We start from the raw sequence: 59,950 nt of genomic DNA on the forward strand, positions 1-59,950 counted from the left end.
TCAGTCAGGAAAAGTCCCAAGAGCAAGCCAGCTCTGGATACTTGGTACAAATGTTGCAAGTGAAGAGAAAGGAAGATTGGGGCTAGAAGATACAGACACACAACTCAGACCAAAATTCCTTCTTATATCCAGCTCATCCCGCAAGTGCCTTCACCTGGTTGCTATGGAAACATCAGTCTCTGGTGGATGGCAAGCAGCACTTTAGAAGTATCCTAGGCTACCATGGTAACACCAAAAAAACAGAGATGTATCCTTTCTCCTGGAGGAGAAAGGAACGGATGAAGCTGCTGGGGGAACTAAGCTCGAAGAGAGTTTTTAGAAAGCCTGTCTCTGACTTTAAAGAAGGAATTAATTCAATAGACATATCCTGTGTGCATGGCAGAAGGCAGAATGAAAAAGACTTGTGTGCCTTCACCAGACTAAAAGCATTGAAAAATAATTTTCAAAGAACTCTAAGTGCAGAGTGAGCCTTGTAATCCCAACCCAGAGAGACTGAAGCAGGACTCCTGCTACATGACTAGTGTCAGCCTGGGCTACAGTAAGACCTTACCTCAGAAATCCAAAAGCATCCAGTAAGGTGGCTCAGTGGGAGAAGTCGCTTACCACCACACCTGACAGGTTGATGCCCAGTATTGACATAATGAAAAGAAAGAACTACTCTCGTAAGTTGTGTTCTGACTTCCACACATGTGCCTCCTCAACACACACACAAACACAAACACAAACACACCACACAAACACAAACTATTGACTGCCTGCCTAACTCCATGCTCAGTGAACATACTTCCCTAGAATAAGGCATGGGGTGGTAAAACAGGACACTCAGTGTCATCCTCCAATCTACACACACACACACACACACACACACACACACACACACACACACAAATAAGACACAGAAAAGGGAGCTGTAGGTAGTTAATAGTTGCTGGGAAAGGTAGAGACATTTTCCTTCGTGGTGTAGCTAATGGTGAGAGATCCATGCTTCTGTAAATAACCCCTCACCCACCCTCTTTTAAGTAAACCTTATTAAACTCATTGGTTCACAAACAAAAACAACAAAACTCCACCAACAAAACACAGAAGGAGATCCACCATTGGACAATACTAGGAAGGAGTATTAACTCCACCTAGGAAACTTATGTCCTCACAAGACTGGCTTTTTGACCAAAAGGGCAGAAGAAAGAGGGCTCAGAGCTGGGGACAGTTGAGGGATGCAGTGGTTTGAATTGGTCCCCATAGACTTCTGTGTTTGAATATGCTTGGACCAGGAAGTGGCGCTATTAGGAGGTATGACCTTCTTGGAGTAGGTATAGCCTAGTTGGAGGGAATGTGTCACGGTGGGGGCGAGTTTTGAGACCCTCATTCTAGCTGCCTGGAAGCCAGTCTTCTGCTAGCAGCCTTCAGAACAAGATGGAGAACTCTCAGCTCCTTCTGCACCATGCCTGCCTGGATGCTGCCATATTCCTGCCTTGATGATAATGGGCTGAACCTCTGAACCTGTAAGCCAGCCTCAATTAAATGTTGTTCTTGTAAGAGTTGCTTTGGTCATGGTGTCTGTTCACAGCGATGGAACCCTAACTAAGACATTGGGGATTTATGGCGTGTGAGGCCCTGCATTAACTCCACTGTGTGGGGTGAGGGGGACCTGGGAACTGGTTCAACAGCTAAAAGCCATTGCCACCAACTGAGGGTCTGAGTTTGATGTCTGTGGAAGGAGGGAACTTTGGGGCTGGCTTCCAGCTTCAGAGGTTCAGTCCATCCTCATCCTGGCAGAAAGCATGGCAGTGTGCAGGGAGACGTGGTGCTGGAGGAGGAGCTGACACTTCTACATCTTGATCTGAAGGCAGCAGAAAGAGACTGTGTGCCTCACTGGGTGTAGCGTGAGCATAGGAGACCTCAAAGCCTGCTCTCACAATGACGTAATTCCTCCAGTAAGTCCACACCCACTTCAATAAGGCTACACTTCCTAAAAGTGCCACTCCCCATGGGCCAAGCACTCAACACGTGAGTCTATGGGGGACCACACCTATTCAAACCACCACAATAGCAGATTTAGATAAAGGTGACACTTCCCCCAGGAACTCCCAGGCACCCATAGTGGTCTTGATAGGCAGGTAAGAGTTAATAGAGGATCTTGAAGTCTTGTTGCTCCCTTAGAAAAGACATAAGCATACAGTATAGGACTTCTCTGATTACTTAGTTTTTTGGTAACCATTCTTCACACCTCAGAAGGGAGGACCCCAACTGAAAACTTGTGTGGCCCAGATTGGCCTCTAGTTATATGTCTGTGAAGCACTTTCCCAATTGCTAATTTATGTCGGAGCCCAGCCCACTGTAGGTGGTATCATCCCTAAACAAGTGGGCCCGGGCTGTCTAAGAAAGGTAGCTGAGCAAACCTGGGGAAGCAAGCCAGTAAGCGGTCCCTCCATGGTTTCTGTTTCAAGCGCCTACCTTGAATCCCCTCAGTGGTGGAGGACATCATTGATGAAATAAAGCCATTTTTCCCCAACTTGTTTTTGCATAATGTTTAATCAAAACAATAGGAAACCAGCCTACAACAGAGTCCCACATCAAGCAAGAAGTCTGTTTAGAACTGGGGATTAGTTGGGGAATGCTAACAGCGCTGGGTCATAGTCTCCCTGAATCCCCCCATCGAGCTCAGGTGGGAGAGCTGGAGGGAGTTTCTTCTGTCTTAGCCTGGACAGAAACTGTTCACTGCTTGCTTCCCTCTACTCTAACCGCCCCCTGTGGAGGGATGAGTAACAGCACTGAGTCACACACAGTGACACCCGCCCGCCGTTACGTACCAGACACTGCCACCTTATATGGGGTCAAAGTACAGCAAAAGTTGTCATAAATGTTTCCTTACGCTCGCGCTGTCTTTCGTCAGTGGAATAAGAAGAGTAAGAGGCTGGGCAGTGGTGTCACATGCCTTTAATCCCAGACTTGGGAGGCAGAGGCGAGCAGATCTCTGCATTTAAGGCCAGCCTGGTCTACAGAGTGAATTCTGTAGCCAGGGCTACGCAGACGAAACCCTGTGTCAAAGAACAAAAAACAAACAAACAAACGAGAAGACTAGAATAAGAAAAGGTTGCGGTAGAAGACCCAATGTTCAGAAAGGCTAGTTAGTTGTGGATGGGACTATTGAGGAAATTAAACAGAAATGGGGGCCCATCTGAGAAGGGAAGGGAAACATGGTCTTGAGTATGATAGTTGGGAAGAGTCTAAGCCAACTGTGAGGTTGGGATCACAGCCTCAGGATGACTAACAGAAAATAGCCCCCCGCACCACTCAAGATACATTAGCAGCCAAATCAATAACTGTAGGGGACTGGGCCAGGGCCAGCAGCTCCTGCCTAAAATAGAGCATCATTCTTTTGTTCCCTTCCCATAGGCCCAAAGAGTAAAGTAAGATAGGACGGGGGTTGGGTGGGGTGAGGTGAGGTGGGGCAGGTAAAACTCTGGCAAGAGTCAGGACCTAGCCAAGTCCAAGTCCAGTGGCCACCTATGTCACCAGCCAGCCTCCAGTACTTGATCTAGTGTAGAAAGTCAATCCGGAGGCTAACATCCCACAAAACCATCACCCCACCTAGAAGCCTGAGAGCTGACAAATTAAAACCTAAGTGCAATTATCCATATTTTTAGCATGATAAAGTCTTAGCATTCTGTTGCCATAGAGATCAGTAAAGAATGGAGGATCTCCACAGAGCCCCGCCCCTGAATTCAGGTCCTCTCCTTTAGGTCGGAGCCACACTATGGCTTAGCATAACCTCTGCTATGCTGAGCAGACAGACAGAGGATGGTGCCCCTTGACAGACCTAGTCTCGGAATACTTGATTCTCCGGATCCCAAATCTGTTATCCCAGTTAGAGCTACATAAAGCAGGGGTAAAGGGAGTGGGTTAATTAACAGCTGTAGGGGGCTGGGGAAAGAACTAGGAGATTAAGGGCACTACTCTGCTCTTCTAGAGGGGACACACACACACACACACACACACACACACACACGCCTTTTTTTTTAAGAGAAAAGGTTGTAGACATCAAGTATGAGGAGCCCAGATGTACAGTGCCCATGCCTTTTTTGGACTGAACGGGGATTCCTACAATCCCATAGGTCAAAGGCAGGGCCTAAAGGCAGACTGGGTAAGACGGTGAGCCACAGGCTGCTGACCACAGAACTCCAGACGGCAGTGCTGTCACAGCGCCATCTGGTGGAAAGAGGAGGTTTGTCCTTAGGCCCTGAGGAAGTCTGAGGAGGTGGCCAGAGGTTCAGAGATAGCTAAGGTAAAGGAGGGAGCTGGGTGGTTGAGAATGTAACCCAGATACCTATGGCAGTCCCCACGTGGGTGTGAGACATCTTCCACTCTTCTTCCTGAAGGTTAAGCACAACCAAGAGGATGGAATGACATTACCAAACTTTGAGAACCCTAAACCATCAAGCTTTCAGCTCAGAAGTTAACATCAGACAGATGCCCCAACCAAGGTCACACGCAGGTGGACAACAGCCATCTCAACAGGAGCTTGTCTTTTGTAGAAGCTTATGCATGTATGTATGCATATATGCATGTACATATGTATATATGTATATGTGCATGCATGTATACATCTTGTTACATTCATGGATGTGGGTATGCATGTATGTATATATGTGTGTATGTATGTGCGTATGCATGTTTGTATATGTGTATGTATATATGTATGTATATGTGTATGTATATATGTATGTATATGTGTATGTATATATGCATGTGTATGTATATATGTATTATGTGTATGCATGCACACATGTATACAGACACCCAGTATAAAATCCAGTGAGAAGAGCTCCCAGGAGCAGTTCTAACTGCTAGGCTCGAGGCCACGGGAGATGCACGCAGCCATACTCTGACTCGGGGCTCAGATGAAGCGCTGGTGAAGAAATATGGAGAAGGGCGAAGTGCTCACAGGAGGATGGCATCCCACCTGCTTGGCAGAAAAGACAGTTCCCACACCTCCCAGTAAGAAGCCGAGCCTGCAGCAGGCTTCTCAATGCACAAGTCCGTGGTGTCTCTCCTGCAGAGAAAGCTTGGCTGCACCCCCACCTTCCAGGGTCCTTTCCACTCGATGTCCTACAGGTTCTTCTTGGGAACTTAGAGGATAAAGGTTAGTTTCTTTAGCTACTGCTCACAGCCTCACCGATGGGGGAAAATGACGAACTCACTAGAGTGTGGGGGAAGGGCAATGGCGACTTTGAAGATACATGTAGAGGGACAAACATCCGGTGTAGGTATAGATCTCATGCTCCTCGTATCACAGAGTCCATTCCCAGAGGGGCACGGAAGAAGCTCTTCTTGGTGTCTAAAGATGGTCCCATGGGACTGGGAGAGATGGCTCAGCAGTTAAGACCACAGACTTCTCCTCCAGAGGAGCTGGGTTCAGTTTTAAGCACCACATGGCAGCTTACAACTAACTCCAGTGCCCCTTTATGGCCTCTGTGGTACTGCACACATGTGGCACCCAGACATATATGCAGGCAAAACGCCTATATGCATAAAAGTAAAATAAATAAATCTAAACACTAACTACATCAGAGTGGCTCCAGTTCTTCCGAGTCGCCATCCTTGCCTTGAGAATGGCTTGGTCCGCAGAATGGAAGAAAAGGCAGTAGAAATCAATAAGAAAAGGCCCTGGTGAAACCCAACGGGACCTTAGAAGGTAGTGTGCTGTGCCCAGTTTACCTGTGTTAAGGAAAACAGCTGGAAAGCAGATGAAAGAGAGAGAGAAAATGAATGAGGGCACACGTACGCATGCGCGAGTGTGCAGGTGCTCAGGAAGAGGTCAAAGGTTATCTCTTTTCCCCATGAATTCAAGGGACTGGACTCAGGCTGTCAGACTTGTTAGGGCAAGCATTTTTATCCGCTGAGCCATCTCACTGGCCCAGACAATGACTCTGTCCGATCTGAGATAATAGTTAACCAGAACACAGTTGGACAGAAACTGCTTGACACTGCTTGCCCTGTATATTCTTAGTGCTTTTGCTGGCTCCTTGGAAATGGTTAAAGATGCTGGGTTCCTTGCCTTACCAGCTCACTTACACTGGTTAAAGCCCTACTTTTAACGGCTGGAAGGGAAGGAGGGGAGAGAGAGGGTGGGGGAATGAATGAATGAATGAATGAATGAGGATAAATATGAGAATAACCAAGGCTTGATTCCTGAGACTTTCATGTCTGGGGCATAAAGAGACTGGAGACTGGAAGCCCTGGGAAGGAATTACCCAATCGGCTGGGTTCAGAGTTGACCCAGAGCTACGACAAAGAGACAGAGAGAGCACACAGCATCCTTTCTGTCTGGGCCCGACCCCTTCCTTTTCCCAGTGCTAGCAAGCCTGCCAGTTAGAACCACTTGGGCAAGCAGAGAAAAGTGGCACACACCTTTAATCCCAGCACTCAGGACGCAGAGGCAGGAGGCTCTCTCTGAGTTGGAGGTCATCCTGGTGTACATAGAGAGTTCCAGGACAGCCAGGGTCACATAGAGACCATGTCTCAAAACAAAACAACACTGGGCTCAAGACCCCCAAGGGAAATGCTCCACTGAGGTGCAAGACAGCAGCTGGGTTTTTTTTTGTTTGTTTGTTTGTTTGTTTTGTTTTGTTTTGTTTTTTTCGGAGCTGGGGACCGAACCCAGGGCCTTGCGCTTGCTAGGCAAGCACTCTACCACTGAGCTAAATCCCCAACCCTAGCAGCTGGGGTTTTACATTCCAATTCCCCATTGTCAATTCTCCCCTGCGTTCTTCGCCAGTTTGGCCACAAGCTACAAAAGTCCACCTGCTGACACCAGATCAGGTCCCTATCAGGAAAAGTGACGTCTGTGGTACCACCCAGCCCCTCCCTCAGTCATAGGGCCAACCCTCATAGCTCTTAACCATCAGCTGGTGGACCAGCAAGTTCAATTGACCCAGGGCTCCTTGGGCACTCAGGAGCCAGAAAACTATGAGATACATAGGTTAAGTCTTTCATCTCCCTGGCCACGTGGATTCCCCAAGCAAACTTAACTTTTCCCAGACCCGATATCCCCAACAAGTGCTCCCTGCGGCACAACCTTTTTGTTCTCAGGAAACATAGCCTAAAATCCCCATTGTTTCCGAATGGTTCTCTGAACAGGACCTGACTAGACAATACAGTGACACCGATCACTTTCCAAACGTCCAGCTCCACTGAGACCCTAACAATGAGAGATCTAACCTGCGAGAAATCTAGTCTGATGGGTTGTTTTTTAAAATGGTTACATAGGGGGCTGGAGAGATGCTCAATGATTAAGAGCACTGTCTGCTTTTCCAGAGGTCTTGATTTCAGTTCCCAGCAATCACATGTTCACTCACAATCATCTATCCTGGGTTCTAATGCCAACTTCTGGTATGCAGGTAGGTGTATATACAGATAGAGCACTCATATACATAAAATAAATACTTTTTTTTTAAAAAGGGTACGTAGGGGTTAGAGAGTTAGCTCAAAAACTAAGAGAATGTATTACTCTTCCACATGACCCAAGTTCAATTCCCGTAACTACCTATAACTCCAGGTATCTATGTTCCTCTGGCCTCCTTGGGCACCCACCCACATAACTGTCATTACACACACACACACACACACACACACACACACACACACACACACACACACACAAGTCAAAAAATCTTTGGGAGCCTAAAGAGATGCTTCAAAAGTTTAAGGTCCTTGCAGAGGACCAGAGCTCAGTTCCCAGCACCCATATAGAGGCTCACAATTATCTGTAACTCTAGTTCCAGGGAATCAGGTGCCCTCTTCTGACCTCCCAGAGTATACAATGCACAGATGTACATACAGGCAAAACACTCACACAAGTAAAATAAAATAAAATTTGGAGAGATATGGTGGCACACACCTTTAATCTCAGAGCCTGGGAGGCAGAAGCAGGTGGATATCTGTGAGTGAAAAGCCAGCCTGGTCTACAGAATAAGTTCCAGGTCAGTCATTGCTACAAAGTGAGGCTTTGTCTCAAAAAATAACAATTAAATCTTTTTTTAAAAAAAAATATTTTATTTATTTATTATATCTGAGCACACTGTAGCTGTCCTCAGACACACCAGAAGAGGGCATCAGATCTCACCACAGATGGTTGTGAGCCACCATGTGGTTGCTGGGATTTGAACTCAGGACGTCTGGAAGAGCAGTTGGTGCTTTTTTTTTTTTTTTTTTTTTTTTTGGTTCTTTTTTTCGGAGCTGGGGACCGAACCCAGGGCCTTGTGCTTCCTAGGTAAGCGTTCTACCACTGAGCTAAATCCCCAGCCCGCAGTTGGTGCTCTTAACCACTGAGCCATCTCTCCAGCCCCCAATTAAATCTTTTTTAAAAGAGGGAAGCATATAGGGAGTGCTTGCCTTGAATGCACAAAGTCCTGGGTTCAATCCCAGTACTGACATGTGTGTATGGGAGACAAGAAAATTCCCCAGTTAGTTAGTTGGTTAGTTAGCTAGTTAGTTAGCTAGCTAGCTAGTTAGTTCATTCGTTCATTAGTTAGTTTGTTTGTTTTTCAAGACAAGGTTTCTTTCTGTAGCCTTGGCTGTCCTACCAGGCTGGTCTCAAACTCAGAGATCTGCCTGCCTCTTGAGTGCTAGGATTAAAGGTGTGTGTCACCACCATCCAGGGGATTCCCAGACTTTTAATTCATTGCAAAAGATAATTAAATTTTAGTTCTCAACCAAGTGTTAAGAATCTACCACTGGGGCTGGAGAGATGGCTCACTGGTTAAGAACACTTACTAGTCCGGAGTTCAATTTTCAGCAACCACATGGTGACTCATAACCATCTATGATGAGATCTGGTGCCCTCTTCTGCTATGCATGCAGAAAACAGTATACTAAATACATAAGTCATTAAAAAAAAATCTACAGCTCAACCAGACCCTGGGATACCAGGACATACACACACACACAAACACACATGCCAGAGGTCTTTTGTTCTTCAGTCTTTCTTGTTGCAGCCTGGTGTGTCGTGGACTCCTGTTTGTTTGTCAAGGTTGTTGACGTAAGAGGCTACAGCAGAAACCTTTCCACATCTGGGTCCTACAGAGACTTGGAGATGGCTACTGGCCACTGGAACACTTAACCCAACAGATGGCCTCGTTCGCTCTGGCACTACCTATTGTAAGGCAGCACGTGGTACTGACAATTCCTAGGGAGATGGTATGGGTGACTTCCCTTTACCGGATTCTTCTGAGGTAAGCAAGTCTTACGATAGCACATGGCTTACCTTGTCTCCCAACCCTTAACCTTGTAGACAACTGTAGCAATATATGTTCTCCGGAGTAAACTTAAAAATAGATTTTGTGGCTGGCAGTCAGTGATAAGCCTAAAGTCACATGGGGCTAGAAGACTAAGATACAAGCATGAAAACAATTCTGATACGGTGTTGGGGAAGGATGATATGCTTTCAATACTCATCTGTCTCCAGTGTCTCCCTATCATGCTTTTCAAATGTGTCCGTCGGCATGTGTGCCATGCTGTGTGTGGTACCCACCGAGATCCGAAAAGGGCACTGAATTCCTAGAGCCAGAGTTACAGGCAGTTGTGAGCCACCTAACATGGGAACTGGGAACTGAACTCAGGTCTTCTGGAAGAGACTCAAGCTCTCTTAACCACTGAACCATCTTGTTTTTTAAAAAATTTATTTATTTATTATACATATAAGCACACTATAGCTGTCTTCAGACACACCAGAAGAGGGCATCAGATCTCATTACAGATGGTTGTGAGCCACCAGGTGGCTGCTGGGATTTGAACTCAGGACCTCTGGGAGAGCAGTCAGTGCTTTTTTTTTTTTTTTTTGGTTCTTTTTTTCGGAGCTGGGGACCGAACCCAGGGCCTTGCGCTTCCTAGGCAAGCGCTCTACCACTGAGCTAAATCCCCAACCCCGCAGTCAGTGCTCTTAACCACTGAGCCATCTCTCCATCCCTGAACCATCTCTTGAGCCCCGAAATACACCAGCTCTATAAAGCTAGAGCAGGGTATGGTGACTGCCACCTTTAGTCCCAGTACTTAGGAGGCAGAGGCAAGCAGATATCTGTAAGTTCAAGACCAGCCTGATCTATATAGTCTACGGGCCAGCCAAGGCTACTTAGTGTGAGCTCTTGTCTCAAAATGGAGGGAGGGCTGGAGAGATGATTCAGGTTAACAGCACCCACCTCCCTGTTCTAGTTGTGTCTCCAGGGGCCACAGTTGCCTCCCCTTTTTTTTCAATAATGCTCACTCATTTGCCTCCTCTTTAGTGGAGCTCCCACGGGCCCCACTGCCCCTGTTACTAGTGCTGCTGGTAGTCTCTGTGGACCGCCCTTCATAAGCGCTGGTTTTTGCTGCTCACTCCAGGAAGTGCATCAAGGATGTTTCCTTCACAAGGTGCAGGGTACCTAACCCACGTTTCACTGAGCAGGGAACAAAGGTGGGCAAGGAAGCAATCTGTGCTCTAGAGTATCTAGCCAGTTTTTGAGGCACTGGATCTCTCAACTAAGTGACTCACAGAAGCAAGAGAACAGCCACAGAGGAAGAGATCAGCACAGGAGATCCTTAGCTGCCGATATCTATCCCCTGACCTTCCTCCCAGGAGAGGGGAAACTGGCATTAAGTCTGAGGTAAAGTGGCCTTCTATTGTTACCAGGTTACTGATGGAACACAGATTAGCACCCCTACACTCTGTGTCCACCTCCCATTCCCCTCCCATTCTAAAAACATGGCCCTTCAGTGTGTAGGTGACTGGCAGAATTTACTGAGATGGTGGTGCCCTTTACGAATAGTCACTGGGCACAACGCATAAACAGGGAGAAGTGGATTCACAAAACATTCAGACTGATGACTCCTAACTTCTCTAAAACCTGATTGCAGGAGGGAGCTGGGGAATGTTATCTCCTTTCTTTGTGATGTATGCTTTCCTTGTTTGTTTAAGATTTTGTGTGCCCAGTGCCAAGGAAATCTGTAACTTTAGTTTTTTTTCAAATCCTAGTTTTAGTGATGGTTCTTTTTTTTTCTTTTTTTTTTTTCCGGAGCTGGGGACTGAACCCAGGGCCTTGGGCTTGCTAGGCAAGCGCTCTACCACTGAGCTAAATCCCCAACCAAAATATATTATTTATTTAATGTGTATGAGTATACTGTAGCTGTCTTCAGACACACCAGAAGAGGGCATCAGATCCCATGACAGATGGCTGTGAGCCACCATGTGGTTGCTGGGAATTGAACTCAGGACCTCTGGAAGAGCAGTCAGTGCTCTTAACCGCTGAGCCACCTCCCCAGCTTAGTGATGGTTCTTAAACGCTTTAACCTCCCTTGTAGCCTACCACCCACCAGAGGTAGTAGAAATGAAAGGATATGGGGAAGTGTTTAGAAAGGTTCTTTGGAGCAACTCCCATTCCTGTGTTGTCTGAAAATCAGCAATTCAGTTCACAGCTTGGCAGGCATCAGAAGCTTGATCCACTCTTGAACACTTCATGGCTACACCAGCAGTCCAGATGGGCAGCGTCAGGTTAGCAACGGCAGTGACATCATGCGTCCTTTCACATGTTTGCTTTAGCAGATTATCCTCTCTCATTTGTCTGCTTCAGTGAACATTCCTTTGTGAGTTGGCCTTAATCTGTGTCCACTCCAGGAAAACACTCCTTCATGTGTTTGCCCCAGCAAAACACCATCCAACCGACTTTCCAAAAAGACCTTAAGTTTCCACTTCATATCCCCACTTCTGGTTAAGAATTGTCCTTTTCTCTAACATCAACAGTTTATAAACAATAGAAATAATCACGAGAACAATCATATTTTCAATGAGTGGCTTATGTACAATATAATCAAACAATAGTCTAACAAAACAACCTAAAATTTCTATCAATATACAATGAACAAAACCCCCTAAAGTTCTATTAATATACAATAATTAAAGAAAAAACTTAAATTTCTATTACTATGCAATAATTAAACAAAAAGGCTTAAACATCCACTCATGTAGAATAATTAAACAAAAAACTTACATTTCTATCAATGTAGATTACAATAAATAAAGAAAAATCTTAAATTTCTATTAATACATTTTTATCAATAAACAATTAAGCAAAACAACCTAAAACCCTAGATGATAACAGCCATTACACATCAAGCCACCAAAACAACCCACCCCAACTTAAGGGATTGGGACAATGGTCTTGTTAGATATAATTGTTTTCTGATGAATTGGGGTGAAGAATTCCTGTGTTGGGATCCCACAGGGAAAAATGGTTAGTCTGAGGAAAGCTAGCTGTAGCATGTATTGCCCTGTCTCCGTGTTTATCCAGTCTTTGTATCGTCTGTGTGATTGATCACTTGGGCTAGCCCTTTTGGAAGTTGATTTGCATGCTTTTTTTTTTAAAGATTTATTTATTTATTTTGTATATGAGTACACTGTAGCTGTCTTCTGACACACCAGAAGAGGGCATCGGATTCCATTACAGATGGCTGTGAGCCACCATGTGGTTGCTGGGATTTGAACTCAGGACCTCTGGAAGAGCAGTCAGTGCTCTTAACCACTGAGCCATCCCTCCAGCCCGCTTTTTTTTTTTTTTTTTTTTTTTTTTTTAAGAAATCAGTAATTGAGTCAGTCTGTGAATTATTTGGGCTATTTGTGGTTTGTGAAAACATCGATGTCTCAAGTGTTGAGAGATTTTCCTTGGTCCGATCCGACTTTTATAACTCTTATTGACCCGATCTAGTCTTTATTAGTTTTGTTGGTATCCATATTTTTTCATTCCCTCTAGATATGTAAGGAAAACCATGTCCCCATCTTAAAACTATTGCAGGTTTCCATTCTAATGTCAACGAAGGAAATCAGAAGGGTGAAGGGGAAACTTAAGGGTCCTTTGGAAAGTCAGTTGGATGGTGTTTTGCTGGGGTGAACACGTGAAGGAGTGTTTAAAGTGGACACAGGTGTAAAAGGCTCAGGCAGACTTGTGAAGGAACATCTCACTCAAGCAGACCCAGGAGGATGTTCTGCTAAAGCAAACACATGAAAGGACACTCGATGAAAGATTCTTTGCTAATGACACACATGAATTGACATACACTGCATAGCTGAGCTGCATTTGTTGGGAAGCCATAGAGAGAAGTGCACCAAAAAAACCTTCCGGTGGTGTACTACAGTTTGGTTGTTGCTTCCGAGGACTTGGGCTGATTGGATGCTGAGACAAGAGCTGTGCTCTGTGGAAGACACATGGTGTTTAGGACTCTACAGAGTGACAGGAACAGAGCTTGGCTTGCTGGTCCAACTAGCTGTGCAAGGCTTGTTGGTCTCTTGTCTTCACTGATCTTCACTTCCCCGAGAGAGGCACAGCCTAGAATTTCTCTTGGTGTTCCTGTTGGTCCCTCCTGCTGACTTGAGCCAAGGCTGAGGCCTGGCTGTCTCTGCTAGGTCGTGTTACTACTCATGCTAACCCAACTCTACCGAACTGGACTGCTGGTGTATCTGTGAGGTGTTTGTGAGTGGATCAAGCTGCTGCTGCCAACCTGTGAACTGAACTGTCGATTTCCAGACAACACAGACAGGAGTTTCTCCAAAGAACCTTTCTAAACAGGTCCACTTCCCCCATATCCTTCCTTTTCCACCCACCTCTGGTAGGTGGTGGGTTTCAAGGGAGGTTAAAGTGTTTAAGAACCATCATTAAAAATATGATTTGAAAAAATTAAAGTTACGGAAGGGCTGTTGGATCCTATAGAACAGAAAGGTTGTGAGCAGCAGCCAACACTTTTAAGAGCTGAGCCATCTTTCCATCCAAGGCACAGGTTTTCCATAAAAAGGAAAAGATACAAGACTAAAGATTAGAATACAGAGCAACCAGACTGGTGAGAGTCTGCACTGAGCCCTTCCTCACATACCATCAACCATCATGGACTCATTGCCATTTTCTGTCAAATAAGACCCAAGTCTAAATAACCCAGAAGTATTGTGGTTAAGGCAGGCTTAACCAATCCTACTGCAAGCCTTCTGACAGACACATGAAACTGCTCAGCTCATCTAAGCTTTTCTATCCAGCAATGTCTTTCTTCCAACGGTCTGCCACAGACCTGTCAAATTAAGAATACTGAAGGGAGCCTGGAGAAATGGCTCTGTGGTTGAGAGCACTGACTGCTCTTCCAGAGGTCCTGAGTTCAATTCCCAGCAACCACATGGCAGCTCACAATTATCTGTAATGGGATCTGATGCTATCTCCCAGTGTACATAAAATAAATAAATCTTTAAAAGAAATTTAAAATTGCTAATCTAGAATCAATACATGCAACATAGTTGAATCCCAAAATAAATATACTGAGCTTAAAAAAAAAAAAACAAAATAAGGGTACATGGTTGTCTTAGTCACTATTCTACTGCTGTGAAGACATCATGACCACAACAACTCTTATAAGGAAAGCATTTAATTGGGACTCGCTTACAGTTTCAAAGGGTTAGTCCATCATCATCATGGTGGAGAGCTTATGGCGTTCGAGCAGTAGCTGAGAGCTCATATCTGATCCCCAAGATTCAGGCTTAGAGCAAGAAACTGGGCCTGTCTTGGGCTTCTGAAACCTCAAGCCCCTTCCCCCACAAAATGATCACCTCCCTCAACAAGGCTCCACCTTCTTTTTTTTTTCTTTCCGGAGCTGGGGACTGAACCCAGGGCCTTGTGCTTGCTAGGCAAGCGCTCTACCACTGAGCTAAATCCCCAACCCCAAGGCTCCACCTTCTAATCCTCAAACAGTTCCATTCCCCAGTGACTTATGACCAGCATATGGCGGCCATTCCCATTCAAGCCATCATGACACTAAACAATCCATCAATATAAAATTCCAGAAGATAGTCACAGAAAACAGATGGGTGATTGCCGACATAAGGCAAGCAGAGAAAAGCTGGGAGAAAAGGGCTTGAAAAGGCCATAAGAAAACCCTCTAAAGAAATGTTTTCGTGAGTGTTTATGTATATTAAAACCTATCGGGCTGGGGATTTAGCTCCCCAGCTCCGGAAAAAAAAAAAAAAAAAAAAAAAAAAAACCAAAAAAAAAAAAAAAAAAACCTATCAAATTGTAGACTTTGACCAGCCTTGGTAGAGCACACCAGCCGGCGGATCTCTATGAATCTGAAATAAGCCTTGTCTACATAGCAAGTTTTAGGCTGGCCAGTGCTACACAGTGAGACCTGTCTTTAAATTAATAAATAAATAGCATTAAAAATAGATAATAGACTTTATATGTAGACAGTTCAATGTCAATTACACATAGCTCAATGACACTGGGGGTGGGTGGGGGGTTGTGACCAGGTTTGGTGGACATGCCTGTAATCCAGGCACTAAGGAGTCTGAGGCAGGGGGATAGAGAGTTTGAGACCACCTGGGCTACACAGTAAGGCCTATACTCCAAAAAGAACAAAAATAAGGCCAGTCTTGGTGGTTTGAGCATGTGGTCCAACATTTGAGAGGTAGAAGCAGGAGGGCCAGGAGTTCACCTTCACTGGCCTAGAGAATCCGACACTAGCCTGGACTACAATGAGATCCTGTCTCAAAAAAATAAGTCAACAGGTTTGATAAGCTGGTCCATCCAGTGACTGTGCTTGTGATTCAATCGAGCCTGACAACCTGAGTTTGATCTCTAGGACCCACAGAAGAAAGAAAGCTGCCTTCCTCTGACTGCAGGTGCATTGTGGCAGATGTGCCCATATACATGTACACACACACACACACACACACACACACACACACACACACACACACACACAAAATGGGGCTGGAGAGATAGCTCAGTGGTTAAGAGCACTGATTGCTCTTCCAGAGGTCCTGAGTTCAATTCCCAGCAACCACATGGTGGCTCTCAACTATGAGATCTGATGCCCTCTTCTGGTGTGTCTGAAGACAGCTACAGTATACTTATATATAATAAATAAGTAAATCTTAAAAAAAAAACCAACAACAACAACAAAAAAAAAAAAACCCTAAGACACAAAGTTCTTGTGAACATGTAATAATTTCCATAGAACTTGACATACAAAAATGTTAATGAAGTATTTATTCTAGCTAGCCTGCATAAAAGACACAGAATCCTGGTATGTCGATTACAAGCTGTGAGCGTAGACTGGGCAGTCTGTGATGTTCTTACCTATATCCAAACCATATGCCCTTGTTACTTGCTGTTTGAGTCTTGCCTGGGCTATACCTGCTCCATCAGCCTATCCTCTTCTCCTGCCTTCTTCAGTCTGCTCTTCTCCTGGCCACATGTTCATGGTCAATTTCCTCTGAGGGCGACCTTCTGCTCTCTCCATCTCTCTCTCCTCTCTCGATCTCTCTTAACACCACTCACTCAATTCTCAGGTCCTATCTTTCTCTCTTCTGCCCAACCACAGGCTCTAGCCTTTCATTAACCAATAGCTTTAAATTAGGGAGCAAGGTTTACACAACAGAGGCCGGTGTACATGGGGATGCACTTGTCCAGGCAGCAACGAGATCTTGGGATTCAAAATTTAGCATTTGTATTCACAGCAACAGACCAACCCTCAACACAAAAGCATAGCTGAGAGATCACATGGTACCCCACACCTGAGACTCCATCATGCTGGGGGATGAGGAAGGGGCATATCCAGGGGTCGGACTCAAAACCTAAACCAAACCAGCCAGGTGGTGCCACACCCTTTAATCCCAGGACTCAGGAGGCAGAGGAGACAGAGGCAGGAGAATCTCTGAGTTTGAGGCCACCCTGGTCTACAGAGCTGGTTCCAGGGAAATCCTGTCTCAAAAAAAAAAAAAAATTGATTGCGTGTATGTGTACAGATGTTGTGTGTACAGATGTTGTGTACAGATGTTGTTGTGTACAGACATTGTGTCTGCATGTGTGTTGAAGGGGCCTATTCATCCCATTTTGTCTGCACTCAGAAACTAGACCATAAGCCTCTGTTCCAGTAGCAGATCCCAAATTCCAGGAACAAGACAATAAAACCCCCCATTCAAGGGAACAGCCTAAAGATAGCCACGTGAATGGGAGACATCGTATCCCAGGATAGGCCACCTGTGCCGGGCAGCCCATCCTGTGGTTAATCATTCATGACACAGGAATGCAGCCCATTGGGGCATCCCAGCACCCATCAATGAGGTTTTAGATTACCTAACTTTTAACAATATAATAATAAAATGTGAAGTTACTTTGCTTCTGCAGCAGATCTGCCTGTCTGATTGTTCTGAGCCTAGAAGCTGCAGTCCCCGGTTTGTACCTCATAGTAAACATGGGGGTGGGGAGAGCAGGGGTTAGGATTAGGTAAAGTAGCCTTTCTTCTATCTCTGCAGTAACTGGGCTGATCTAAGTTGAAATTTCGGGAAGACAAAGGGGAGGGAGGCCCGTCTCTGCTCCTTGTTCTCAGCACTTGTACCTCTTTCAGGGTCCATGATCACATGGTAAAAATTTCACTACAAATTTGCACACAAATTCAGGTCATAAATTGAAATTGAGGCGGAGGATGTTTATGTTACTAGCTCTACAGGTTCACGGAGAGTTAAAGACCATAACTAAGTTATCCTTGAAGTTTTGTATAGATAAACCCAGTCAGTATTTTGTCTTCTATCCTCACACCTATAGTAAATCCTTAGTTCCCGTTTCATGACCTTTGGTTAATGGCTTTACAACCTCTTGGAATGCGCTCTGGGTTTTAGATGCCTGTTCCGCTGTCTCAGAAGCAATTAACTCATGACACTTGAAGACTGGCAGGGTTCTCTTTAGTTTTGACACCAGAAAAGATTTACTAGCAGCCCTATTATTAAGGAGGCTCAAGTGTCTTTGCCTGGGTCGCCATTTTGAAGCAGTGGTGACCCCTGCATGCTTGCTGTTTCTGCGGAATAAATATTCTTTGTTCTTGCATACTATTTGAGGCTGGCGTCTTCCTTTAGCAATTCTCAAACCCTAACAGTATCTGTGCACCAAGTGTGCTTTGTGCCCTCTGAGTAGTGTTGGGAATCAAACCCAGGTCCTCTGGAATAACAGCCAGTCCTTATTTATTTATTTATTTATTTATTTATTTATTTATTTATTTATTTATTTTTGAGACAGGGTCTCTGTACTTAGCCCTGACTGTCCTGGTATTGGCTATGTAGATCAGACTGGTTTCAAACTCAGAGTTCTACACACCTCTGGCTCCTGAGTGCTGAGATTAAAGAGGCATGTGACTAGTTCAACCACCATTGCTCCATCCCAATTTAAAAAAAACCAAAAACCTTAAGAACCTCAATTACACACAGAGTTCAAGATCATGAGATCCTGTCAAAAAAAACCCAAAAAACAAAACAAAAAACCCAAAAAAACGGGGTTGGGGATTTAGCTCAGTGGTAGAGCGCTTGCCTGGCAAGCGCAAGGCCCTGGGTTCGGTCCCCAGCTCCGAAAAAAAGAAAAAGAAAAGAAAAAAAAAAAACAAAAAAACAAACAAACAAAAAAACCCAAAAGCAAACAAGCAAACAAAACTCAGGGGAGCTAGTGAGGCAGCTTAATGGGTGAGAGGGTTTGCTTTGCAAGCATGGGGAATGAGGACCTGTGTTCAAGTCTCCAGCACCTATTACACTCTCCTGTGACTCTCTCATTGGGGGAATGGGGACAGGCAGATCCTGAGACCCCAATAGCCAGCCAACAAGCCTAGCTGACACAGTGAACATCCAGTTTAACATGAGACCCTGTCATAAAGCAATAAGGCAGGGAGCAGTAAAAACCAGCTAGGAAGTCTTGCTTGGTGCATATACCACACAGGTTATACAAAACAAAACAAACTTATCTTTCCCTCTAAATAAAATACTTATGACTTCAAGAATTGCCCACCTTTAGAGAGGAATGCTGACTCCTACCTATAATCCTAGCACTGTGTCTGAATAAAGGAGCTAGGGGTGTATTTCAGTGTGCTTATAGTATACATAAGGATCTGGAAGCCACTCTCCCAACCAAAAAAAAAAATCTTTCATTGAAGTTGATAATTCTATACAAATAAACTGTGTATGTGAAGTTTCTATTCAGAGCAATTTAAGCGTAGACCCAATATAGTCATGCACCACATGACATTTTTTTTGGGGGGGGGGAGCTGGGGACCGAACCCAGGGCCTTGTGCTTGCTAGGCAAGCGCTCTACCACTGAACTAAATCCCCAACCCCATGACATTTCTTTTAACCATGGATAATATATACCTAAGTGATCCCAGATTATGTTAATAGTTATTATAAATATGCTATGATGTTCCAATGAGTAGGAACTCCTTTACTGCTAATTTTAATAAATTGACCTGCTGAAAATGGTGGTGTGTGGCTTTAATCCCAGCACTTGAGAGGCAGAGGCAGGCAGATTTCTGAGTTCAAGACCAGCCTGGTCTATATAGTGAGTTCTTGAACAGTCAGGGCTACATACGAAAACCCTCTTTTGAAAAACAAACTCGTAGTTTTTTGTTGTTGTTTTGTTTTGGGGGTGTTTTGTTTTGTTTTGTTTGGGGATCGGTTGGTTGGGTTTTGGTTTTGTCTTTGTTCTGAGGAGATAGTGTCTTCCTTTGTCCAGGCTGGGGTATAGTAGCTATTTACAGGCACAACCCACAACCCCACTACTAATCAGAAAGTAAAGTGTGAATGTCTTACTTTTCGATTGCATGCCAAAACACCATGAAAGTGCAACTAATAAAAGAGTTTATTGAGGCTTAGGGTTTCAGAGGGTTAGTCCATGACTGTCAAGGTGGGGAGCATAGTAGAGGAGCAGGAAGGCAGGCATGGGGCTAGAGCAATAGCTGAGAGCTTACTTTCTGATCCACAAGTTGGAGACAGAGAGCTGGATGGGAATGGCATGGGCTTTTGAAACCTCAAAGCTCACGCCCAATAATACCTCTCCTCCAATGAAGCCACACCTACTAATCCTTTTCAAGCAGTTCCAGCAACTGGGGGCCAAGTATTCAAATATATGATCCCGTTGAGACCATTCTCGTTCAAACCAACACCGACTCACTCCATTTCTGACATGGGTCACTTTGTCTCTCCTTAGGCAATTCTTGTGGTCTTTCACTCCCAGGAAGTCACCACATTGATGCTGAACGTGGTTATCAGTGGCAGAAAGCATTGTATCCCTGAACTCCAGGACTCAACTGATCCTCCTCCCTCAGCCTCACCCTACCTGGTCTGACAATCTCACTGGGTTAGGTTGTTTTACAAGTCCTAAAAACAGTGACGTTCTAAATATTATTCATTTTGAGGTTATAGTTGTCAGGATCTCTCTCTCAGTGCCCTAACTTATGAGTCAAGATCCCTTAATTATGGAGTATGTGTGTTTTGGCTACACATCTGTGCAGCGTGTGTGTCTGCTGCCGATGGACCTCAGAAGAGGGCAACAGATCCCCTGAGACAGGAATTATGGAAGGCTGTGAACGCCGTCCTCTGAAAAACCAGCAGCTCGTACTCTTCACTGATAATCCACTCAAGACCTCCAAGGGACAGTAAATCCCATCCACAAGCTCGGCTTCCATCCTTGCTTCAAAAGTCACACCAGCCACCCACGGTCACAGCATGGCCAAAGGGGCAGAGGAAGGTTTAAAAGGCAATCAACCACTTTGGAGAGAATTGAACAAATGTTGGGAGTCTGAGGGACAATGGCAGCACCATTTCCTGGGTGAAGTCACTGACCTGGGCAAAGCACCTCCAAGGCAATGTAGTGAAGAAGTGGAAATACTGACTTAGAGACCGGAATGTTGTGTAATGAGCCAAGGCTACTCTCTTAAAACATAGTCCACGGTTGCCAAACTTAAGTGACCCAAACATTTAATCTCAGAACTCAAGATGCAGAAGCAGGTAGATCTCAAGTCCCAGGCCAACCAGGGCTATGTAGACCCTGTCTCAGTAACAAAAATTAACTTAAACTAAATTTTAAAATTAACTTGCGGGGTTGGGGGATTTGGCTCAGTGGTAGAGCGCTTGCCTAGCAAGCGCAAGGCCCTGGGTTCGGTCCCCAGCTCCGAAAAAAAAAAAAAAAAAATTAACTTGCTGGTTGGCACCAGCTCTACAAAGCCTGTCCCAGTGCTTCTCTCTTATGTGGGCTCAGGAATGGAATGTGTGGTTAAAGTTAAAAACCCAGGGAAGCAAAACACAAAAACACCCAGAGAAACTAACATAAGAACATAATAAACATAAACTTTCCAGTGACTGAGAATTGAGGGAGCATCCCAATTCCTTTATACCAGTGTGACCGCAGGACTGGGACCACATGAGTCCCTAGGTATATACTGTCAGTATACTACGCAGACAGTGGCAGTGGGCAAGGTTTCTCACCAACTCCAGTCCCAAAGGTTTGCTCTGTTCCTTCAGGTTTGTGGGGGCCTGAAGCTCCACTATTTCCTGTATGCTCAACAGAGTACCATGGCAGCTGGACTCCTCTTTCCAGACCATGCCATGCACTTGTGAGATCCGTCAGAACAAAGGTTCAAGAACTGGCTACAGCCCTACATAGGAGCCAAACTCAAATGTCTTAGTTAACCCCAGGAGATGAGCTAACCTCTCCAGGACTCAAGCAAAGGCACCCTTGGGAGATGCTTACCACTAACTCCCTAGTTAAGTGACTTACAGAAGGAAAGCAAAGATGGAGAAAAGACTCACTTGTTCTTTCCAGTTATAGATGCCCATAAGCACCTGATGGGCAGAGCCCACGGAGGACAACTTTGGCCATACCTACTGACTCGAGGGTTTTGTAGAACCCCATACCTCCATCCTGAGTAGGCAGCCACCCACCCTCCAGACCGCCCTCTTTTTTTTTTTTTTTTTTTTTTGGTTCTTTTTTTCCGGAGCTGGGGACCGAACCCAGGGCCTTGTGCTTCCTAGGTAAGCGCTCTACCACTGAGCTAAATCCCCAGCCCCCAGACCGCCCTCTTGACCTCACTCCTTGGGACTTGAGTACTGCCAGACTCCTCTGCAACACTGCTGTTCACATCAGACCCCACATGGTCCCCTATTGCAAACGTAAACCGAGATAACTTCTCAGCTGACATGGGTACTTGGGTATTCTGTTCTAAAAAGAACTGATGGTGCCAACCCTCACTTCCTTAGGTTTCCCAAAGCTCCTGGACCCTTGAGCTGCCCAATCCCTGCACTACCCCAAAAAGTTGCTGCTGTCAGAGATGTTAGGATAGGTGCAACATTTCACTGTACCAACTTCAAATTTTCTTCTGCAAAATGGACAATTACTCTGTGATTTTACTGGCAATCCATCTAAGGAAGGGAGAAGCTAGAAGCTCTTCTCATATCTCCAAGGTGTCTCTTTCCTAGAGAAATAGACAAATGAACCTAATGGACCACATGAGAAAAGCATACGCCCAGAGGTCCCGGGGCGGGGGCGGGTGAGGCTGGAGGGCTTGACACACGGGGACGGAACACAACATGAGCACAAGTGGGAACCTCACAGGTCACCACTGAGTACTTCGTGCTCTACTACTGAACATCCCCAGCTTCTGACCTCCTTGGGTCTTAGGCAAGGCAAGAGCACAGACCTCGGTGTGCTGGGATTGAAGTGAAGTGTAGGAAACAGGCAGGCGGCAGCAGGGGAGAGCAGCAGAGGCCGTAACTTCTCTTTATTTGTGTTTCCTTCTGACACAAAGCATCCAAACAACAACAGAGTAAGGCCAGGGGAAGGCCGCAAGTGTTCATGCACACTTCTGGGGCTCTCCCACAAGCCTCTGCCTTTTCTCCTGACCCCTGGGAAGCTCTGGAGGGTGAGCGCCCGCCGATGCCACTTCCTCCAGTGCTACTGAGTCCTCGTGCCCTCGACAGAGGCTTCTGAAAACTGCTGCTGGCTTGTGTCCTGCAATTCTTTTTTTTTTTTTTTCTTTTTTCTTTTTCTTTTTTGGAGACAGGATCTCACTATGTAGCCCCTAGGTGGCCTGAAACTTGCTGGGTAGACCAGGCTAGCCTTGAACTTAAAGAAATTCACCTGCCTCTGCCTCTGGAGTGCTGGGATAAAAAGTATGCACCACCATGCTTGGCAGTCCTGGAATGCCTACCCCCTGGCCACCATGACATAGGTAGAAAAGCAGACTGAATCGTTCCTCGCTGGCAGGTGAGGGTCTCACAGATGAACTGAACCAGTAGATGTTCTGCACCTTCTGTGCTACAGGAAGAGAACTCAGAGCTGCTTCCAAGGCTCTGACGCTGTGTGCAGGGCTAGAGGCCAATGGTATAGGAGCGACCAGTAGGGTTGTGAATAGAAGAACAGACTGGCGCTGTCACCGCCCACTCGTACCACACCTTCTTAGAATTGCTGCATCGCCAGAAACGCACACAGATGTTCTGGCCTTCATGCACCGTGATGGGCTGCTGTAATAGGAAAGACACAGAGGCTGGGGTTGAGCTGAGGAACTATACTTGACAATGTTGGGAGGATAGACGGGGATTAGATAATCAACAGCCAAGTGTGGGGTACAAACCTATAACCCTCAAACTCAGGAGGCTAGGCAGGAGGGTCAGGAATTCAAAGCCAGCTTGAATATAATCCCAAACCCTTTCTCAAAACCAAAGACAAATATAGTAAAATATTCTGACCCTCATAAGACGTCCCTACTCGGGGCTGGAGAGATGGCTCAGCGGTTAAGAGCACTGACTGCTCTTCCAGAGGTCCTGAGTTCAATTCCCAGCAACCACATGGTGGCTTACAACCATCTGGGATCCAGTGGGATCTGATGCCCTCTTCTGGTGTGTCTGAAGACAGCTACAGTGTGCTCACATACATGAAATAAATAAAATCTTTAAAAAAAAAAAAAAAAAAAAAAAAAAAGACGTCCCTACTCTGTCAAAATATGGACAGTGAGCAAGGACACAGTGAGTGCTATGAGCATGTACAGGGAGCCGCGAAAGCACTTAGGAGGAAGACAGCCTATTCTAGGAGGTCAGGAAAATGGCCTGATTGCAGATATCCCAGGAAACCTGGTCAGTTGGCAGGGTGAAGGCATGAGCAAAGAACCTCACAGGCAAAACAGAGGGGACTAAAAGCTAGAGACATCTCCTGGGAGGCAGAAAAAGCCACCAAGCCAACTCTTACAACATGGTTCCAGGGTCTCACCTGAGGGCAGTGGGAAGGCACTGAGGGGCTTAGACAGAAAGGCCAATTCAAATTAAGTGGTAAAAAGTCAACCCTCTTCCAGGTAAAGACTGGACAAGAGTGGTTGGAGATGTGGGGAGTCCAGGGAGCTTACTTGGGTAACCCCAACCAAGACCACAGAGCAAGTGACAGAACAGAATGTGGGTCACAGCCAACTAGCTGAGGGACAGGAGCAGAACACCACTGTTATCCCTCAACCAACCATCTTAGAGGGGACTCCTACCTTGATGGGGAAGAAGATGGGGAACCATGAGAACATGCCAGGAGAGTGGGTCTCTGGGCGGATACCTGTGGAGACAAAGTAATGAAAGACTTGAGGTCACCACTGTCCCTCTTCCTTACCTTGAGAAGTCTCTTCTGTGGTCATAAAAAATCCTAAGAATCAGAGACCTCTATTCCTGGACTCTGGACTCCCCATGAAATTACTGTGCCGGGCTGACAGTAACCTCAGCTAGTGTTCAGCTAGCAATCTCCATGGAGGAGAGAACACTGTGAAGCAGCCCCCAAGAACTGAAATCACCAGTGCTCTAATGAGCTCCCAGACACTCACTCAGAGTGATGTCCCGGTAAAGCACAGTTTCAAAGTAGCCTGCAAAGCCATGAAGCACCGTGTTCACCTCCACAGGAAACTCCAAGGTACAGTAGCGGTTGTTGTCAATCATAGGATCTGTCAGGAAGGACATGGATGGATGACAAGGGGCCAAAACCCCTCAATGACTTGGCAAACCTGAATAGGCTCTAGGACTGCAGGACCTGAGACCTAGACTTGGGAAGCTCGCACCCCCTCAGTCAGAACAGCCATGCATGAACCTACCTCGGTTGGGATGGCTGAAGGTAAAACAGGGCTGAGGAGCAGAAAGCTGGTGGAAGTTGTGCAGCCGAACCACATAAGGCATCTCAAACTGTGCCTGGCCAGGGTGAGAAAGCAACAACTTCAGGAGACAGAAGACAGACAGACAGACAGACAGGAGGCACCACTTCCCAGAGAAAGCTGGAGTTCCAGCATCAAAGAACGAAAACATCGTTTTACTTCACCCTCGTTCTTCAATCCCAGCTCCTCTCACCTCTTCACTGGCTTCAGAGGAAGACAGGAGAGCAGACTGAAGGATAGTCCCTCCTCCTAGAAAAGCAGCTCTTTACCTCAGGGTCACGGTCCTTCTCCCGACAGGCGCGGACCTCGTTGTACAACTTCGAGGAAGAAATGGGAGCCAGGAAGGAGGTGTATTCTCCGGGGATGCTTACACCATCATCTGCAGGACAACAGGGTCAAATCAGTTCCCAAAGGGAGGGGAGAGGGCATTTTTTGCACCAGCTGAAGGCTCAAACAACAGAACAAGCCAAGGCTGCTAGGAACACGGCTGGAGGACAGGATGTTGGATCATCGGAATTCTACTCTTAGGATGTTAGAGCCGTAAGTAAAGGTAAAAAAACACCCCAAGGGGTTGGGGGTTTAGCTCAGTGGTAGAGCGCTTGCCTACAAGGCCCTGGGTTCGGTCCTCAGCTCCAAAAAAAAAACACCCCAAAAACAGAGCTATGCACTACTTAGCACAGAACAAATTCTGGACTATTAGAGAGAAAATGACAGTCCTTACACAAACTAAGATGACTGAGGTCCAGGCTGACACAATTCTGTGGGATCACATCATACACACACAGCCCACTGCTGAATATCACCAGGGTAGGTCTGACTGCACTCTAACCCACCATGTAGATGCTGGTAACCCCATAAACAAACGAACATTAAGTCCAAGATACTTTTTCTACCCACGTAGAGATCACACTCTGGGCCTCATTTCAGATAAATGCTCCAAAGCCATGGTCAGAGCCCACAAGCCTTATGGAATCTCTAGTCCACTCCTGTGTAAATCATTTTACCCTGCAAGCAGCAGTTCGCAGCCATATGATCCCCCCAACCTGGACAAACCTTTCAGGAAGTGCTGTGCTCCATCCAGACACTCAGGTGACAGCTCATTGTCGGCAAAGGAGCCCAGAAGTTCACTGACAATGATGTCTGCCTTCTCCGGAGCCACCCATTCCCGCATGTCTGACGAGACAACTGTCACCTGACTCCCCCATTCTTCAAACTGCCAGTTCTCTAGCCTGAAATCAGGGGTGACCGAGTAAGGAAGACTTCAGCTGGAAACTGGGACCCAGGACCAGCTGCCCAGCAAGCAGGCTGCTACTCACGTCACCACAGCATTGGGGTTCTTCTCCACGGCATACAGCCTAATCCGCCGCTCAGCCTGCTTGGCTGCCCGGAGAGACGCATTCACTAGAGGACCTCGGCCTGCACCCAGCACCATAAGTACCCTAAGAAAAGGGAAGAGTCAAGCAGACCAAGCAGAGGGAGAAGCAAGCGTACAACTACCTGGGAACAAAAGAAGGACTCACTGGACATTGGTCTCCTTTTCTTCTTCTGGTACTCGGTCTAGCAAACATTTATAGATGGCCTGAGGGGAGAGACAGAAAACCTCATAGAAGTGTCCCCATCTCTACCAACCTTTCCCTGGCCTGTGCTTGGCCTTCCTGAAGCCAATACTGTACCTGCTGGTACTGAGAGTATTTGATGGGGTCCTTTTCGAACACTTCGTACGTCTGAGATTCCAGATTGTCCATCAGAGGCTGACAAATGAGACGGAAGAAGTTGGCCAGTATTGGCAAATGGCCAAGACATCAAAACTCTCCCATTGCTTCCTGAGTTTAGGTAGGATCTACCTGGACTACCTACTCTTTAGAGATATTTCTTGTCCCTCTCTCTTGCTATTATTACAATTATTATTATATCTCTTGAAGATTATTTATTTTTTTTAAAATAAAGAATGGATATTGAAGATTTTATTTTATAAAATCTTTATGAGTATACTATAGCTGTCTTCAGACACACAAGAGGGCATTAGATCCCATTACAGATGGTTGTGAGCCACCATGTAGTTGCTGGGATTTGAACTCAGGACCTCTGGAAGAGCAGTCAGTGCTCTTAACCTCTGAGCCATCTCTCCAGTCCCAAGATTTTTTTTTTTCAACTAAAACTATGTATGTGCATGGATATTCTGCTTGCATGTATGTGTGCACACCATGTGCAGGCAGTGCCTGAGAAGGCACTGAAAGCACTTGGTCTTCTGGAGCTGAAGTTACATCTCTGAGTCACCAGATGAGTGCTGGGAACCAAGTTCAGGTCCTCAGGAAGAGAAGCCCATGCTCTGAACTCTGAATAATCCCTGCAGTCCCTTCTCCACCTTCAGTGCTCTTCAAACCTACCTGAAGTGGGGACTGCAGATAGTCTTCATAGCCTTTGGCAAAGAGTTCGTAAGCATTGGGTGGGGGACGATTTTGGCTTAAGTATTCCAAGTACTGGAGGTAGGAGCAGAACTCCTTCTCTGAGTGGTGGTTGGTTCCCGTGATGATAAATTGCACTTCCAACTGTGAGGAGAGTCAGCCCACAGTTCATGATTCTCAGACATGGTTTATAACCAAAGCCCCCAACATAAAATAAAACCCATACCAATAGTTGTCCAGCATCTGTCTCAGTACCAAAAAAAAAGTATGGCTTTCATAAATGTATAAAGTCCTCATATGCTGACCAGGTAAGAATGAGAACTCAGTTCATCCTGACCTGGGCTGGACCAAACTTGAGAGTCTGGTGCCAGGCAGGTCATTGCCAGCAGTTTAAGCACAGGACAATTTAGTGGAAAGGTCCCTGGGGTAACACAATCCCCAGTGCATGAGGAAGGACAACTACATCTGAAGAAGTTTGGTTCCTTCTCCAGGACTTCTCTGGTTTCTGGAGAAGGAACCAGAAAGCAAGCAATCACCTGTCCCTCCCCCACGGGGTGAAAGTCACACTCCAGTGAGTAAGTCAGGAGAGGCCTGGGCCACCCACCTTGAGGAGCCGGAAGATCAGCCTCTGCTGCATCTTAGAAAGAACAGGAAACCCCTTCTTGTTGGTTAGGAAAATGCTGGTGGGGAGAATGGCGGCTTTGATGGGCTCTCCAAGCCAACGATCAATGACGTGACTAGACGGGAGGTCAGCTCCGATTTCAAGAGCTACACAAAGGAAGAGAAAGATCACCTGTGGGTGAGCAGGGAGCCTGCCCTACTGGGTGCAATTCTTCTTCCTTCTGTTGAGCACAGGGAAAGCAGTCAAGACACCTAGGATACACATGGAACTCACTTTGTTTTCCTTTTCTCAGACAGATTCTTACTGTAGTCTGTATGGCCTAGAAGTCACAGAGACCCACCTTCCTCTGCGTCCCATGTTCAGGGATTAAAGGTATATGAAAACAGAATGGCCACCTGGTTGTATTTTCAGAGTGGGTCTCAGGTAACCCAATATAGCACTGAACTTTCCGTGAACTCTCATCCTCCTGCCTCCACCTCCTAAGGCTGGAATTGCAGGCATACGCCATGACATCTGACTGCATGTGCACTGTGGGTCTTACTCAGGGGCTTCCTGCATCTAGACCTGATCTAGATTCCACCACCTGAGTTACACCCCCAGCCTCATGAAATGGTTCCTTTTCATAGATTTACTTTGTGTGTGTGTGTGTGTGTGTGTGTGTGTGTTGTGTATATGTGCACATATACCACGTGTGTACCATGTGTGTGCAGGGGTCCATAAGGCCAGTCCTGGAACTTTCTAAACTGCTGATTCTAACTTTTGTTTGAGACAAGGTCTCTCTGTATAGGCTTAACTGCCCTGGAACTCAATCTGTAGACCAGGCTGGCCTCAAACTTGCAGAGACTTGACTGCGTCTACCTCCTAAGTGTGCACCACCACTGCTTGGCTTGCTTTTTGTTTTTGTTTTTGTTTTTTTAAAAAATAGGGTCTGTCTACATAGTCCTGGCTATCCTGGAACTCATTATATAGACCAGGGTAGCGTTAATTACACTCCCAGAGATCTGCCTGCCTCCAATTCCCAAGTTCTGAAATGAAATGTGGTGGGCCACCATGCCCAGCCTGCTGATTCTCATTCCCAGGAGGCCACTTACATCTCAGAACCCTGTGGACTTACCTACTGCAATCCTCTTACTATAGTCACACAGAGTCCGGAAGTTATGCCACCTGCCCAGAATCAGAAACAAAGAAAGACCCTGTCAAATGCATATGGCTTATAACTCAAGGAACACTCGAAATCCGTTCCCCATAGTCCTCACCCCGCCCTGTGCAGGTAAAGCAGCAAGAGAGACATACCACAACCACGTCTTCTCCTCTCCACTGTACTCCTCTGTGTGTGCAGTTGGTGCATTCTCAATTACATCATCTCTCAGGTCCTCTGGGGCCACCAAGGGGACCCTCATCCAGAACTAAATATGAACAGGTACCCTGTTAAAGCGCTGTTTCGAACTCAGTGGGTCCAGAAGTTAATCTCTTTATATGCTTTTCTAAAGATTTATTTATTATATTTATTATATAGAAGTACACTGTAGCTGTCTTCAGACACCAGAAGAGGGCATCAGATTTCATTACAGATGGTTGTGAGCCACCATGTGGTTGCTGGGATTTGAACTCAGGACCTCTGGAAGAGCAGTCAGTGCTCTTAACCACTGAGCCATCTCTCCAGCCCTATATGCTTTTCTAAATGTGATTACACGTGTTTGATCTCATACATATCCTTATACAAAGACTTAGCTTGTCTTTTACTTTAAATAGAAATAATTAAGTATTTTCTCTATCTTTAGTTTTATAGTACTAAGACTCAAACCCAGAGGCTCCTGTGTGCTAGGCAAGTGATCTACCACTGAGCCACATCTCTAGCCCCATAAGCTATGTTCTGAAACTCTCTGCACACCGCTTTTAGACGGGGTGGGGGAAGAACAGTACTGACATTTCAATTCTGCCAAATGCACGTGGCGGGGGGTGGGGGGAGCATAACTGGGCAAAAGGTACAGCTAGCGTGATACACAGTAGGAAAGAACCCTCAGTCATACCATGGAAGAATGGTGGCCAGTGTGGATGTGGTTGGTCAGAACTCTGGCCAGATTTGTGTTATCTTCCTGATTAAGGGGCAATAGGAAAGCTGGAAGACCTAGATATGCCCCAAAATTCAGCTCCTGCAACATAGCCTGAAACATAGGATGAAAGAAAACCATTAAGAGCTAAGAACCAAATACTTCTGGGGTAAGGTAGAGTAGAAACTGGCTCTGACACTGTGGCCCAGGCTGTTCTGGAATTTTCTCCATAAGTCAGCTTGACTTGGAATCTGAAGGAGTCCTCACTCACTCTCCAGAATGCTAGGATTACGGCTGTAAGCTGCCATACTCCACCAGAGCCAAACGTTTCCTCTTTTGAAACAGGGTCTGGAATTCAGCGATTCGCTGAGTTGGAGATGTACCTCTGTTGAGATTATAGATGTAAGCCATCACACATTTCTTCAGACACTTAACTGTACTATGATTTACCAGGTTACTCTCCTAACCTAGTTTAGTGACAGAATTACTTTATGTCCTTTTCTTTTCCCCGCATGGAATTCTCAGTCCTCCCTCATTATCTTCCAGATGTGGGAATAGCCTCCCAGATGCTTGAGATTGCAGATAGGTGCCACAATACCCAGGTCAGGCCTAACTTTTAAAGGGATCCCACAGAGAAATTAAACTGCCTTACCGCCTCAGAGTTCCTTCGGATCTTCTCCACTTTTGAGTCTGGATGAATCCATGGAGAAAGCTTTCCCACAATTAGCGTATTCCAGTCTGCACTCCCCCACCCAAGAAAAGACAAAGATTCAATGGGGTTTGGCATTTTCTTGCTCAACTTCTAGTTCTCAGCAGAGAGTAAAGAGGTGAAAAGCAAGACTTTTTTCTCTCTGATAGAGGGATAGCCTGATGAAGAATGGGGGGACTGCAACTTTTAGAAAGAAAGAAAGGGGAAAAAAAGTTGTTATTTATGTCATAGGGGCTAGCCAATATATAACCAAATCAGAGGAGGAAAATTAAGTCCTATAAAGCAGAAGATATTACTGCCTCTAATAATTAAGGGGCACAGGGTAAGGTCCCTACCCCTTCCTGACAGCAGTAGGTCTGATCGTGTCTGGGGGCCAGGCCGATTCTTAGCAGGTTCCTGAATGAACTCCCTCTTGAAACGCGGGTGGAAGACAGGCATGCAGAGGAAATCAAACCTACAACCGTGACAGACCCAGAATCATCATGTAAAGTAAGGGCCCAGAGATCCAAGCAACTGGGATATTAATATCTTGATTTTGCACAGTTCCATAAAGCCATCATCAGTCACCCCACGGGCTATTGAGTTCAGCCCATCTTGGGACACATCACTTTCACAACACTATGCATCAATTTCTTCCCAAAACACAATCATGAACCGATGAGCAAGAAATGGACATAGAAGTCAAGTAGATTTCTTTCTTCCCTGACTTCACTGGCTTTCCAGGACTGTCAAATTTAGACCTGTCCCAACACTGCCCATGCCTCCTCAAGCCAGATTAACCTCTTCTCTCGCTCGCCTCCTTATACTTCTCTCTACTCTCAAATAATCCGTCTCCAAGGCCTACTGTACATCCCTTTTTAAATCTGCCCTGTAACTCCCCTGACTTTTGAACTCCGTGACCACACGCCCCCCAGAGTTTCAACCTCTCGTTCTTGGGGCCGAAGTCTTCCCCACTCAAGGAGTAATGGTGTCTCAATCCCTCATCCCCTGCGAGGTACTAGTCTGCCCTCCTTGTTCCCCAAATTTGGATCCCGCACTCCTCTGGAGGAAATCCGGCCCTCACCCCTGCTTGGCCACAGCACCCAGTGTGTCAGCTATTTCAGGGACGCAATTCAGGTCCCTCCCGCTGGACACGCGGCTGCCACCAGCACCTCCGACTGCCATCGCCGCCATCTTTTCCCTCGCGCAGCCCACGCCGGGATTCCTTGCTATTAGAGGCCAATCACAAAGCGGAGAACAGTCCCGGGGAGGCGGGACAAGTCGCCTTAACAACCAGAGCGTCTTTACAGCCCCAAAGCGGAGGTGGAGGGACCAAGTCGCTGCTCCCACCAATCCGCAGACCGCACAGTGACATGGGCGTGGCACCCTTGCTCTACCAATGACAGGCTCTCGTTGCTGACGCTCTGCAATCTCCCAGAATGCCCAGTCCATCTGTAGCGCTCTAGTGAGACTACAGGTCCCATGCAGCCCTGCGGGATAAGTCTGAAGTATCATTATTGGGCCGGCCCGTAATGTCTGCGGGCCAGTGGCGCAATGGATAACGCGTCTGACTACGGATCAGAAGATTCCAGGTTCGACTCCTGGCTGGCTCGTTGGGACTGGTACTCCTTTATTTGCATCCCTTGCTAATCTAATCATCTCCCAATGTTGCTACTTCAAAACGTCTTTCTTTTATATCCTCTGCTATTTCTTTCACGCTGTGGTTTTCAGGTCTTGGTTCGATTTTGCACCCATCTAATGCTGGCCTTTCTCATTCCTCTCTTCAAAGCTGTTTTGTATATAATCAAGTTATTCTGAGTATGAAAATTTTGGTGACTGGACTATTAAAATGAGTTTTGTCTCATTGTTTTGCTACACTTAAAAAATAGACTGTAGTAAATCACCCACTAATTCCTACTGATTCTGTCCCAAACACGAATGTAAGTAAATATCTTCGCGTGCGCACACACCTCAGAGAAAAGAAATTCACCAGAAATTACTGTGCCCAGGAACCATGAACCTGCATTTCCCACTCTTAACAGCTGCTCGCACGAGCAAAAGGAAATTACAGAGGCAAGGAAAGACCTAGGAAGGGAAAAGGGAAACACATCCCTGAAGACAACAAGCCCATAGATACTGAGGGCCCTCCAGCCAATCTGACGGAGTTCTTTTCTCAGCTGAAGTTCCCTCTTCCCAAATAATTCGCCTTGTATTACACTGACTTAAAAAAGCAAAAACAAAAGCAAAACAAAAACTAATCACGATATCCACGACAGGAGACATTGACAGAATTCAGGGACTAACTAACAAGGAGCCAGGAGAAAATAATTAATGATAATGATAATAATAATAATGACAACAATGACGACGTTCATCGTTTTGTCCCTGCAGTGGGTAGAGGTCAGGGAGAATCGTATTTGGGGACTGGATAGGCTGAACTGGTCGTCTAGAGAGACCTGAACCAGGCAATATTTGGACATGACTAGTGAGATTAGGGGTTCTGGAGGACAGTGCTCTTAGCAATACAGAAAGGACATGGAGTCCTGGGTCATGTGAAAGTCAGGAAACCAGAGAACTAAGAAAACGTCCCGTGAGGGTGTTGAGGGTGCATTTGTACCCTGCCACCTCCACCACTACCACCTCCCCTCCTTTTGCTGCTCTAGGACCTTGTGCAGTATACATCCTACATTCAGTTGCAATTATCCGTAGGCTCCTACAGATTATTTCTCAGATGTTCTTCGTTTCTAATGATTGATAATTTTGATGAGTGCTCGTCAGACATGTTGTAAGATACCCTTCTGTTAGAACTTGTCTCATGTTTTTCTCATGACAAGACTAGGAAAGACAGTAAGAGATGAGCTGCTGTTTTCTCTCCCTCTCTTCCCCGCTCCCTCGGTCCCTCTGTCCCTCCCTCTTTTTTCCTTCTCTTCCTCTCTCTTCCCCTCCCTCTGTTTTTCTCTCTTCCTTCTTCTTCCTTCCTCTCCCTCCCTTTTTTCTCTGTTCTGGTTTTTGTTTGTTTGTTTGTTTTCTGAACAGGATTTCCTTCTGCAGCTGTAGTTGGCTTGGAGTTCACCGTATAACGCAGACTGGCCTCAGACTTTAGACAGTCATTCTGCCTCCTACCATTGTCATCATGCAGTGTCAATGGTACATCTTACCAATGTGACTTATAGCTATTAATGTTGACTCTCATCATCTGGTGGAAGGAATTTCTCAGACTTCTCCATAGTACACCGATTTCTCCCACCGTGTGCAGCTGCACGCCTATAGCCCCTGCTACTTGGGAAGCTCAGTCTTGAAGACCCAGACATAAGCACACATTCTCCACATTCTCTCTCTCTCTCTCTCTCTCTCTCTCTCTCTCTCTCTCACACACACACACACACACACACACACACACATATACCTGTGTGTGTGTCTCTGTCTCTGTCTCTCTCTCTCTCTCACACACACACACACACATACCTGTGTGTGTGTCTCTGTCTCTGTCTCTGTCTCTCTCTCTCTCTCTCACACACACACACACACACACACACACATACCTGTGTGTGTCTCTGTCTCTCTCTCTCACACACACACACACATATACACGTGTGTATGTCTCTGTCTCTCTCTGTCTCTGTCTCTCTCTCACACACACACACATATACACGTGTGTGTGTCTCTGTCTCTCTCTGTCTCTGTCTCTCTCACACACACACATATACGTGTGTGTCTCTGTCTCTCTCTGTCTCTGTCTCTGTCTCTCTCTCTCTCTCTCTCTCTCACACACACACACACACACACACACACACACACACACACGAGCTCTTCTTTGCTCACCAATGACAATTTTCCGTACTATACTTTTGGAAGGAAGTCACTCTATATGGCCCATGTCCATACATGTGGAATGGAGAGCAAGGGATAGGCAGGGCAGCAGCCCATCTGAATAATTTATTTGCAATTCCTCCCTGCAGATCTTTTCAGTGGGTGGTCATCTGTGTAGAGTGAGTTTCCTGCCCACATTGTAAGTGATAAAAAACTCGTTGAGAAGGCTTGTTTTTCCGCTGTGGGCTGTGCCCAGCAAACCACACCCACAGAGAGAGTGGTCGGTATATTCTATTGAGAAGCCAGTTGTCTGGGTTGTGGACCATCTATTTCTGGGATCCCACTTCTGATATGATAGCAAGGGAGTGGTTGTTCCGTTGTCTATTAAAAGTACATAGGCTAGAGGGAAAGAAGGAAAGAAAAATGTGTGAAATACTGTATTTCCACCAATTAAAATAATTGTCTAGAGTGTGTGTGTTAAGAACCTCTGATTTCTGGTGGGGCCGAATTTCTTCCATCTGGGTTGACTTTGCTCTTCATTAAAAATGGCTTCATCTACCTCATGAGCACAATGTTGAGCAGGTCCTAGGAGTTCCTCGTCTCACTCTACTCCTGCTCTCTCCTACAAACTTTTCCTAGTCACTGGGGAACAAACAAACAAATGTCATGCAACTACTGGTCTGTGTAGAAGAAGAGAAGGACTGAAAGAAAAAGAATTAGAGGGCCCAGGCCAGTGAGGAGGCTCATGGGTAACTCACTCACCACAGAGATCCTGGTGACCCAGAACCCTTATCAAAGAGGAAGAAAAGAACTGACTCCCAAAAGTTGTCCCCTGACTTGGGAAGCTTGTAGATGTCAGCTGGGAGATAGGATGGGAGCCTTGGCTGGGATGGAGACAGACATAAAAGATGGCCGAATACTCTAGGTGAGAAATAAGGTCACTTTTCCAGTAGATGCTAATGACAACAGAGCAGAGCCTTAGAGACTTTCGGGAAGGGAAAGGGAAGGGAAGGGGAGGGGAGGGGAGGGGAAGGGAGGGGAAGGAAAGGACTGGACAGGGAGGGGAGGAGAGCAAAGGGGAGGGGAGGGGAAGGTAGAGGAGTGAAGGGAAGGGACAGGAAGGGAAGGAGAGGGTAGGGGAGGAGAGGGAAGGGAAGGGAAGGAAGGGAAGGGAAGGGAAGGGAAGGGAAGGGAAGGGAAGGGAAGGGAAGGGAAGGGAAGGGAAGGGAAGGGAAGGGAAGGGAAGGGGTGCCCACTCCCAGATAGCCTTCCCTCCCTGCTGCCCCCATTCCGCCTCCAGGCTCAGTTTAACTTGACTGAGTTTACTGTCTTTGTTTAAACACCTCCTGTCAGTCTTAACTGCTCTTTTTTGTTGTCCTGGCCTTGGGGAGAGACCCACCTTCACTCACCTCTGTGCTGCCTTGCCAGCAGCACTCTCTCAACACCTACATAATGGCTCCCTTGACCCTCCCACTGTTCCGAATTGCTTCTCTACAATCAGCGCTTTCCTCTGGCTATGAAAGTGGCAGAGTTACTGAGGCAAAATAATCTGTGCCGATTTGCATTTTCCTCCTTGTCATCTCTATTATATGGTATTAATCTGCCAAGACAAATAGGAAGCAGGCACTGCTCTAAACATAGAAAAAGATGGAAAGCTTCGCAATTTATGCATGAGCCAGGAACACGGCCAATATCAAAGTCTGTCAAAGGCAGTACCCAAAAAAGCTCTGGAGCAGTTCTATCTTATGGATATAAAGTCCTGAAATATTTAGAATAAATAAAGATCTGTATATTGCTATAGTGATTATATAACAACCAAATAGTGCTTACTCCAAAAATTAAAATAAGATTCAGTATTAGGATATATATATATATATATATATATATATATATATATCCTGTATATAGGATATATATGTGTGTGTATGTATGTTGTGTATGAATATACATATTCATATTTAATAGTCATATTTATTAGTCATATATAAGGAGATATATACTAGAATATATATCCTAATACATATATTGGATATACATAAGTATACACATATATGTATGTCTTGTTTTTGAGATGGCACTGGGAAGGAAGGCACTCAGGAGTGTAGGGAAGGAGGATTGCCTTAAGTTTAAGGCTATCCTGGGCTACATTATAGACCCTGCACCCTGTCTCTCTCTCTCTCTCTCTCTCTCTCTCTCTCTCTCTCTCTCTCTCTCACACACACACACACACACACACACACACACACACACACACACAAAGGAACCAGGAATGTTTGTACAGAACTCGCCTAGCGTGCACAAATCCTCAGGTCCTGATTGTACGGCATAAACAGAGCATGGTGGTCTGGCCATGCAGTCTCAGCACTCAGGAGGCAGAGGCAGAAGGATCAGAGCTCCAGGCCATTCTTCAGTACAAAGCAAATTTGAGAGCAACCTGAGATATATGAGATACTGCCTCGAAAACACTGTGCGTGCATGTGTATGTGTGTGTGTGTGTGTGTGTGTGTGTGTGTGTGCGCGCGCGCGCACGCATGCGTGTGTGTGGCCCTGAGGTTGGTGTTAGCTGTCTTCCTCAGTCACTTCTTCTTACTTTATGCACTGAGGCACAGACGTTTGCTGAATGGGGTTGTTACAGGGTTTCTTGTCCCTGGTAGCAGTGCTAGGGTCACAGACTGGCTGCTGTACCCCCTGCTTTTGTGTGGGTATTGGATCTGAACTCTGGACTCCATCCCTTACCCTTGTAGGACAGGTGCCCAGTCTGTGCAGCCGGCTCCTCAGCCCCCAGTCACTATCCTAATGGAGCCTTTTGTTAGCCGATTTTTCTTAAAGGTTTTGTCATACAAGCCTAAACTGATGAGTTTGATCCCAAGTAGGAAAGAATCTACAAGTTGTCCTCTGACCTCTACACATGTATTTGACTGATCACTGAGACACACACAAAACACACACACACACACACACACACACACACACACACACACACACACACACACGGCTACCTTTTGCCTTTATCTGTCCTCTCAGGTGACTGTTGAAATATATGAACCTGTTGGGGGTGGGGGGAGGAGGTGCATCCTTATCCAAATCACCACAAATATCACCTATAAATTACTTCTGGAAAGCTAGCCTCAGTGGTCTTCACACACTAAGATAAAAGATTAACCAAGAAAAATGCTTAGTGATGGCTCTAAAAATAAAATAAAAGAGACCTACTTACTTTTGTATGTGGATTGTTTGTCTGGATGTGCACCTGCACACCAGGAGAGGGACTACAGGAGCCGTAACCACTGAGCCATCTCTCCAGGCCCCCATTAAAGACATTTTTTTTTTTTTTTTGTTCTTTTTTTCGGAGCTGGGGACCGAACCCAGGGCCTTTCGCTTCCTAGGCAAGCGCTCTACCACTGAGCTAAATCCCCAACCCAAAATTTTGTACTCTTTTTTTTTTTTCTTTTTCTGTTTTTCGGAGCTGGGGATCGAACCCAGGACCTTGCGCTTTCTAGGCAAGCGCTCTACCACTGAGCTAAATCCCCAACCCTAAAGACATTTTTAAAACCACGAAGCGAGTTAGATAATGCGGAGTGTCATGGTTAAGTAAATCATGCATGCAGCGAAGTCTTAAGTAGCCATTAAAGTCAATGTTGCCTAAGGAAATTGACTAATGTGGGGAAGAGCTTGTCGTGTCACCGTTAAGTGACACAGATTACAAAAGGCACGTGCAGAATGACTTCAACTGTGTGCATGAAACAATGTTTTCCGATTTTTCAATGATAAGCATGTTTATATTACATTGACGACATTTCCTTAACAAATTTGTACACACACGGACTCGGGTCCTGGTCGTTCTGCCTCATTCACCCCATTTCTCTACAGGCTTCTGTAGCTGGCTAACCTCAGGCCTTACTCCTACCTCATAGGGGTTACACAACCACACCACATACACACTCACACTCACACACACACTCATACTTACACACACTCACGCACATACACTCTCACACTCACACACACTCACACTCACACACACACACACACACACACACACACCAGTCAGATATTTATAAAGCATTGCCATTTGTCAGGCTTTTTTTTTACATAGTATTGGTCCCCTAGATATAATCAGGTAAGAGTCATTTTAACGTCCATTTTACAGGCAAGAACACAGAGGTAAGTATATCTGGAGTAAACTGATGCCTAACTATAGAAAAACCTGGTGGGAAAGGTTTTGGTTTTCAGATTCCAAAGTCTGCCCTTCCTTCCTTCCTTCCTTCCTTCCTTCTTTCCTTCCTTCCTTCTTTATATTACAATAACATTTGTCAAAAACGTGATGCAGGAGAGTGGCGTTGGTGGTGCACACCTTTAATCCCAGCATTTAGGAGGCAGAGGCAGGTAGATCTCTGAGTTCCAGGCTAGCCTGGTCTACTTAGAGAGTTCCAGGACAACCAGGATTATACAGAGAAACCCTGTCTCAAATTTAAAACAAAAACAAAAACAAAACCACAACTCAGCATATCAATAGCATTTCTTGACATCCTGGATGTTGTAGATCAAGAACTTCTGGAAGCTGCAGGCTGCGTGTACTTTATTCTCTGTCTCTCCTATAACAGTGTTGTCAGGCATCAGGCTCCGGTCCCTTGAGCAGTCTCCATGCCCTGGTGTCAGTGACTCTGGTGTTTACCACTTATGGTGCCATGTGAACTTCCTGGTTCTTCTTCTACTGACAATCTTAGGCTTCACAAGAGGCCTCAGAACAACCATCATGGGCAGCCATCTCTCTAGGTAACAATAAGGAGGAAGGTACAGGGGTTGGGGATTTAGCTCAGTAAGGCCCTGGGTTCGGTCCTCAGCTCCGGGGAAAAAAAAAAAAAAAAAAAAAAAAGGAGGAAGGTACAATAGAGTTTTCAAAAATAAATTAGTAGGAGCTGGAGAGATGGTTCAGTGGTTCAGAGCACTTGCTGCTTTTACAGAGGCCCAGGGTTTGCACCCACATGGCAGCTCACTGTACCTCAACTTCTGAGGGTGGGTGAGGTGTGTCTGACGCCCTCATCTGACCTCCTGCAGCACTTCATGCACCTGGTACACAGATGTATGGGCAAACAAAATACCAATACATATAAAAATAAAAGTAAATATATATAAAAGAAATGAGTTAATACATTTTAGTTGTTTTGTTTTTAAACCAGAATCTTGCTAGGTAGCTCTCTCTGGCTGGCCTAAAACTGACTATGTAACTCCGGTTGGCCTTTACCTCATAATGATTCTCCTGCCTCGGCCTCCTAAATGCTGGGATTACAGGTATGAGTCTTGCTTGTTTGAATTGGCATCACAACTGTGTAATCCAGGCCTCCTCACTCTCCGGAGTGCTAGAAGTATGCTGGAATCATTTTTCCAGTTTTTGGTTTATTTTTTAAAAGATTTATTTACTTAATATACATTGTCTTCAGACACACCAGAAGAGGGCACTGGATCCCATTCCAGATGGTTGTGAGCACCATGTGATTGCCTGGAATTGAACTCAGGACCTCTGGAAGAGCAGCCAGTGCCCTTAACCACTGAGCCATCTCTCCAGCCCCAGGCTCACTTTTCTTTTTTTCTTTCTTTCTTTTTTTTTTTTTCAGAGCTGGGGACCGAACACAGGGTCTTGGGCTTGCTAGGCAAGTGCTCTACCACTGAGCTAAATCCTCAACCCCCGCAGGTTCACTTTTAACATAGGAGATGTCTGTCACTAAAATGTACAAGATGGGCATAGTGCACCATGCCTGTAATCCCAGAATTTAGTAGGCAGAAAGAAGCAGGAGGATTACTACAAGTTCAAGACCAACTTGGACTACACCAAAAGACACTATCTTAAACCAAAATAAAGTCTATCTGGAACCTAGTGAACTTTTAAAGCCCCAGGCTTTTTGTTTGCTAGGTTTATCCATTTTGTTTTATGTGTATAATAAGTGCTTTCTTTGCCTCTGTGTGTGCGTGTGTGTGTGTGTGTGTGTGTGTGTGTGTGTGTGTGTGTGTGTGTGTAGGTATGTATGTGTACCATGTGTGTGCCTGGTACCCTCAAAAATCGGAAAGGGCATCAGATCCTGAGGAACTGGGGTTGCAGACAGCTGGGAGCTGCCATGTGGATGCTGGGAATTGAACCCAGATCTTCTAAAAAAGGGACCAGGGCACTTAACTGCTAAGCCATGCCTCCAGCCACTCAGAGCCTTGTTCTATAGAAAGGGATTACAACCAAAGCTTGATCCTGCCCCCAGTCTAGTTACAGCTCCTTTTCCAGTGACCCTAGCTTCATATTCCTTTCATAATTAGGGCTGAATGAATGCCAGAGCCCGTGTGACAATATGTCTAGTATGTTGATTTGGTTAACCTATAATTAAAGAGCGTACAGATTTAGCAACACACAGCGCAGCCTGCTTCCTTTTCTCCCCTCCTTTACTTCTTTTTGATATTTTAAATGTATTCTGTGACATTTTTGGTACGTTTACACAGCATGTCTTGATCATATCCAACTCTCACCCCCCCCAATCTCGCCGACCCCCGAAAACATCTCTCTCCCACTTTCCTGTCTTATTTTAAAATAACCCATCGAGCCAAACAATGGTGGTGCACGCCTTTAGTCCTGGCACTCAGGAGACAGAGGCAATCGGATCTCCCTGAGTTTGAGGCCAGCCTGGTCTACAGAGCGAGTTCCAGGACAGCCAGGGCTGTGCAAAGAAACCCTGTCTTGAAAAACAATAATAAATAATAAATCGCTAACAGTAGAAATAACCCATCGAGTCCAATCACACGAGTGTAGGACCATCCATTACAGTATGGACCAGCAGCCACATCCCCAAAGAAAAATGACTCCCTTCCCCCAGCAGCCATCGGTAGCCAATAGCTGCCCAAGCTAGGGGTGAAGCGCTTCGGGTGCTGGAATGTCGGCTGGCTCTGCCTTGTACGGGTCCTATGCAGGAGCCACAGCTGCTGTGAGTTCCTTAGCAACCGCGTCCTCTACAGAGGACAGCAGTTTACAGCACTCCTCTACCCACTGGACTGGAGGAGTGATAGGCAGAGCTACGGCAGTCATTAATCTCAGCACTTTCATCCTCAGGAGTCTTCAGAAAGAGGCTTTTCTGTCCAAGACTAAAGGCAGCACTGCTAGACAGAATTACTGTGCCTTAATGAAATTCTTAGGTTCTGGCGGGATGGAGCCCAGTCTCTGAAGCCTTTGTCCCCTGGGGTTCTGAAGTGAAAGAGGACTTGTAAGCCCTTTCCTGGTTGTTCCCTCACCCCCTGCACTTCATTGTCCTTTCCTGGTCCTCCTGATACAGTAAGTGAGGAGCAGACCTTGCCTCACCATTTCTACGGTCCCCTCCCCCAGCTTAATTTTGCTGGTGCTGATTGTGAAAGGCTTTCTTTTCTGGAGCTGAAGACCGAACCCAGGGCCTTGCACTTGCTAGGCAAGCGCTCTACCACTGGGCTAAATCCCCAACCCCCTGAAAGGCTTTCTATTCTGTTCCCTGTCTCCCTCTTTCTTTTCCTTCTCTTTCCTCAACCCCACCCTTCTTTCTCACCTCTCATTTCTTGCTTCTCCCTCTCCTTCCCTTCGTTTCTTCCTTCTTTTTATTTGAGTGCCTCTATATATAGCCTGTCTTAACCTCAAACTCGTGATCCTCCTGTCTCATCCTCCCAAATGCTAGGATTACAGCATGAGCCACTAGGCCTGGCATTTGCAGCTGTTTGAATCCTTGCTACCATACCAACTTCGGAGCTAGCCTCAGTGGTTTCCAAGCAAACTCTAAATAGCAAAGCCCTTAGAGTGTGGCATGTGGCCCTGTTCAGCCATACCCTGTGAAGAAATACTCCTGATTCTTTGATAGTGGCTTAAGATAACCAGATACATTCTAGCTACAATGAAACGCTTTTTGTCTTAACCTACCCCCCCCCCCAAAAAAAAAAAGTCTCTCCTTCTACTTAAACTGAAATTCCAGTTGTTCTCTTGGTGCCCAGACCACACTTTCATCGCTAAATACCCAAATAAATAAATTGCATTTCATGCAATTCTGGATCTCACCCACAATGTATAAGGAAACCTGCTTGTTTCTGTTCCTGCCGAGGTCCCTCAGAATAAGTGAGGGGTGAGGGACAAGCTCAAATTACTGGACCCCAGAGATTGGCTCTCTGTCGAAGATGACCAGGCTGGCCTCTAGGGGGCGATGTTTTCCTACCTTTGGAGTTGGGACGCCTGCAGGGCTGAGCTTCAACGCTTCCTGGAGAACGCGGAGTTTATTTGTCTAAGAGGCCCAGAGTTTTCTTGCCAGTGTGATTTTTCTTTGCTTATCACAATCACCGAGACTTATCGGACAGGCAGGGGGCAAGTAAAGGCAGGAGCTAGAAACACCCACGTTTCCTGAAAAGTCTGAGGAGAGGGCAGGCAGGAGCCAAAACCTCAGCCAAAAGTCAGAGGTCCTTTTCCATTTATTCCACCGCAGCACCGAAGGCCAACTTCTGTCTCCAGTCGGGCAAAGCATGGAAGGACAGAGAGGAACAGCAGTGCTTGCCTACGGGGCAGGCACGCCTTTTGTCCCTTTTCCTCTTTTTTTCTGAAAGTTTTTTTTTTTCCTTTTTCCCTACAAAACTGAATTCATGTCTGGCATGGTGGCACACACCTCTAATCCCAGGATTTGGGAGGCAGGCAAATGTCTGTGAATCTGCATAACCAGTTCTAGGCCATCTAGTGAGATCCTGTCTCTCGCTCACACAGTCGAGAAGCAATAATATTAATATACCCAGTAATTAGTTTTCCATAAAATAGATGAACACATTCATTTTTAATACCAGCAAAAAGCAAAAGGGCTTGGGAGAGAACAGCCAAGAAGACCACATGCATTCAGATTTGCAGCACCCAAATCAAAAAAGCTAGGTTTGGGGGCTAGAGAGAAGACCTAGTGGTAGAAAGCATGGATAGCTCTTCCAGAGGACCAGAGTTCAAGTCTTAGCACCATGTCAGGCAGCTCAGGATTACCTGCAGCTCCAGGTTCATGGAATGGATACCATCTTCTGACCTCCATGGCTACCAAGCACGTCTGTGTTATTAGTCATATATGCAAATAAAACACTCATAAACATAAAATAAACAAATCTTTAAAAAATCTTTTATAAAGTATAAATAAAGCAAGGCAATAAATCGGACAAGATACATATGGAAAGATATTCAACAAGACATTCCTTAATAAGGTGAACTGGAAGCGACCTAAACATCTGTTGTGTGTCTGTTAATGTTTATCTTCCAAGCATGACGTATTTTTTGAGGTAGACCTTAAAACGATTCTGGTTGGCCTCAACTCAAGATCCTCCTGCCTGTACCTCCCTAGTGCTGGGGTTACTACGCCCCAGATTCTATTATTCTATTTTATTTTTATTTATTTGTGTGTGTATGTGTGTGTGTGTGTGTGTGTGTGTGTGTGTGTGTAAGTGTATGCCATGTGTATTTGTGTGCCCATGGAAGCAAGAAGAGGGCACTAGATCCCCTGCATTTGGAGTTCAGGCAGTTGTGAGTTCCCCAGTGTGTTACTGGGAACCCTCAAGAGCAGCAAGCTCTCTCACCCACTGCTGCGTCTCTCTGAAGGCGTTTCTTTTTAAAGCTATCGTCCTATTACTTCGAACATCAAAATCTAGTTTGATTCAGGATAACATCTAATTAAATAAGGGAGCTGCGTGCTGTCAGAAATATCAGGAAGAACTATCGTGTGCTTTCCAGATCTACTAATTACCAAGAGAAAGTATGTCTCTTTTGAAGATTTACTTTTATTTTTTATTTATATGTATGTGTGGTTCTGTCTGTATGTGCCTAAGAGATCAAAAAAGGCGGTTGGAGCTGGAATGGGAGCTAGAGAGTTCCAGTCCTCTAGAAGAGGATGCCCATTTTTTTCCAGCCCCCCCCCAAAAAAAACATGCAGGGAAAACAATACACATATAATTATTTTTTTTAAAGATTTATTTATTTATTATATATAAGTACACTGCAGTTGTCTTCAGATGCACCAGAAGAGGGCATCAGATCTCATTACAGATGGTTGTGAGCCACCATGTGGTTGCTGGGAATTGAACTCAGGACCTCTGGAAGAGCAGTCAATGCTCTTAACCACTGAGCCATCTCTCCAGCCCCAATTATTTTTTTTTTTTTAAAGTAGGAGACTCCCTATGAGTTCAAGGCCAGCCTGGCTCAGCCTGGTCTCTGTAGTTTGAGTTCCAGGTCTACATAGTGAGACAAATCAAGAGGAAACAGAGGCAGGATTGCTGTAAGTTCAAGGCCAGCCTGACCACATAATGAGACTTGTCTCAACAACACTAAAGGGGTTACCATGGTGGTGGCTCCCCAGTTAAGAGCACTTGCTGCTCTTTCAGAAAACCCAGGTTCTGTTCCCAGCACTCAGCTGCTCATACCCATCTGTAATTCGAGTTCCAGGGGATCTGACGCCCTCTTCTGGCCTCCACAGGCATACGTGACAACAAAATAAAAATAAGCCTCTGCCTCCCACCAAAGAACACACACACACATACACACACTCACACACATACACACTCACACACACACATACACACACACTCTCACACACACAAGCACTCACACACATACACACTCACACAGATACACACACACTCACACACACTCACACATATACACACTCACACACACTCACACACATACACACACTCACACTCTCACACACACACTCACACACATACACACACATACTCTCACACACACTCGAACTCACACACACTCACACTCACACTCACATACACACACTCACACTTTCACACACACATACACACAGTCATACACACATACACACACTCACATACACACACGCACACTCACACACACACAAGCACGCACACCAGTTAAAAAGCTGGTTGTAGCTGGGTGGTAGCATGTACGAGACCCTTGAGTTCATTTCCCAGTGGGGAGGAACAGGAAAAAACATTAAGAAAAAAGACAAGCAGGAAATACACACCAGTGATTCCAGCACATACAAGCTGAGTTGGACTGGATTGAAGGTTGGCTTAAGCTAAGACCTTTTACATTAAAGAAATATATGAACAACATATATGCACATGTACACAACCCAGCACACGGAGCCTGGGCAGGAAGACCATGAATTGAAAGCAGCCTCGGCTGCTTATCAGTGCTACTTAACGAAAAAGAAACTAATGAAACCTAACGTTTAAGGGTAAGACATTAGATTTTATTGGGTCTGAGATCAGGAAAAGAAGTCTGAGAAATCTGATGACCTGGATAATAGTCAGATAATAATACAGAATTATTAACTTTAATGAACAATAATTGTATTAGTTAAATGGAGGAATGCCCTAAGTGTTAAGAGTTGCCTCCTGGAATCTGTAACTTACTGTAAAGTGGTTCAGGGGGGATCTGCTATAGAAGTAATTCTGGCTTTCCTATGCATCCTATAGCTCCCAATTAAAGACGTAAAGACTTAGTTATGTTATGCTTATGGCGTTAGCCTAGGCTTGGCTCCCCAACTGGCTCTTAACTTATAGTAACCTGGCTACACTATTCTATGTCCTAACTCTGTCCCAGAGTTCCTCTCTCTCTCCCAAACGTCTCACCTTCTAATCCTCCCTCAGCTTAGTGGCCATTGGATTCTAATTGACAGGCGATGCTTCCACACTGATTATCCCCACAGAGTATATTTATATCTGATTCTTTAAGAAAGAGGGCCAGATAGATGGCTCGGTGGTCAAGAACACTGGCTGCTTCTCCCAGAGGACCTGGGTTCAATTCCCAGCACCCACATGGTTGCTCACATCTGCCTGTAAGTCCAGTTCCGGGGCTTCTAACAGTCTCTTCTGGCCTCTGCTTGCACCACGTATGCACATGATATACATAAGTTTTGCAGGTAAAACACTCATAAACATAAGATAATAGGAATAGTTTTTAAGCAAAAAATGGGAAAGAAGGAGACTGAAAAAAAAGAGCAAAGTATTGTCAATATTGAATGTAGATTAAAAATACCTTGGTATTCATCCTGCTATTTTTAAATTTTCTTTTACAGATAAACTTTTCTCTAAATAAATTGGGAAACTGCTTCACGTGAACCATCATTTGCACAGACAGGGGTTGGTGACATTTACAGGAAGGTTTTAATATAAAGTGAGAGACCTTAGTTCCTCCCAGGCAGCCCTGACCTTCATTTGACCTCGGAAGTCTCCCACTGGCTGGTTTCTCTGGACCACGGTTGAGTAGCTTCTGAGAAGCCTGCTCTCCTCCTGAGCTGACACCAGCCAGACCCTGCCTCGCCTCAGCTAAGCAGACTGTAGAATTTTGCTGTCAGATGTATTCCACTCTTTGCTTTGGAAGAGGCATTAGGTCCTTCTGTCACAGGAATGTAAGTGGCTGTGTGCTAAGATGAGGTGTGTGCCTGGCGGCTTTATTATAACATTTCCCACTGCTAGCCATGGTGACAAAATGGTTTCCAATCAGTCAGAACTCCTAACACTCCTCAGGGGCGGGTAGACAAGCCCACATTTAATCCACTTCCCCTCTCTTAGATGAAGCCTCTAGGCCTCTAGGGCAGGCTGGTACATCTACCTTCCTCTATCTGCATAGCAATCAAGTTCAGATCTGTCTTAGGACCCACTGAGCTCTTCTGCCACCCACTGTCTCAGTCACTGTCTGCTGCTATGAAGAGACCACGAACACAGCAACTCAAAGAAAGCATTTAACTGGGGACTTGCTTGGTCTCAGAAGAGGGACTGGAATAGTAGCTGAGAGCTACATCCTGGTCCATATGCAGAACCTGGGTCTAACACAGGGTTTTAAAACTTCAAAGCCCCAATGACACAGTACTTCCAAGGCCACACCTCCAAATCCTTCTAATCCTATCAAAGAGTTCCACTCCCTGATGACAAAGGATTCAAATATATTGGCCTATGGGGGCCATTCTTATTCAAACACACACCTACACAGACTTCAATATTCTTTTTACATCTTTTTTTTTTTTTTTTTTTTTTTTGGTTCTTTTTTTCGGAGCTGGGGACCGAACCCAGGGCCTTGCGCTTCCTAGGCAAGCGCTCTACCACTGAGCTAAATCCCCAACCCCCTTTTTACATCTTTGATCAAGGAAAATGACTAAAACTCTAAGGCATAATACTACAACTTTATTCAGGAAATTATTACACAGGACTGAGGCAAAACAGATATGCACGGAATTTTATAAATCTGATAGCTACATTTCCAGAAGAGACCCAGTCACTGTAAACAAGAAAGAAACCAGAAGGGTGTCGTGAAGACTGCAGTGTTTTAAGCAAGTGTCCCCATATTCCCCTGTGGTGGAGGTGGTCCACTGAGCAGGAAGAGAAGGTGGCCATGAAGAATCCATGCTTCCTGGTTCTGCCTACATTCAACTCAGCGGTAGGCCTTGCTAAACTCCTGGAGGGCCCAGCGCTTGTTCTCAGCTGCCAGTTTGAGCTGGGTGTACTCCTTCACCAGGTTCTCAAAGTCTTCTCCCAGGACCTCATAGGTGTGCAGGGCCAGTCTCGATTTCTCCATGTCCTGCTCTTGGAGGCGAATGGCTCCCTCCAAGTGGTCCCTAAGAGCCCCGGCAGAGAAAGTTCAATAGAAGATGTGAGTCGCCAGAAAACGGACAGGTATAGAGACCTGCCAACGGGGACAAGTCTGAAGAGTGTGGGAGAGGCCGTGAACAGTGGCGTCCAGCTCTTGGGGTTCTTACCTAATGAGGCGATGTACTTCCACTTTCTCGGCACTGTAAGTGTCAGACAAAATCTTCAGTTCCTCCATCCTGATAGAGGGAAGGAAGAAATACAACATGGAAAAAACAAAAACAAAAACCACAGTCAAGGTACAGGGATGAGAGAGAAGTCACTGGGAATCCCCAAGCAACTGACCTCACAGTAAAACACCTACTTCACAAGACTATAAAATAAATACTTAACAGTGTTGTAAGTTTTTGAATCATACACTGCTGTGTGACACTTCCTGGGACCCACCGGTCCGAGCGTGGTGGAGAGTGATGAGGAACAGGGCTGGCGTGAGAGACAGTCTCTTTGATCCACTGGGCTCACAGCTCACCTCATCTTGAGGATCATAGCACTGCACTTGATCTCCAGGTACTGGGTGTTGATGCGGTCCAGCTCCGACTGAGTCTTCAGCCGGTGCTCCTGAAGAAGCCTCTGCAGTAAACTGAGGCAGCGGAGAAGCACCTGGACCCCAAGACAACAAGCAAGCCGTAAGAGGAGGAAGCTCTGGCTTAGCGGAAGGAGCCCCGGCGTCAAATGGAGGAGACTAGGCCACCGCCCAGCACACCTGGGAGTACGTGGTCCTCTTCTTCTCCAGCAGCACCAGCTGCTCCTTCTGCTGGCCCTTGGCCTCCATGCACTGCTGCTTCTCCCTGACTAGGACCTCGGTCAGCGTCCAGACCTTTGCTGCTTTCAGCTTGTCTCCATCAGTATCTGGGCACAGATAAGGGGACAGGGAAACCCCCAATGGACACTGCTCTGCAATGTCCACTGCATGTCTCTCCCCTGCTTCTCTAATGGTGCCTGAATCTTAGAGTTAGGCTCTCACTGGGTGCTCCAGGATGTCCAAGGAATTCAAAGGACTATGTCTGCTGTAGCCCAAGTACTAGGTAACCCCTCAGCTTTTGTTTTGTTGTTGTTGTTTTTGATATTGATTTGAGATGAGGTCTCACTGTGTAGCCCTGGCTGGCCAAGAACTTGCTATGCAGACTACTAGGCTGGCCTCAAAGTCAGAGATCCATCTGCGTCTGCGTCTCAGGTGCTAGGATTAAAGATGTGCGCCATTACACCCAGCTTATTTGGATTTACTGTGAGTTATGTAATTGTGGGAGGAGGGTCCATGCAAGGGAGTGCACAAGGCACTCCCAGGCATGGGAGTGCATGCAGAGACTAAAAACTTCCCAGTCCTCCTAGAATGTCTGGGAATGTCTTCTGCAAGAGCCTCTTAACTGATCAGTCAATTCTCCAGCCCAAGCCTCGAATTCCTTTCTTTTCCTGGTTTTTATTTTAAAGATTTATTTATTTATTTTATGTACAGCATTCTGCCTGCATAGGTGAATGCAGGCCAGAAGAGAGCACCAGATCTCATTACAGATGGTTGTGAGCCACCATGTGGTTGCTGGGAATTGAACTCAGGACCTCTGGAAGAGCAGTCAATGCTCTTAACCGCTGAGCCATCTCTCCAGCCCCTGGTTTTTATTTTAAAATGATGTGTGTGCATGTGTCTATAGCGATGTGTACACCTGAGTCCAGAAGAGGGTGCCAGATCTCAGGGAACTGGAGTCATAAGCACTTGTGAGCATCCTGAAATCCAGGGTCCTCTGGGAGACCAGGGGCCTCTCAGCCACTGAGTACCTCTACAGCCTGCAGTCCTACATGCTTAAACCACAAAACAATAAGGGGGACCCGGATACATTGAACTTCTCTCTTTGCCATTCTCACCTCCTGAGGAAGCAATTCATCTTTTCCTGAAGCGAGAGATCACCCAGCTCATTGATTCCACAAGTAAAGGAGTCCTGACAAAGCCTGTTCCAATCCCACTACCAAGGAAATAATCAAACGTTTCTGATTCTGAAGTCTCAGAGTAGTCTAAACCGGGCATGGTGGGTCATGCCAATAATCCCAATACTTGGGAGGCTGGGACAGGATTGCCACAGGTTTGAGACCAACCTGGGTAACACAGTGAGTGAGTTCCTGGCTAGACAGCCCGAAACACAGAGTAAGATTTGCCTCAGACCCACATCAAACTGAGAAAGCTGGCCAGCCAGGGAACGGAGGGCACAGAGCAGGCCGGGGCGGCTCGCACCTGAACTGGGGTCATGGTAGCACAGCAAAGAGAAGCATTTCCTCTTGAGCTGCTCCTCCACCTCCTGCTGGAGCCGAGCCTTCATCCACACGAAATCCTGGAGGCACACAGATGGTTAGCACGAGGAAGACCTTCCAGTAGGTGTGAGAACACAGACAGCCTTACAACCAAAGAAACAGCACCAGGAGAGCCAGGAATGGTGACTAACTCATCCTAACATTTGGGAGACTGAGGCAGGATGGGGAATTCAAGGCCAGAGACCACATGAAACCCTGTCTCAAAAACACAAACTAGTAACACTAAGCAAATTGTGTATATCCACATAGTGGACCCCTACCAGGCGTTGTTTATTCTTGTCATACCGGGGATTGAAATCAGGACCCTGGGCATGCTAGGTACGGGCTCCACCACTGAGCTATGGCCCCTTCCCCGGGAGTGCTTTAAGCTGATACAATGAAGCTATCAGTCACCCTCTGCCCACACTAATGGAAGAAGCATTTTATTTCTTTATGTTTATTATTGTTTCTTTGGGGAAAGCGGTTTGTGGTGGTTTTGTTTGTTTGTTAGCTTGAGACAGTCCTGGTACTCGCTACGTAGACCAGCCTGGCCTCAAACTTACAGAGATCCACCTGCCTCTGCCTCCAAGTGTTAGGATTTCTTTTTTTTTTTTTTTTTAATTGAGTATTTCTTATTTACATTTCGAATGTTATTCCCTTTCCCGGTTTCCGGGCAAACATCCCCCTAATCCCTCCCCCTCCCCTTCCTTATGGGTGTTCCCCTCCCCATCCTCCCCCCATTGCTGCCCTCCCCCCAACAATCCTGTTCACTGGGGGTTCAGTCTTAGCAGGACCCAGGGCTTCCCCTTCCACTGGTGCTCTTACTAGGATATTCATTGCTACCTATGGGGTCAGAGTCCAGGGTCAGCCCATGTATAGTCTTTAGGTAGTGGCTTAGTCCCTGGAAGCTCTGGTGATTTCTTTTTTATTAAAGATTTATTTATTATATGTAAGTACACTGTAGCTGTCTCAATACATACCAGAAGAGGGCATCAGATCTCATTATAGAGATGGTTGTGAGCCACCATATGGTTGCTGGTATTTGAAGTCAGGACCTCTGGAAGAGTAGTCAGTACTCTTAACCACTGAGCCATCTCTCCAGCCCAGGATTTCTTGTTAAAGATTTCCTTCTATGTTTATGTCTGTTTGGGGGAATGTTCACAGGTGAATGTAGGTGCCCACGGAGTCCAGAAGTAGGTGGACCCTGGAGCTGGAATTATAAGCAGTTATGTTCTACCCCAGGTTGGTCCTGGGGACTTAACTCCTAAGCAAGAGTGTATGTACTCATAGCGACTGAGAGTCTCTCCAGCCTTAGCCACTACTCTTCAACTACCTCTGTTGATTGGAGTCCTTTTGGTTTTTAAAGGCAGTCTCCTGTAGCCCGAGCTGCCCTTAACTCACTAAATAGCCAAGGATGATGTTGAACTTGAGGTCATGAGTTCATGGCCAGTCTGAGGCCAATGTGGTCTACAGAGTGATAACCTGTCTAAGAAAAGCCAAGGGGATAGGTCAAGGGTAACAGAGCACGCTTTTGTTCCCAGTTCTCACTCAGGAGGCAGGGGCAGGTGGATCTCCCTGAGTTTAAGGCCAGCCTGACCTACACAGAGAGTTCATCCAGCCACAAGAACAGGGTTAGAGTTAGGCCTGTCTCCTAAACGAGTTTTTAAAAGGGAGAAGACTGCAGAGATGGCTCAGAGGTTGAGAACACTGGCTGTTCTTCCAGAGGACCCAGGTTTGCTTCCAACTTTACAACTGTAGCTCCAGTTCCAGGACATCCAACCCCATCACCCCGTCATGCCTCCGCAGGTATGCGGTGCATAGACATATATGCAGGCAAAGCATTCACATATGTTTAAAAATGAGCGTGAGCAAAGAATAGAATACCGTTAGCACGCGTTGTTTACAGTAACACTGCACTTCACCCAGTCAGTGTCTGGCTGAGAGGCAGAGCAAGTAGAGATTGTGTCTGCATTGGGAAGTGTCTCAGTAAGACACACACATCGTGTGGCCATGGTAACTGAGGTCTGCCACCTTCACAAGTTAGCCTGGTGCAAACAGGGCTACCCCAAGGAAGTGGAGCAACAGAAACACTACCAGGGCTGGGCAAATCATCCAAAATTGTCTGTCACAGACTCAGAAATGGACTCCGAGAAGGAACACCAGCTAAACAAAAGAGGGTAGTGATGCAGTGCCCAGCTCATCCAGTCTGTGGAGATTTGCATATGCTTGGCCCAGGGAGTGGCACTATTAGGAGGTGTGGCCTTGTTGGAGGAAGTGTGTCACTGTGGAGTTGGGCTTTGAGACCCTCCTCCTAGCTGCCTGAGGATGCCAGTCTTCTGGCTGTCTTCAGAACAAAATGCAGAACTCTCAGCTCCTCCAGTGCCATGCCTGCCTGGATGCTGCCATGTTCCTGCCTTGATGATACTGGACTGAACCTCTGAGCCTGTAAGCCAGCCCCAATTAAATATTGCCCTTTATAAGAGTTGCCTTGGTCACGGTATCTCTTCACAGCAATGGAACCCTAACTAATAAGATACAGTCATCATATAAACAAGACAGAATGCAACTCTAGATGTAGCACTTCAGGCCTTCTAGTCTTCTGTATAATATTTTCCTTGAGTCTGACCACATGGTCTGTAGCATTGTTAGAAAAACAGTAAAGCTTAATAAGAAAATATTAGGTGCTGGAGAGATGGCTCAGCGGTTAAGAGCACTGGCTGCTCTTCCAGAGGTCCTGAGTTCAAGTCCCAGGACCTACATGGAACTCCACATACATTGTGCATAGACATACAATTAGGCAAAACACACATTAGCTGATGAAGAGGAGGAAGAAGATGACTTGTTTGAAAAGGAAAAAACAGAGAAAATGTTAGCATACAAGAGGCCTTGGGTTTGATCCCCTAGCACCTCATAAATCAAGCATGGTGGTGCACACATGTAATCCCAGCACTTGGGAGGTGTAGGCAGGTGGATCTAAAGTTCAAGGCCAACCTGAAATAAATATGTGAGATCCTGCCGAAAAGGATGAGAGACAGACAGACAGACACTTGATACACAAGAACCTAATGTTTGATCCAGGGTCCATTCCCAACCTGTGAGGGAGGCATGAGCTCCAGGAGATCGGCCTTCTCCAGCCCTAGCAGTGGGGGCATCTCCTTCTCCCGCCCAGGACCGGAAAGTTGTGTCAGCTCAGTTACAAGCAGTCGCTGTTCAAGGGTCTCATGAAACTGAAAATGAAAAGAAAGCAAGAAAAAATAAGACTGTAAGACTTCTGACTTAACCGGGAAGTGGTGTCCCATACCTTTAATCTTAGCACTCAGGATTCAGAGGCAGGAGGATCTCTGTGAGTTCCCGGTTAGCCTGGTCAACAGAGGGAGTTCCAAGGCAGCCACACAGAGAAACCCTGTCTTGTAATAAAAACGAACAAACAAACAACTTTTGACTTGGCCTTTCATCCTAGTAACCTGGAGGCAGAGGCAGGCAGATCTCTGTGCGGTTGAGGATAGCCTGGTCTACAAAGCCAGTTCCAGGCCAGCCAGGGCTACCCAGTAAGGGCTACACCATCTCAAAAGAACAAAAAAGAACTTCACAGCCATGTCTCCATCCTGGCCATCTCCTCACACATTTCAGGGTCCTCAAGCAAGTGACCACCTCAGAGAACTGAATTACTGGGGTTCCTTCCACCTCCCTGTACCCCTGTCCATTCTTCCTTTCTTTCCTCCTTCTCTCTCTCCTTTTCCCTCTTCCTACAGGGGCTCCCTGTGTTGCCCAGGTTAGCCCCAAATTCCTACATTTTAGCTCTTTCCACAGCCTCATATGCTGCCACAACTGGCTAGCCTGGTTGTCCTCATCCCTGGACCTAACACCTACCTCATTTCTCCGGCCTCACCTTTTTGTCTTCGGAGGTTAGGTTTGTATCTTGGGCCTTCACATAGTAGTCCACCAGCAGCTCTTGGATAACTCTCTGTAAGATCTCGTACCTCAGCCATGCTGTCTTACGAAGTCGAACTTCACTCCACGCCTCAAAACAAAACAGAACCCCTGTCTGAGACGGTGTGTCTCTCAAGGACTTTACCCTCCTCTTCCTGCTGTCGTCCCTCCTCCCGGGGGCTTTACCTGAGCCTGCTCCTTGGCCAGCGGGAGGCTTAAGCCACTCTCGTCCACGTGCTGGGAAAGACTGAGCAACAACTTGCTGAAATACGGATTCTGTATGAGGTCCTCCTCCGTCAGGGCACACGGAGGAAACTGCTTGTCACACACTTAAAAAATGACACACAAAGGGGTTGGGGATTTAGCTCAGTGGTAGAGCGCTTGCCTAGGAAGCGCAAGGCCCTGGGTTCTGTCCCCAGCTCTGAAAAAAAAAAAAAAAAAAAAAAAAAAAGACACACAAAGCAAATACATGGACGCCTTGCTTTAGATAACTGGGCATAACATTGCTTATTTCTAAAAACGGAAAACAAAATCAAACCCTGTGATTTCAGTAGGAAAATTCTCTAAATATAATGCAACTTAAATGGAAAACGAGGAGAGCTAGGAGCAACGACACACACACCTAGTAGTCCCTGCTACCAGGAGACCAAGGTGGGAGGGTCCTTTAAGCACAAGAATCTGACATCAGCCTGACAGCATAGTGAGATGTTGCCAAAAATAAATAGTTGCTGGGGTTGGGGATTTAGCTCAGTGGTAGAGCGCTTGCCTAGCAAGCACAAGGCCCTGGGTTCGGTCCCCAGCTCCGAAAAAAAAGAAAAGAAAAATAAATAAATAAATAAATAGTTGCTGGCTGTTTAGACAGTCCGGCGGGTAAAGGACATGTGCAGCCGCGCCCAGTTGGTCAGAAACCACAGGACAGAATGCAATCACCAACTCCCGAAAGGAGTCTTCCCAGGGCCTTGCGCTTGCTAGGCAAGCGCCCTACCACTGAGCTAAATCCCCAACCCCAGGTGTCTTCTGAACCCTACACTCCAGAGCTCACAGGAACAAACAGATAAAACAAATATTTGGCTGTGGTAGCACACACTTGGCATCTCGGCATTAGAGTTGGGAGTTCGAGGCCCGCTTGGGCTACATGACCTCCACAGGAGCCTGCGTTACATGGCAAGACCCTGCCTCAAAACATAAATCGCAAATAAACCAGAAACAACACTCAGATTAGAAAGCATTTACTTTGTACAGAAGGATGCTAACCAAAGGGAGGAAGGGAGGAACTAAGGATGCTGCGTATTGCCAGGGACTTGAACATGCCAGGCAAGGGCAGTACTGAGAGCTGCAGCTCTAGTGGCAAAGTCAAGGTCTTGGTAAATAGAAATGTAAGGGTGGGGGTCAGTGGCAGAGCACGTGCTTGCTGTGGACTTGGTTCTCTCCCCAGCTCCAAGAGAAAAAAATAAAAGAGAGAGATCTTTTAGTATGGGTCACCATGGTAGCCAAAATACTCCATCCATGCATGCGTTTACTAGAAACTTTGCTTTTTAAGTTTTTCTATGTAGCCCCAGGGTGGCTTTGAATTTGTAATCCTCCTGCCTCAGCCACCTCAGTGCTGGGATTACAGGCATGTGACACCAAGCGTGGCCAATATCGTCAGAGTTCTTGAGGGAGAAACAGACATGCGAGTTCCAACTGTGGATAAGGCCTCACTCATTCACACCAGCAAGGCTGAGGAATGAGAAGGGAGAGATTACCCAGCCACTTAGAATTCCCTCCGTGTAAGCAGAGCTGAGTAACCCTTGTGCGCAGCACAGGTACAAGAGAACATGGAGAGGTCGGTGTCCTGTGGTTACCTCATCTCTCTCCCAGGGGCTCTGCTGACAGCTTCTACCGTTATCTACCACACACACATTTATTCTTGGGATTATTATATCCATAGTCATTTTAGAGAATAAGAAATAAATCTTTTACTTTCATTTGCAGGCACAAAACTGGGTGTGGTAAGGCACATTTATAATCTCCAAAACTGTGAGGTGGAGGCAGAAGAATCAGAAGTTCAAGGCCAGCCTGGGCTACCAGAGCAACATGAAAAGACAAGTAGGAAAGAAGCCTTTAAGGGACAGGCCAGCCGCACTTACCTTGGCAATAGATTGCCAGTGCACCATGGCATGCAACATCTATTGTCCAACCTGCTTTCTTATTTTTTTTTTTTTTTTTTTTTTGGAGCTGGGGATCGAACCCAGGGCCTTGCGCTTCCTAGGCAAGTGCTCTACCACTGAGCTAAATCCCCAACCCCCAACCTGCTTCTTATTAAAGTGCCCCAGAACCTCCTAGATTCTACTCTCCTCAGAAATGGGAGGGGGAGGGTTGTGAGTGAAACCGTTCTTGTGGGCTTTGTGAACCTTTTTCATCTCAGGAGACAAGGATCTGGACAAGACCTCTGGAAAAGTCATCAGGCCCTTTGCAGATATCTATCTACCTGTGGTGGGCTGAATAGATTTGGTCCCCATAGATTTATGTGTGTGGATGCTTGACCATAGGGAGTGGCACTATTAGGAAGTGTGGCCTTGTTGGAGGAAGTGTCACTGTGGAGACAGACTGTGAGGTTATATATATATATATATATATTTTTTTTTTTTTTCAAGCTATGCTCAGTGTGAGACACAGCCTCCTTCTGCTGCTTGCAGATGAAGACGTGGAACTCTCAGCAACTCCAGCACCATGTCTGCCTGCAGGCTGCCATGCTTCCCACCATAATGATAATGGACTGAACCTCAGAAACTGTTAAGCCAGCCTCGGTTAAATGTTTTCCTTCATAAGAGTTACCGTGGCCATGGTGTCTCTTCCCAGCGGTGAGACCCCACCTTGGACACGACCCTTACCTTGCTGCAGTATTTCCACCCCTTCTCCAGGCGAGCAGAAATCTCCGGACGCCATCTGGGTCTTTTGGTATTATCTGTATGGAAACAAATGGAAGGAAATGCAAGTTGAACAACCCCCTGGCTGTTCCAGCTAAAGCTACCTTAGGCGGTCTCACAAGCCCAGCCTGGGCTCCAACTCTGTGCCCCTGAGGCAAACTTTGAACCTTGACCCTCTTCCTCCCGCGCCACCTCTGGCTCAAAGATGTGTCTTATAGAGCAGGGCTATATCAAACATCAGGATCCCCAAATTCTTCAGCATTTTATGGATAAACTTACAAATAAATACCAGAATACCTTACATTCCAAGAACAAAAGGTCTCCCAAGCAGTCCAAAAAATGGCTCTACTTCACCCTACCCACCCAAGTCCACTAAGTTCAAATGGAAGGTGTCTTCCTTCCACTACCATTGTGCTACGAGCTACAAACTGCTGCTCTCATGTTCCCAGTAAACTGAGGGGTGTAGGTGCTGGTGGGGAATCCCAGTGTGCCTCTGCCCAGTGACAGCTCAGCTATGGCATATCACACTGGTTTTCTGGTGCTTCTCTGACAGTGTCATCTCAGGGAAGAGCTGTCTGTCTGGGGGTAAGAGTGACAGACACTTGAACTACAACAGCCTTTCCAGTAACAATGTTCCTAGAGAAGGCCCTACAATGCCCCACAGAGCTGAAGTTATGGGGACATAGCTATGGGTGTTTTGCCAGAACCTGGTGCACCTTGAAAAGAATCAACAGAGAGCGATGAGCCCGAAAGAAGCAGCCTGAAGCTTATTAGGACTTAACGCTTCACGTCCACAGAACATTGGTTTATTCGCTCCTTTTATGAGTCACATGAAAGCAACTAGCCGTTTGTTTTGTAACGTGGTGTAGGGGAATCAGCTGAGGAGGCGCAATGCTAAGGCATTAATTTGTGGCTCTGCCACCCCAATGTTTTCTGTGTGAGTTTTAAGTGAAACGCTCGCTTTTCTGGTGCCAACACTGTTCCACCTGCAAAGCCGCGATAACGATTCCTGCCTTGCACGAAACATCAAAAATTAATAACAATCCACTTGTCAACAAAAGCTATTTAGTTAAGTTTTACCAATAAGTTCGGTTTTACCAATTCAGAATGTTGTTGAACTACACCTACAAATAAAGTTTTGCGGGCCAGTTAGGCACCCAGCCACGAGGGTTTCAACCGCCCTGGGGTCCTCAGCAGAGCCGCCCGCCTTCTGCGACCACAGGACGTGACCTCTGGCTGCACCCCCACCCTGCGCAGGCAGCGGGGGCCACACGCGCAGGAGCGCCGAGCTCTGACGCAGGCGTGCTTGAGCCCTCCAGCCGTCCCTGCACGCTGCACTGGACGCAGATTGATCGTGCCGACTGTTTTCACAAGAGGTGACCCTTCCAAGGCCGGAGATGATCAAGATGCAGAACGCGCTCTCCGGCGCCGTCCTACCGTCTGAGCCGCCAAGAAGTCCTAAGGGCGAGCGCGGCGTGGCCGCGAGCTCCGGGTCATCGAGCGCTAACCTGCACACCTCGCTGCCAGAGCCCTGAGACCCAGGCCTGCCCGGGATGGGCGCTCCCGCCAGCGTAGACACAACCGGTCTTAAATCAGCCGGGCGCGGGACGGGGCGGGGCCTTCGTTCCCGCCTGGCGTAGCCCCGCCCTGGGTGCGCGCGCTCCGCGCAACTGCCTCGGAGGCCGCTCGGAGCCTGGAAGTCGGAACTTTACCCATTTAATGGAGGATAAGATTTAAGGCACGGAAAGGTATATGGAGGTGACGGCCCAGCCCGGAAGCTTAGGCTTGCCACTGTGGTGCTCGAAAATCGAGCAGATGGCACCTTTGCCAAGGCGTTGTTGGTTTCGAGATCTTCCTGTCTCTGCCCACTGCATCCCAACTGATTTGTTTTTATGTAGAGATGTTGGACGAACGCATGCGCCATGTGTGGGCAGTGTCCACGGAGGCCAGAAGAGGGAGCCAGAGCCCTTTGAGCTGATGTTACAGGTGCTTGTGAGCTGCCAGATTTTGGGTTCAGGGACTTGAACGCAGAGCCTCTGGCCATCGCTCCAGCCTCACCTCTTGAATTTCTTAACCTGGGCTCCTCCGCTCTCCCTTTATTATTTTTTAAATCACGTTTTTACTTACTGTGTGTCCTACGTGTGCTGTGGAGGTCAGAAGACATTGCGGGAATCAGTTTTTTCCAAGCTACAGGTTCTGAGAGTGAAACCCGTATCATAGGCTTGATAGCAAGCCCTTTACCCATTGAGCCATGTTAACTGCCCTGCCCTCCCCCTTATTTCTCATCCTTCCTTACCCCCTACACTGGTTTTGTAGAACTAAGGGTACTCAATCAAGAGGTGACTTATTTTAAAAAAATAATATGTTTACCTGAACCTGTACTATTCATCCTTCATTCCACCTACTCTGGAAGTTGAGTTAGGAAGGTCTAGAGTTCAAAGCTAGGCTTGGACACTATGCTGAAGTTGCCCATCTGAAAAAAATAAAAAGTCTTATAAGAAACTGCTCCAAGGTTGTTAGAGCTCTTTTTACATTTTTATTTATTTCACTGTTGTTTACATGTGTGGGTGTTCGGCCGGCACGTATGTCTGTGTACCACTTGTATGCTTGGTGCTGTGGGATCCTCTGGAACTGGTTCCAGTTACCAC

At 46.3% G+C, this 59,950-nt stretch overlaps 2 protein-coding genes and 1 non-coding gene across 5 annotated transcripts; 1 reads left to right on the forward strand and 2 right to left on the reverse strand.

Annotated features, from left to right (window-relative positions):
• Window positions 1–22,561: 22,561 nt before the first annotated feature.
• Prmt5 (protein arginine methyltransferase 5) lies at window positions 22,562–31,961 on the reverse strand. Its single transcript, NM_001108867.2, is given in 17 exon segments — window positions 22,562–23,335; window positions 24,340–24,404; window positions 24,667–24,783; window positions 24,931–25,024; window positions 25,257–25,366; window positions 26,041–26,216; window positions 26,304–26,426; window positions 26,508–26,566; window positions 26,661–26,738; window positions 27,375–27,536; window positions 27,997–28,160; window positions 29,129–29,178; window positions 29,308–29,420; window positions 30,045–30,179; window positions 30,718–30,803; window positions 31,110–31,228; window positions 31,838–31,961. Coding segments are annotated over 17 exon segments (1,914 nt in total). The 5' UTR covers window positions 31,948–31,961; the 3' UTR covers window positions 22,562–23,182.
• A 332-nt stretch (window positions 31,962–32,293) lies between these two features.
• Trnar-acg3 (transfer RNA arginine (anticodon ACG) 3) lies at window positions 32,294–32,366 on the forward strand. Its single transcript has one exon. It is a non-coding gene; the product is annotated as a tRNA-Arg (tRNA).
• A 15,338-nt stretch (window positions 32,367–47,704) lies between these two features.
• Window positions 47,705–58,911, reverse strand: Haus4 (HAUS augmin-like complex, subunit 4). Of its 3 annotated transcripts, none has more exons than XM_087585617.1 (10): window positions 58,811–58,911; window positions 57,267–57,340; window positions 54,580–54,722; window positions 54,353–54,484; window positions 53,556–53,690; window positions 50,408–50,504; window positions 48,890–49,035; window positions 48,656–48,786; window positions 48,297–48,365; window positions 47,705–48,155 (listed from the first exon to the last, which is right to left on the reverse strand). In XM_087585617.1, exons 2-10 carry the CDS (start codon window positions 57,319–57,321, stop codon window positions 47,972–47,974), a joined length of 1,092 nt encoding a protein of 363 aa, XP_087441743.1. In that variant the 5' UTR covers window positions 57,322–57,340; window positions 58,811–58,911; the 3' UTR covers window positions 47,705–47,971.
• Between the last annotated feature and the right edge of the window lie 1,039 nt (window positions 58,912–59,950).

This window comes from Rattus norvegicus, chromosome 15 (genome assembly GCF_021556685.1).
Source record: "Rattus norvegicus strain SHRSP/BbbUtx chromosome 15, alternate assembly SHRSP_T2T, whole genome shotgun sequence".
Taxonomy (NCBI): Eukaryota; Metazoa; Chordata; class Mammalia; order Rodentia; family Muridae; genus Rattus; species Rattus norvegicus.

Excerpts from the sequence above, each read along its gene's own strand:
- Haus4 (XM_087585617.1), bottom strand. The coding sequence starts at position 57,321 with ATGGCGTCCGGAGATTTCTGCTCGCCTGGAGAAGGGGTGGAAATACTG. Across the intron at positions 54,485-54,579 it reads TGGCCAAGGAGCAGGCTCAG|GCGTGGAGTGAAGTTCGACT; the intron begins GTAAAGCCCCCG and ends TTTTGTTTTGAG. Across the intron at positions 50,505-53,555 it reads AGCTCATGCCTCCCTCACAG|GATTTCGTGTGGATGAAGGC; the intron begins GTTGGGAATGGA and ends GTGTGCCTCCAG.